At 40.5% G+C, this 72089-nt stretch overlaps 1 protein-coding gene and 1 long non-coding RNA gene across 10 annotated transcripts in view; both read left to right on the forward strand.

The window, feature by feature from the left end:
- The first annotated feature begins 2002 nt into the window (after nucleotides 1–2002).
- LOC106800191 (uncharacterized) lies at nucleotides 2003–42329 on the forward strand. Of its 7 annotated transcripts, none has more exons than XM_087425996.1 (7): nucleotides 2003–2570; nucleotides 3633–3694; nucleotides 16577–16757; nucleotides 22383–22421; nucleotides 35192–35318; nucleotides 35525–35585; nucleotides 35977–42329. In XM_087425996.1, exons 1-7 carry the CDS (start codon nucleotides 2568–2570, stop codon nucleotides 37136–37138), a joined length of 1635 nt encoding a protein of 544 aa, XP_087282122.1. In that variant the 5' UTR covers nucleotides 2003–2567; the 3' UTR covers nucleotides 37139–42329. The 7 variants fall into 7 exon arrangements, with proteins under 7 accessions (XP_087282122.1, XP_087282124.1, XP_087282127.1 ...); XM_087425998.1 differs by lacking the exon at nucleotides 3633–3694 and adding an exon at nucleotides 16013–16050; XM_087425999.1 differs by lacking the exon at nucleotides 22383–22421 and having other exon boundaries at nucleotides 2004–2570.
- A 24333-nt stretch (nucleotides 42330–66662) lies between these two features.
- Nucleotides 66663–72089, forward strand: part of LOC147912110 (uncharacterized) — a 360528-nt gene continuing 355101 nt past the window's right edge. Inside the window, exon 1 of one of the 3 annotated variants that reach the window (XR_015550264.1) lies at nucleotides 66663–71542. This is a non-coding gene — a long non-coding RNA (uncharacterized LOC147912110). The remainder of the gene's footprint in view (nucleotides 71543–72089) is intronic. The other 2 variants (XR_015550265.1, XR_015550263.1) reach the window with 2 other exon arrangements.

Raw genomic sequence — 72089 nt, forward strand, 5'->3', positions numbered from 1 at the left:
GATATAAACCCATTCATCTATGGTCAACTGATTTTCGAAAAAGGTACCGAGAATGAGGAAAGAATATTTTTTTCAAAAATTGATGCTGGGACAACTGGGTAGCAACATGCAGAAGAATGAAGTTGGACCTTTACATTACACCACACACAATAATTGAACAAAAGGAACCAAAGATCTAAACCAGATAAAACAATACTCTTAGAAAAAACAAAGAGGACAATATGACCTTTGATTTGGCAAAGAATTTGAGTTATAACACTAAAAGTAAAAAAAGTAAAAACATATAGATAATTTGAACTTCATCAAAATTAATCACTTCTGTGCTTCAAAGGACACTATCAAGAAAGTAAAACCACCTGTGGGAACTCCGGTGTACTTCTGGTGGGAATGCAAAATCATGACACCATTGTGGAAAACAGTACAGCACTTTTTCAAATATTATAGTAAGTGTTACCATATGATCCAGCAATTCAATTTCTGAGTATATACCCAAAATATTCAAAATATGGAGTCAAACAGATATATGTACATCTGTGTTCATAGGAGCGTTAATCACAGTAGCCAAAAAGTGGAAGCAACCCAAGCGTTCATCAATGGGTGAATGGATAAACAAAATGTGGTACACACACAGAACAGAATAATATTAAGCTTTAAAAAGACATGAAATTCTGACACATGCTACCACATGGGTGAACCTTGAGGACATTATGCTAAATCAAAGAAGCCAGTCAAAAAAAGGACAAAAACTGTGTGATTCCAATGATATGAGGTATCTAGAGTAGTCAAATTCATAGTGACAACAGGATAGTGGTTTTCAGGGCGTGGGGGGCAACGGCAATTGGGCACTGTTGTTTAATATATAGAGAGTTGCAGTTTTGCAAGATGACAGAGTTGTGGAGATTGGTTTACAATGTCAATGTACTTCACACTACTGTACTATTCACTTGAATATGGATAAGATGCAACTTTTATGGAATAAATATAGAAGGTAATCAAAAGATACTTCGTGTTGTAAAGTAAATAAGTAATGGGGATGTAGTGTACAGCATCGTGACTATAATTATTAATACTGAGTTGTATATTTAAAATTTGCTAAGAGAGTAGATCTTGAAAGTTCTCAGCACAAGAAAAAAAATTATAACTCTGTGTAGCGATGGATGTTAACTAGACTTATTGTGGTACACCTGAAATGAATATAATGTTGCTTTTCAATTATATCCCAATTTAAAAAATGAATGAAGACCACATATTGTACAACTTCATTCATATGTCAACAAATACGGAAATTTATAGACACAGAAAATAAATCAGCAGTTGTCTACAGCTGGTGCTTGGAGGAGCTAGGTGGGAAGACAGGGCAGTGATAGGTTAAGGGTATAGGCATTTCTTTTTGGTGATGGAAATATTCTGAAATTGACTGCGGTGATAATTGCACAGTATCTGAATATACTGAAGACCAGTCAGTTGCAGACATAGTGGGCTCTATTGTATTGTATGTGTACTGTTTCTCAAAAAAAAAAAACCTGTTCAAATAAGTGGATAAATGCGTTAAGACTTTTGCAATGCAAAAGAGTCTTGCATTCCAATCTCTTAAGCATGTGAATACTTTCCAGATACATCCCACATTCACATAACCTTTTCTTGTTTTATTGTTCTCAGTCCAAATAGGAATTGAATTACTTTAGGCATATTTTAGAGTTTTACATTTCAAAGTTCTCTCAGGATACATTCAAAAAATGATCTAAAATAAATTTCATTCCAGGGTGAAATGTACACCTGAGAATTGAATGAACTCATCTCATACCTTGTGGTTAGACTGAGAAGAGTCGTTGCGCCCAGCTGGGGCTGCGGGTTCCAACTTCCCACCTAGAGCTAAGGGCTTGGGAGGCCATAGGATTTTTTAAAGTACAGTTTGACTGGAGGTGGGGAAGCGCTGGGTGGAAGATCAGAGACTAAAGTGGAGACAGGCCGGCTCCGTGGCTTAGCGGTTAAGTGCGCGCGCTCTGATGCTGGCGGCCCGGGTTCGGATCCCGGGCGCGCCCCGAGGCACCACTTCTCCGTCCAACGCGAGGCCGAGTCCCACGTACAGCAACTAGAAGGATGTGAACCTGTGACATACAACTATCTACTGTGGCTTTGGGGGGAAAAAAAATGAATAAATAAAATCTTTAAAGTGGAGACAGACTCATTATTACATACGGTGAGGTGATATTATGTGTGCTTGCAAAGAAGGGTCACAGGTCCCCGAGTGGCCTCGTAGCATTGCATTTCAATGGAAAAGTCCCCGGAGAGGACAATTTCCAGCTTTGGAGTGGCTCAGACCTGTAATCTCCATCCCGCTGTCACTCAGGACCGAAGGCCTTTCGAACTGTCCAATAAGGGTCGGCTCCGGGGCAGGTGGGTGGGGCGACACTCCGCCCCCATCCCGACTTCCTGCTCGCGCCACAGTCCTTCCGGTCACCGGCCGCTGCTCTAAGAGGCCCCGCGTTGCTCTACCGCCGACTCTGTCGTGGCTGTGACCTGTGCGGGATCGTAGGAAGGACGCGGGGGACCCAGGAGACTTAGAAATGGTGAGAGTTCTAGCCGGGGGTTCGGAGACACGGTTTGGGGCAGGAGGGGCTGGTTGGAAGTGGCTGGAACAGCTGTGGCGGGACCCGGGCTCCCCACAGTCACTCCGGAGTCTGCGGACCCGAGTCCGCGGGGGCGCCGCCCGGACCTCAGTCCCCTCCGGCCGCAGCGTGGGGGCCGGGCCGGCAGCCGGGACCCCGGGCGTCCTGTGGTCACTGCGCGCGGCGACTTGGGCCCCGGAGCCTCTCTGGGCAGCTCTGCGCCCGCAGCCCCGCGTGTCCCCAGATGGTGCGGTGACCACGGGGAGGGTCATCGGGGACAATCGTGACTCGGTCTCCGGGGTTCCTGCGTGGGAGGAGCTGTGGTCTTTGGGCTCCCCAGTGCCTCCTTTCTTCTCAGAGGGGACTCATTTTCTTCTGAGTTTTCTGAATGTTTGGGAATCAGAATCTCAAATCCACGACCCTGCCCCCACCCCCAGCTCTCCCTAGGACTGGCAATAAATCCCTAAATTTCGAAATCCCTCCTCGCGTTCCCAGACAGCAACTTCCCGTCGCCAGTTCACAGCATCGTAATCAATTACGAACACATCCAGTAGTTTAATTGCTTATCGTTTTTCCATAGTCAATGGGTGGCCCTTTTAAAAGGATTTATTTCCTGTTTGTGGATGTTTGGCATGAGAAAAAAGTAGCAAATAACTACCAGAAATACTGTTACTCCACAAAGGGCACAATCTGCTTCCTGGGAGACAAAAGCCAATCGTCAAGAGGCAAGGTGGGGGAAAAGAAAGGGCAGTTTATTACAGCTTGCTAGTAAGGGGGAAGATGGCGGACTAATGTCTCAAAGAACCATCTTAAGGGGGCACAAAATTCTACAGCACTTATATAGGCTGGTGGGTTATAGGGGAGGAGGTTAGGAATGTTGACCCTCAGGTGTTACAGACTGGGAGTCGCCACACCAGATCTTTCAGTTTTCACTGATGATGGCTATCAGCATAGACTCTCTCTTGGGGGGTGTCTTCACATTCCTGAGGAACTCAAAAGAACAAAGTCATCATTTTATTGCAGCTGGGAGGTATGTGCACAAGCAGAGGTCGTAAAATCTACAGAGCAGTTAGATCTCCTGGAGGGTGAGTATCCAGCTGGGTTAGTTAGTCAGAGGTCATTCAAAGTTACATTAGGGTTTATTTTCTACAGTGGCTTCCCTCATGTCAACCTTGTCTTGAGCCGGTAGCAATACCTTGTATGAAATATTTCTGCTTCTCCTGCCAGGATGTGTCCTGGACACACATTCAATTGTAAATCCTTTGATTGGAGGTTCCTCTTGGCAGACTTTTCCAGGTGATCTGCTGGGTCAGCACTGCCCCTCCCTGAGTTTGTCGTCCTTAAAAGATATATTCACTTTATTTTAGTCTCAGTTTTTCAGTGAGTAAAAATGTATTTAATCAATACAGCTTGAAAGACAAAATGTTTCCAAAGAGGGAAGAAATAGGTGAATTTCAGAGAAAAAATAAAAACATTCCAGTAGGTGATTTAAAAATTATTTTTATTTTTTCACCCCCGACCATGTTACTAATATTCTGAGGTCTGTGCTTTTTATTTTGAGTGAGTTCAAATGGATTTCCAGGGCTTAGACTGGCAGACCTTAAGGGCTCAAGTATGATTAATAGTTTATAATGCGATTTCTTGTCATGTAAATAATTAATATCTTTTTTTCTGGAATGCAGTACATACCTGTGGGGTTTCTTGTTGAGCCAGCAAAATGCCATACAATTGTCTTCCCTCATTTCCACATAAAGACTGGTTTGAGTGTTTTAGCTGGATTATTCAAACATTGCATTTGTGTTGTCGGGGGAAGAGGGAGAATCTCCCTCTGCCCTTTTCCTTAAGGTTCTTATGGCTGGCCAAATAATTAACAAGACAGGTTAGCAGGAGAAAATAATATCAAGTTTAATAACATGTATACATGGGAGAAAGCAGGGACACTGCGTTTCTCAACACAATAGCAAAAATTCTCGTCTTAAATACGATGTCCAACCAAAGACAATGAGGATGTTGGGGGTGGGGGTGTCAGCTACAGGAGATCATCACTAAAGCACTGTAAACAAGAGTAAGGTTTATTATGCAGCCCCAAGGCCCCACCTTCCACATTGATAAGTCTCTAGAAATGAGCTCATCCCCCCTCTTCCCAATACAGAGAGGGAGATACCTTTACAAATGGAGACTTCCCTTGTAAATGATTGTCTGGCAACTCTGGCAGGGCCATCCAAAGAATGTGGCCAGAGAGACAGAACTTCCAATAAGATGGGCTTGTTGGTGCCTTTTCTATTGTAACCTCTATCCTACATTATCTTTATAGCAGTCATGATAATAACTCCTTCCTGAAACAGATCTTTTGTTTTAAATTTTTTAGGCAGTTTGGGAGGGGAAACTCAAATATTTTTCCTGAGTTCTCTGAGTCCTTACTGTCTTCAGCTCGAAATAATCCGCATACCAGAGTGGTGCTTCCTGGGGTAGCTTGCCCTGAGCACCATCAGTTCCCTCCTCTGAAACTTCCCTAGAAGTTTCACATATTAAAAGCTGAGCTGGTGACTGTGGAGAGAGAAATCGTGTTAGTATCTGAGTGATAAGAAGTCTGCAAAGAGAGAAAAGAACGTAGATTAGAATGAGGATGAACAAGCAGAAAAGAACAAATCAGAGCACATTTCCCCACACTCCATTAAACCAGTCCCCCAATCCTGGAAATAAGTCAGTCTAATAAAATGTGTGAGCTTCGTTTATCTGATGAAAAATGTCAATCTTTTCTTTTAATAGATTTAAGTTAGATATTATTTGACTTGTTTGATTCACATAAAAGCAACATTTTTCTCTAATGATTGTGCATGTTCCTCTTTGCTGGGCAGTGAGTATATCTAGAGCACGTCGATTTTGGAGCACCACAGATGTTAGTTAGGCTGTTAATCTCTGACTGGAGTATGTTTAAGGTTTGCATGGTGGTGTTGAACTCTTGTTCTATTACCATAGAGAGATTTAAGATTGTCTTTTCTTTTTTCTTTTTTTTTTTTTTTAAAGATTTTTTATTTATTTATTTTTCCCCCAAAGCCCCAGCAGATAGTTGTCTGTCATAGCTGCACATCCTTCTAGTTGCCGTATGTGGGACGCGGCCCCAGCATGGCCAGAGGAGCGGTGCCTCAGTGCGCACCCGGGATCCGAACCCGGGCCGCCGGCAGCACAGTGCGCGCACTTAACCGCCAAGCCACGGGGCCGGCCCTAAGATTGTCTTTTCTAACTCATAATCTCTAAAGCTGGGGAATAGGACTCTCAAGGCTGAAAAGAACTTGGAGTTGTGATATACAAGTGGATTTTCCACAATTTCTCGACTGGCACGTTTATGTGGCACAATCTTATGAACAAACGAACCCAAGTTTGTAATTTGGCTGGCATTTAAGGTGGAGTGTTTGGTGACAGAAGGAGCCAGGTATCTTTTTTTAAAGATTTTATTTATTCAGTTTTTTTCCCCCCAAAGCCCCAGTAGATAGTTGTATGTCATAGGTTCACATCCTTCTAGTTGCTGTACGTGGGACTCGGCCTTGCGTTGGACGGAGAAGTGGTGCCTCGGGGCGCTCCCGGGATCCGAACCCGGGCCGCCAGCATCAGAGCGCGCGCACTTAACCGCTAAGCCACGGAGCCGGCCCTGAGCCAGGTATCTAAGTCCGCATCGTCCTGACCAATTAGGTGGGAATCCTTTGTATAATTTGTTGCTGCATAAAATGAAAAGACCAGTGTAGTTTAAAGACAAGGTTAGAATTGAGTCTGTAGTTCCCAGGATCTGGACTATTTCATGATCTGTGCCACTTGCACTGTTATTACCTAAACATCTCTATTTCCCATGAGCTCTTGTCAGTCTGCGAGAACAGAACAGATTGTGGAATAGCTGGTACAGGAGGCCTGCAGTCTGATTTTGGCAGCTATAAAGCCTGGTCTTGTCACCTGACCAGGTGAGTCCAGATTTTTGATCCACCCATATATAGTCTGTGGCATTGGGCAGCCTAACCATGCGGATAGCTGCGATACCCCAAGTTGCACATGAGTGGCTCGTAGGCCATCCAGAGCAATTGGTGATTTGGCAAATGTTTGTGCCAGAGGGAGTAGTGATAGGGTCACTTACAGTTCCCTTGAGAGTTCTGAAGATGCCACCTGCGGAATCAAACCACAGAGTTTGACTGCAATATTGTCTCAGTATGTCACCCAGGAAAGGTCCAATGCCATGTTTATTTTTAATGTAGAGGGAAAAACTTTCACTTATTGTTTGTACTTGGGCAAGGGACAGTCCTTGACCTTTTAAGTAGTCTTTCTGGGGCCCAAGTGACTCACCAGGAGACGAAGCAGAGTGAAGTTTCCCTTGTTGCGGATACCATACTCTGTTATTCATCCATTTTCCATACTTAGTCCACCAGGTGTTCATATCAGCAGGAACAAAGACTAGTTCAGGTTCTTTTGCACTATCTAGCTGTTGACATAACCAACAGTCAGATTGATTAGTTAGCGTGGCTAGGGCTTGGTAAACTGGCATAAGGGGGTGTTTGGTCTGTGCCCGACTTGTTGAAAAGGAGAGGGTTAGTAAAAGCAAGACACAGATTGGAAAAGAGCCCATAGCGGAGACTTAGAGAGGGAAGAGGAACAGATAGAGACCAGCATTCTCCAGTCAGCTTTCTAATAAATGATTAAAAATATATATATATATTTACTAATAGTTTGTGTGTGTGAGTGTGTATATATATAGGGAGTTTTAAAGCAAGGGGAAGGAAATGGGTCAAAGTAGGTTTTCTTGATCCGTGATCTTGGGAAAAGCTGTCTACTTCGTGATGTCGGCTGCTTCTGGGGCCTGGGTTTTGGCCCTCGAAATCTTTAGTTTAAGGTCACCTGTGGGGATTATCTCTCAGTTGTCTTGAGAGCGATGTTCTGGGTCTATTTTGGCGTGGCTCGCATGGATCCAGGAAGATTTTTCCTTTATTTTGATGGCAGTGCAGGTCGTCAGTAAGACTTTATAAGGTCTTTCGCAGCGAGGTGACAGTGTGTGTTTTTTTCTAAAGACCTTGATGTACACCCGGTCTCCTGGTCGAAAGGGATGGCAAGGCTTGTCAGAAGGTGGTGGCCATGCCTCTTCTACCTGTTGACGATATGCTTCAAGTATACTAGTTAATTTTTGTATATAACAAGTCATAGTATCAAATTGTTCACTTAAGTTCCCATAATATTCATTTAATCCAGGAATTGAAGGTTTAGAGACTCCAGTAGGCATCGGACGTCTAAAAATTATTTCAAAAGGAGTCAGTCTATGCCTTCTATTTGGAGTATTTTGAATCTTTATAAGGGCCAAGGGCAGAGTTTCTGGCCATTTAAGTCCAGTTTTTTGACAGACTTTTCTTAGAGTTCTTTTTATGTCTAGATTTTTACGTTCCACTTGCCCTGATGACTGAGGGTGATATAGGGTATGAAATTTTAATGAATACCCCAGAATTTTTGCAAGCAAGTGGTTTATCTCTGCTGTAAAATGAGTTCCTTGGTCTGATTCAATCTATAAAGGAATGCCAAAGCAAGGAATAACTTCGGTTATTAATTTCTTTACCACTGTTGTGGCATCTGCATGTCTGGTCGGATAGCATTCAGTCCATCTACTAAACATGCAGACGATAACCCAACAGTGAGAGTAACCTAAAGCTGAAGGCAAGTCTATAAAATCTATTTGGAGTGCCGCAAAAGGCAGCGTGGGCCTGGGAGGACTTCCTGGATCACACCGATTTCTCCCAGAGACTTGGTAAGATTTGCAAGTTGTGCACTGGGAGGGGATTTGGTCAGAAATTTTATGGATGCCAGGGCAAAACCAATTGTCTTTTAGTTCCTTAACTATCTCCTGTTTGTATATATGTCCCATTTGGTGGGAGATAAGTGTAAGTCAAAAAGTCAAAAGAAAAGGAGCTACTGGAAGTCTATGTGGTCCAATGTATAATCCATCTGATAATTGTTTGGCACCCTTTTGTATCTAATTGTCTTTTTCAGATTGTGGGGCATTTGCCTAATAGTTAATAACATCAGTCAGGGATAAAGGCAGGTTTAAGAATTGGGTGGGAAACGGATAAGGGGGTATATAGTGAGCTGCATGTTTAGCAGCTCTGTCAGCCCTGTCATTCCCTAAAGATATGACATCAGTCTCCTTAGTATGGGCTGAACAATGACCAATGGCAATATTTGAAAGAAGGTGAATAGCTTGTAATAAGGCTGCAATTAAGTATCTATTAGCAATAGGAGTTCTTGCAGAAGTTAAGAATCCACGGGATTTCCAAATTGTGCCAACAGCATGGCAGACTCCAAAAGCAGATTTGGAGTCTGTGTAAATAGTGGCAGTTTTTCCTTTTGCTAATGTGCAGGCCCTAGTAAGAGCCATGAGTTCAGCAGCTTGGGCTGATCTTATGGTGGGCAAAGAATAAGCTTCAAGAGTTTCATGTGGGGAAACTATGGCATAACCAGTTATTATGCTTCCCCGGGAATTTCGTTTACAGGAGCCGTCACAAAACAGAAGTAAGTCTGGATTGTCTAAAGGGATGTCTGAAAGATCTTCTCGTGGCTTCGAGACCATTTCTATAGTTGTAAGGCAATCATGTGGAATGGAGTGGGGCTCTCCATCATCAGGAAGGGGCAGTAAAGTAGCTGGATTTAAAGTGTTGCAACGATGTAAGATGATGGAAGGGTTAGTTAAAAGAGCCTGCTCATAGGTGGTCTGTCGCCGTGTAGAGAGGTGTTCTGTCTTATGAACTTGTAAAATAGCTGACACAGAATGTGGGACATAGAGGTGAATGGGAGAGCCTAATGTAAGAGTACTGGCCTTATCAATCAGGGTGGCAGCTGCAGCCACCGCACGTAAGCATGGGGGCATGCCTGATGCCACAGGGTCTAGTTGGCATGAGAAATAATGTTATAGGACGTATTTGAGAGGCAAAAGATTGCCCTAGAATGCCTGCAGCAATTCTATTATTTTTATGACAGTATAGATGAAAAGGCTTGTCAAAATTAGGTAAGCCAAGAGCCGGAGGCATGGACAAAGCTATTTTTAAGGCCTCAAAGGAGTTTAATGCCTCTGAGGGCCAGGAAATAGGCTCTGGGACGATATCTGGGAGAAGAGAATACAGAGGTTTAGCGAGGGCTGCAAAATTAGGAATCCATTGGCGGCAGTAACCAGCAGCTCTTAGAAATTTACGTAGCTGTTCCTTTGTTTTGGGGAGAGGGATGGATAAAATTGACTCAAGGCGTTTGGGGGTTAGCTTTTGAATGCCTTGAGATATCTCATGCCCTAAGTAGGTAACAGTCATTTGCACCCACTGAAGTTTAGACCTGGAGGCTTTATGGCCTCGTTCAGCTAGGGCTTTCAGGAGAATGAGAGAATCTGTAAGAGCCCCCTGCTTAGTTGGATTACAGAGTAAAAGGTCATCAACATATTGAACAAGAATGGAGCCTTGAGTAAAGACTATAGAATCCAAGTCAGCTTTAAGGACCTGGGAAAATATTGAGGGGGACTCACAATATCCCTGAGGTATTCGAGTCCATGTTAATTGTCTCCCTTTAAATGTAAATGTGAAAAGAAATTGTGAGTCAGGGTGTAATGGGATTGAAAAGAAAGCTGAGCAGAGGTCAACTACTGTAAACCAGGCTGCATCAGCAGGTATTGAGGTCAGGATGACAGCTGGATTAGGGACCACAGGATGTCGAGGAATTACAAAAGAGTTTATGGCTCTGAGGTCTTGTACAAATCTATAGATTTGGTTCCCGTCTGAGTCAAATTTGCCTTCTTTTTTTACTGGCGAGATTGGAGTGTTACAGGGCGAGGAAGTAAAAACTAGTACACCCTGTTGTAAAAGGGAGTCTATTGTGGGTTCAATTCCTTGCTCAGCATCTCTGGAGAGCGGGTATTGGGCTACTGATGAAAACGGTTTATTTTTTTTCCAAGTAGCGTGTACGGGCTCAGCACTAAGCAACAATCTTACCTCATTTGCATGTGTAGCCCAAAGACTGGTTGGGACATTTTTTAAAGACTCATCTTCTTCAGAAGGATTTAAATCAGGACAAGTTTCTATCATGGAAAGTAGGAGACTTGGGGCTTGGTCAGAAGGCAAGGAGATAAAAACACCTTTTTCATTACAATTTATAGTGGCATTAAATTTATATAATAAATCTCGGCCAAAGAGGTTTGCTGGTGAACAGTCAGAAACTAAAAAAGCATGATGAGTGTTAAGGGGGCCTAAAGATATTGGAGTGTGTTTAGATATGGGCAGTGAAATAGGCTGTCCAGAGACTCCAACAGCTTGAATAGAATCAGAGGTAACAGGTAGAGATGCATCTTTTGAACGGATAGTAGAGAATGTCGCACCAGTGTCAATTAAGAAATCCAGTTCCCGATCCTCTATTTTAAGCTTAACTGTAGGCTCAGGGGTGTGACTGAGGATTGGCTGACCCCATCATTTGAGGGAGAAATGTCCCTCAGGTGGAGAAAAATGAGCCTTTTGGGGGTGCTGGGGCCAAGCGGGAACATTTTTTAAACTTTCCCTTCTCTTAAGAGCGGGACATGCCCTTTTCCAATGCCCTGGTTTCTTGTAATACCTACAATTGTCCGAAGGCAAATAGGGAGACCTCTGAGTGGGCTTTAGTTTATTTTCAGGGTTGAATTTTTGCTTTTCAAAAGATTCAATTTGCAAAGCAAGAAGAGTTGTCTTTAATTCTTTTTTTTTTTTTGCTTTCTTGCTGACAATTTTTAAAGAATTGTGTAGCGGCCTCCATTATTACACTTAATGGTTGCCCTGCCCAACCAACCACACTGTTTTGAATTTGTTTTTTTATATCAGGAAGAAAATTTCCAACTAAAGCAGAAATTAGGAGATTCCTATGCTCTGGGGCTTCCGGATTCAATGCAGTGTGTCTTTGGAAAGTCTGAATAAACTGTTCAACAGAAGCTTTAGGATGTTCCCCCTTGTTCTGAGTGTATAATTCAATTTTTGACCAATTAACTTTAGGAGGAAACGCCTCTAGAATAGCTCCTATTAAACCTTTTTTTTTTTTTTTTTTAAAGATTTTATTTATTTTATTTTTCCCCCCAAAGCCCCAGTGGATAGTTGTATGTCGTAGCTGCACATCCTTCTAGTTGCTGTATGCGGGACTCGGCCTCAGGATGAGCGGAGAAGTGGTGCCTCGATGCGCACCCGGGATCCGAACCCGGGCCACCAGCATCGCAGCGCGCGCACTTAACCACCAAGCCACAGGGCCGGCCCATCCTATTAAACCTTGAATATCAGCTTCTAGCTGTGCCACTTCCTGGTCATCTGCAGGAGGGCCTGGGAGAGGGTCTGGCCATCTATTTCCTCTATGAGGGGGGTTTTCTCCAGGGGCCCATCTGGCCTGTCTGATAACTACAGTGTAGTCATGGGCTGGAAGAATGCCCCTTAGCAGCCAGTCAAGGTCTCGGTGGGTGGGGCTATGAATAGCCACTAATCTTTTTAATTCTTCTCTAAATTTAGTAGGGTCTTCTGACAATGGAGGCAGGAGAGTTTTATAATTTAATAGATCAGCTGCTGTCCAGGGGACATGAATTCTCTGCAGCGGAGGTCCAGGATACATCCGCAATGGACACTGCATAGGAATGTCTGAAGCTGACAGAGCCTGATTACAGAGCCCTGGAAAGTAGGAGGAGTTGTAAGACACAGCAAAACGAACCTTCCTGCCCTTCCTGGGTGTTTCTACTAAATTTACTTCTTGGTTTTCAGCATTTACACAAGTAACCTGTATGCCCCTTGCTTGGAGGTCAGGCCTAAGTGCCCCCTGTAAGTCTTCAACAGTGAGAGAAGTTAAAACAGGCAGCGGAATGCCCTTCGGAGAAGTTGGAGTCCTGGGACTTAAGGGAACTGGGTGAGGAGGTGGCTGAGGAGCTAAGTCTTGAGGTGGAGGATTTGGGCCAGGGGCCCAGAGATCCAAAAGATCTTCTGGGGAGTCAGGGACAGGGAGTTGGGGATATAAGGGAGTGTAGGAGGGAGGAGAAAGGGAATTTTCAGTAAATTTGACTTTCAATCTTTGTTCTAACTCCGACTTTTGTTCTTTCACTTTATTAAGAGATTCCCTAAGGCTAGCCGTTATACTTTTCTGGGTTTTCTTTTCAATTTGATCTTCCCATAAATACCAATAAGGCAGCTGCTTGGGATGAGAGCTCTCTAAAATATTTTTCAAATATAGAAGTTTTTCCAATTCAAAGGATCCATTATCTGGCCATTGACGAGTAGGATCTTTATTTGTATATTTATTCTAATAGTGACTCAATCCAATAAGCCTTTTTAAGGAAAGACCCCGGAGGTAACTTTCCACGCTTAGAATAAATTTTTACCATGGACACGAGAGGCGTCCCTGGTGAGGGCGCAGATGATGTAGCCCCCATGATCCACAGAATTTACTCCCAAAGATATTCAGAGAAAGTAAAGACCTTCATTGCACAGGCGGTAAGGATGGTGTAGTGAAAACGGTGTCTCTGGTCTCCCACAATAGTGTGGGACGCCTCCAGTCACAGAGCCGCTAATCTGTGACACCGGGCAGGCGATACTGGAATGGGATTTTTCCAGCACTAACAAGCAAAGAAGGTTAAGACGACAAAAGCCCTTATGGACTGGGCCCTTTATGACAAACTCCCCTGAGAGCTTGGCACAGCCAAGCTCAAAGAGCTTGTCCTTGGCACAGCCAAGGACAAAGAGACAGTTCGGAACCCCAGTCTACTCGACTGGCCACCAAGGTGCACCCCGGTAAATGCACCTTCCGTATGGTGGAGACCAAGGAGAATATTCTCACTGGTCACAAAGCCAAGTTTTCTCAGGACACAGAACAAGACAGAAGGAAAAACCTCATCCGGTTTTTTTTTTTTTTTTTTTTAGGGCAAGTTATCTTAGGAAGTACCACTCTGGTATGTGGATTATTTTGAGTTGAAGACAATAAGGACTTAGAGAACTTAGGAAAAATATTTGAGTTTTTTTTCTTAAATTGTCTAAAAAATTTAAAACAAAAGATCTGTTTTAGGAAGGAGTTATTATTATGATTGTTATAAGATAATGTAGGATAGAGGTTATAATAGAAAAGGTACTAACAAGTCCATCTTATTGGAAGTTTTGTTTTTTTTTGGCCACATTTTTTGGATGGCCCTGTGAGGAGTTGTCAGACAATTATTTATAAGGGAAGTCTCTATTTGTAAAGGTATTTTTTTTTTTGTATTGGGAAGAGGGGGGATGAGTTTATTTTTAGAGACTTATTAATGTGGAAGGTGAGGCCTTGGGGCTGTATAATGAATTTTATTTTTGTTTATAGTGTTTTAGTGATGATTTTTTGTAGTTGACACCCCTACCCCCAACATCTTTATTGTCTTTGGTTGGACATGGTATTTAAGACGAGAATTTTTGTTATTGTGTTGAGAAATGTAGTGTCTTTTTTTTATGTATATATGTTATTAAACTTGGTATTATTTTTTTTTGTTAACTTGTCTGGTTAATTATTTGGCCAGTCATAAGAACCTTAAGGAAAAGGGCAGAGGGAGATTCTCCCTCTTCCCCCGACAGTGTCATTTAAGATGTCAATGGTGGTCCAAAAAACTCCAGTGGGGGTGTTACCGCACCAGGTCCCTTTTTGCCCGGCGCCCAGAAAGCCAATCACCTAGAGGACGAGATTGCAGAGAGAGAGGGTTTAATCACAAGGCAGCCAAGTGAAGAAAATGGGAGAACAAATCTAAAATCCGCCTCCCTGAACATAGAGACTCAGGGCTATTTATGGGGAAGGGGGCAAGGTGGTCTGAAATGATTGGAGGTGAGGAGAGATGAGGTAATTGATGATCTGCGCAAACGTAGTCAGGCTTCATGTCTGTTCCTAGAACACATCTTCACAGAATGGCGGCATTAGCATGCCCTGAGGGTGGAGTTCCAACCTCTTGCCGTCAAAAGGGCCCAGTTGATGGATTGGTAGTTTCAATCTAGTCTGAAGTGGACAAAAAGTTCAGTTCCTGAAAAAAAATAGCTCGAACACCCATTACCATGGTAACCCAGGCTCCAGGGAGATGTCACCTATAGGAACCTAGTGGGAGTCAGATAGCATATTGCACAAACAGCACAGTTAATAAGCTTATCATGCAGGTTTAAGTCCCCGCCCTTATCATGCAGGTTTAAGTCCCCGCCCTTATCATGCAGGTTTAAGTCCCCGCCCTTATCATGCAGGTTTAAGTCCCCGCCCTTATCATGCAGGTTTAAGTCCCCGCCCTTATCATGCAGGTTTAAGTCCCCGCCCTTATCATGCAGGTTTAAGTCCCCGCCCTTATCATGCAGGTTTAAGTCCCCGCCCTTATCATGCAGGTTTAAGTCCCCGCCCTTATCATGCAGGTTTAAGTCCCCGCCCTTATCATGCAGGTTTAAGTCCCCGCCCTTATCATGCAGGTTTAAGTCCCCGCCTTGCATTCTGATGTTTCTAGGTAAGGCCATCCCCACTTCTTCCTGGTGCAGGGAAGATACCTTTACAAATGGAGATTTTCTTTACAAATGTAAATGTCTCATAAAGGGTAACTAGAACTAAGAATGGGCTTAGCACGACCCACCCAGGTACCAGGAGATATCTATAGTAATGGCCTTTTCTGGGGGCAGGCCTCCCATCCCAAACTCTTTTGGTCAGTTAGTGGGGGTGGGGGTCAAAATGTCATGCAGGCGGAGACATACTTTGAGTTCGCAAATTCCAATCCCCCATAGTTACCAGCTGTTGAATCATCAATGGCCGTTTGCCGGTTTCAGGGGCAGAGGCCTGAGGGTAGTGAATCTAAGCTAAGGTCCCCTTGGTCTTCCTGGGGAGCCTCCTCCTGCAGGTGTCCTGCCTGCTCACACCCCCCAAGGAAGGAGCCTTTATACTGAGAGGAGCTGCAGAGCCCTGGAAAGCTGGGGGTGCAGGTGCCCATGGAGGTGGGAGGCAGGCACCGATTCCATTTCTGAGGTTGTAGCTGTGGTTTCCTTGGAACTACTGCTAGATTTGGAGTTTTGCATCCACAGTGTAGGTTCACTCAGAGTTATTTGTTTACATTGAGAAAGTCTATGAAAGTCAGTTCTGTGTCTCTTCTTGTCATGAGAAATCTGAGGATTTACTCACAACAGCTTTCCTATATATCATGCAGCAGTGTTAGCTATAGTTGCCATGTTGTCCATTACATCCCTAGTATTTATTTATCTTATAACTGAAAGTTTGTACCTTCTGACCAACTTCTTCCAGTTGCTCCTCTTCCCCCCCCCCCACCTCTGGTAACCAGAAGTCTCATTTGTTCTGAGTTTTTTTTTATTTTTTAGATTCCACATGTAAGTGAGATAATAAAGTATTTGTCTTTCTCTATCTGACATTTCACATAGCAAAATATTTTCAAGTTTCATCCATGTTTTCACAAATGGTAAGATTTCCTTGTTTTTTATGCCTGAATAATACTCCATTGTATGTACGTGAACGTGTGTGTGTGTGTGTGTGTGTATTGTGGGAGATCAAGATTTGGCCACCCTGAAATATATCTCTTTACCTTGATTGTTTTCTCTGAGGGACATTTGACCTCCCCCACTAACTGCCTAAAGAATTTGACATGGTGGCTCCTTCCTGGAACAGATCTTCTATCATGATGGCTGTAAAGATAATGTAGGATAGAGGTTACAATAGGAAAGGCACCAAGCCCCTTTTATCAAAAACTCTGTCTCTCCCTGACCACATTATCTATAGATGACCCTGAAAAGAATTGTCCTCCTGCCCTCTGAAGTCCCAGGCCACTACCCGCCCCCAACACGCTCCTCGCCTTTAGCCGTAATACTTAAGCAAGCAGCTTAGACAGAGGGACGAGTTGCTAATTTCTGAGTTTCTCCCATGTATACATGTTATTAAACTTGGTATTATTTTCTCCTGCTAACCTGTCTTGTTAATTATTTGGCCAGCCAGAAGAACCTTAAAGAAAAGGGCAGAGGAAGATTCTCCCTCTTCCCCCGACAGTTTTGGCGTAGTCGCCAGGATCCACACTGGCTGGCAAGTTGCCTTCTCTGGCTGGAAGACCTGCCTTCTCCCTGGACTACTGCAGATGATGAGATACGGGAACGCCTGACAAAAGCCGGCAAAAAGGTAAGACTTCTTACCATGTCAGCCTCCCGGAATCTCTGTCTGCGGAGTCTGGCGGAAGGAAATGGTGAGAATTTTTCTCTTTCTAAATTTATTTATTTTATTTTTTTTTAAGATTTTATTTATTTATTTTTTCCCCCCCGAAGCCACAGTAGATAGTTGTATGTCATAGCTGCACATCCTTCTAGTTGCTGTATGTGGGACACAGCCTCAGCATGGCCGGAGAAGCTGTGCGTCGGTGTGCGCCTGGGATCCGAACCCGGGCCGCCAGCAGCCACGGGGCTGGCCCTCTCTTTCTAAATTTAGATTGGCAGGAGAAAATATTTGGGAAACTAGTTTCTTGTGCTTTTAGTGACTCTTGGTTTAAATTTGGTAGAGTACTCTTGGTTTTGATCTTGATCCCTTTTCCTCCCAGAGTAGTCTCTGTCTTGTTCTGTGTGCTGAGAACTTGGCTTTGTGACCAGTGAGAATATTCTCCTTGGTCTCCACCATACGGAAGGTGCATTTACCGGAGTGCACCTTGGTGGCCAGTCGAGTAGACTGGGGTTCCGAACTGTCTTTGTCCGGCTGTGCCAAGCTCTCAGGGGAGTTTGTCATAAAGGGCCCAGTCCATAAGGGCTTTTGTCGTCTTAACCTTCTTTGCTTGTTAGTGCTGGAAAAATCCCATTCCAGTACACCATCCTTACCGCCTGTGCAATGAAGGTCTTTACTTTCTCTGAATATCTTTGGGAGTGAATTCTGTGGATTATGGGGGCTACATCATCTGCGCCCTCACCAGGGACACCTCTTGCGTCCATGGTAAAGATTTATTCTAAGCGTGGAAAGTTACCTCCGGGTCTTTCCTTAAAAAGGCTTATTGGATCGAGTCACTATTGGAATAAATATACAAATGAAGATCCTACTTGTCAGTGGCCAGACGACGGATCCTTTGAATTGAAAAAACTTCTAAATTGGGGAAAAAAAAATGTTTTGAGAGCTCTCACATAATTATTTGTTTGGTACCTAAGAAAAGGCCAGAAAAAAGAAGAGAAAAATTTGACTAGCCTTAAGACCTTGACTCAGGTTACAATTAAATTGAAAACGTAAAAGTGTAAGTGTTGATAAGATTATAAAGGTTAGAATGTTTGAGCTAATTTTATATAAAGAGGATACCTCAACTTTGCCTGAGTATGTTTTAAAATGTTTGACTGGGAATGCTTCCCTTGTCCAAAATTAAAAGACCAAGACCTATTGATAAAAATCTTAATGATAACTATGTTTAAAGGTATAAGAGGTGATGAAATTTACATGAAATTTTGTAGGAAAAAACTGATGTTATTTCTATTACAAAACTAGTTAACAAAAATAGTAATTTAAATGATGGCTAATTTTATCTGAAGTCTTATGAAGTCTTGTAGGCAATCTAAATTAATTATTAGAAATAAGTAACTAAATAGTTGTGAAAAAGATAAATGTTAGATGAACTGTAAACAATAATTATGTGTTATGGTGGTTACAGCTTCCAAACTCTTTTTGGTGACTTAAAACTTTAGAGTTTTACTAAATTTTATGATAAAAATTCAATTGAATATCTAGATCGTTTCCAAATAACAAGATATTAGACATTGATTGCTAAATGTACATTTGTCTACTTTTGGCTTTTCGTTACAGGAAAACTAAAAGATGTTTTGGGTCTACTAGTAAACATGTCTTGTGTTTTATTAAAATATTGTACTAACATGTACTATAAAGTAACATGTTTCCAGAAATTATGAAGTGTTCATAAATTTTCCAAGCCACAAGATACCAATGTAAAAGAAAGTTTATAATTGTTTACTTAGTTTTTACTTACAAATTAAGGTTTCTAAGGGTTAAAATTCCTAATTAGTATATATGATTAAAGCTACTAAAAAAATTAAGAAAAACATCTGTGTACAAGGAAAGTTATAGGTTTGTGGAAGAGGAATTCTGGAAAAGGAGTTTTTGCATGGTCAAGTTGGCTAAGATTGAAATAAATTTAATTAAGTAAATGAGTTTTAATATCAAAAGTAAGCTGGTACAAAATTATAATTTGGTCTTATTTCTCTTAAAAAGATAATTTGCTTAAACTTGATAAAGAGGTTACAAAAGATTTTTCTTTACCTTGAGTAAGTCTACCTAAAAGACAGAAAATCTATGCTTTGTTAAAATAATTTCCTGTGTTCAAAAGACTGAGGTCTCTCTATTAAGGCTTTTTGGACTGTTAATGCTCTGTTTGCTTTGACTTTTTATATTTTTGACAAGCTCCCCAAAATTCATATCTTAAATAAAGTCTTTTTTTTACTTTTTTTCTTTGAAAATTTTCAAAGGGCCCTGGAACTTCTCAAAGAAATTTGCTCTCTACCTATAAGAAAAAGGATACCAAACTTATTAGGCTTATTCAGTATGTTAAATTACATGGAAAGCATTGTCAGACAAGTGATGATAAGCCTGCTTAGGTGGTATTTTGTGGGTGAATGTTATTGACATAGGTGTTTTAAAATTATATAACATTACTGAAATTCTGATCTGTCCTGGTTATCAGTCATAATTCTGGTTATTATTATTTTAAAGTGTTGTATGTCACAAAATTAACCAAATTTCTTTGTCAATTGCCATTTTGAGGTCTTGTTGTTTACAGACTTATTTCTTTGCTCTAATGCTTTTACAAAATATGTTTCAACTTCAGAAAAATTCATAAAAAGGACTCTGACATTTACACTGGAGTACAGGTTTCTGACAAACTTTCTGATCATAAAACTAAACTTGATAAGAAATTACAGAAATCTGATAGAGAAACCGATGACTTCATGAAGCTGCTAACAAAGATTGGGATCAAAAATAGATTACACAGGACTAAATGAACTGATAAAGATGATTATAATTTTTATGATTTTTCATTTTAAGTATTGCTGAATTTTTAATGTTTTGTTTTTTCAGATTTAAGGAAAACTTTTTCTCTTTTCTTCTGAGCTAGCTATGACTTATAGCAATTTGGTAAATGATATTTTTGTAAATAAAATTAAAATATTTATCTTTTTCTCTCTATCTGATCCCTCAAATTTAAAACTTCTTAGTAAGTGAATATTGTTGTTTTCATGGCAATATAGTTATTTGCATAAGTTCAATAAAAATCTGTTCTCCTTATAACAGGACACAATTGGAAACACTAGTTATATTACCAACGTTGTGACTGGAACATCATATTTGCGATATAACCATACAGCTTTTGAAGAATGAAGATTGGACTTTATAAAATAAAGCCATGTGGAAATATTGGCCTGGTACCTTATGTTCCAAGCAACACTTACCAAGATAAGTAAAAAATGTCACTTATCTGGCAGGTACAAAGAACCTCAAAGTATTTGGGGGGAACCTCGAAAGAGAGGAATTCACCCAAATCTGTAGGTATTACAGGCAAAGTCTGATGACAAAATCCTTGGCTTGGCTTTCCTGGCCTTGAGAGGCCTTTAAATTAAGTTAAATCTGAGATTCCTTATAAAAAGTTCCAGCAAAGCAGATTTAAAAGAGCCTATGTGATCAATTGCTATTCTTGCTGTACTTATGTAAATAATTGGGCCAACTCTATTGGAACTAGACTTATTTTGCAAACTAGTTAGTTTTAATTTGGCTATCTTAATAAAAATGAGGGTGATTTTAGAGAGAAAAATTATATTTCAGTAAAAACTATAGTATACATTTACGGATATTAGATCCTAGTTTTGTTAATTGTCTTTTGAGGTTTTTGTTTTATATCTGTTGACTGGACTGGATCCTGATTTCTTCTAGTCTCCTGAAATATCTGGCTACAGATGTCTAAACTAACGTTTTTGATTTTTTCCATCATTTTCATTTAAAATCACTAAAAACTAAACCTGCCCTTTTTCCTAAAGTCTTACAAACTGAAGCTGATAGACTTAATATAAACTTAACAGATTACCTGACGACACCATCAGAGACATTTGAAACTGCAAAAGATACTTTGACGCTGACATCTAAAAATCTTCTTAACTGGCTGTCCTCTAACTCAGAAATTGGTTTACAACTTGCTCCAACCATTAACCTTGTTTTTCTTTTGTTTACATAAAAATGCTTCTATTAAATACTTGATTGCTTGCTTCCACAATATAGGTGTAACCTTGAGAGCCCACCTGCATCACCACCTTCCAAAAGGAACTTAATTGAACTGATCTATTATCAGGACTAAGAAATGTGTTCAGTGAGATAACAATCTACCAACTCAGCTTCTGGACTGTGAAACTTCTAAGTTTCAAAAAGACTGTGAAGCTTTTAGTTTCAAAGGCGGGACTGTGGGAGATCAAGATTTGGCCACCCTGAAATATATCTCTTTACCTTGATTGTTTTCTCTGAGGGACATTTGACCTCCCCCACTAACTGCCTAAAAGATTTGACATGGTGGCTCCTTCCTAGAACAGATCTTCTATCATGAGGGCTGTAAAGATAATGTAAGATAGAGGTTACAATAGGAAAGGCACCAAGCCCCTTTTATCAAAAACTCTGTCTCTCCCTGACCACATTATCTATAGATGACCCTGAAAAAAATTGTTTTCCTGTCCTCTAAAGTCCCAGGCCACTACCCGCCCCCAACATGCTCCTCGCCTTTAGCTATAATACTTAAGCAAGCAGCTTAGACAGAGGGACAAGTTGCTCATTTCTGAGTTTCTCCCATGTATACGTGTTATTAAACTTGGTATTATTTTCTCCTGCTAACCTGTCTTGTTAATTATTTGGCCAGCCATAAGAACCTTAAAAAAAAGGGCTGAGGGAGATTCTCCCTCTTCCCCCGACAGTATATATATATACCACAACTATCCATTCATCCATTGGTGGATGTGCATCTTCTCTATGGTAGGTAGGGGCCTTAGTGAGTGAGGATATCATCATGATCATTGTTTTCCCACCATCTAATACGTCTTAACATTGTTGGAGGACCTGCTCTCGTGTGAGTGTAAACAATGGACAACAAGACCAAAAGTCCTGCGTTCTTGGGATTAACAGCAGTGGTTCCCCATAAAGGTAAAGGCATAGACAGAGTTCATCTTCATTTTAGCTGTGGTTAAACCTTTTACTGTATGCTATTTGATCATGATCCAGATGCATGGGTGTCTGGAACTCGAGACTTCCCTTGCTTTGGGCCATAGCTATTTGTGGTATTTATGTTTCTGTTTCACATCAGTTGAAAGGGTTTGAGATTGCCTTTTGATGTAGCATATCATTATGCTGCTATTCAGACTGACTGACACAATTAGTTCCCCATGAAACCTTCAAGTTTCTCCCATTTTGAGGAAGGTTCTGGTCATCTGCACAGTTGTAGCCCATCATGGGTTTCCTATGAGTAGAGGGATGTCTGTGCAAGTTCAATTAGATTTCCTGGTTAAAACACTAAAAAGATTATGAATGTTTAGAGGGTAATGATTTAAGCAGTAATTGAGGTGAGCTGTAGACAGACACACAGTATCATTTTGAATAATATCCTATGTGATGGCAAAGGAGGTAAGTTTGACTTCCTGAACTGGGAAATTTTCTGTGCCTTCTCATAAGAGGAGTAGCTGGGAGGTTTTTGTTTGAATGATGCACAACGCCCCCAAAGCCCATTTTTGTTATTTTCAGGTATCATTTCCCTTTCCAAGAGGTCTTACGGAAGATGAGGTAAAACTTGACAGCTTTTGTTTTATTAAACCAGAATGGAAATCCAAACATGTTCCCTTTATTTCAGTGATAATTTGTTTTCTTTGCAGTGTAGAGATGATGTGATTTTATAATTATTAGTATTTCATTTGATCTCCTGCCCCCATTCTTCCTCCCATGATACAAATAAAGTAAGTTAAGCATGGTGTGTTAACCAAATTCACAGAGATCAAAACAGAAGAATCTCTTAGTTTTGGAGGCATAATAGGCAATGTCAAAAATTTCAAATTCACAAGAACACTGCAAGGTTTGTATAATTATGCACTTTCACAAATGTGATATCAAATTTTCCAAACAGGACTCATAAGGCAACATGGCATTCCACTTACATGACATTCTAGAAAAAGCAAAGGTATAGGAACCTAAAAGAGATCACTTCTTAAGTGTGGGAGTGTTCAGTACAAATGGGCACCAGAAGAGTGTTCCTTTGGGGTGATGAGTGTTCTCCATCCTGATGGTGGTATAACTATACATTTGTGAAAACTCACAACTGCTCTTAAAGTAGTTTGTGTTTATATGAAAAACAGTTAATAGAAAACAACAAACATGTCTCCACATGCTAGGAGAATGTTCAGCTCTCCTCAACTTTGGTTGCTACGTGTGCCACACTACCTTCCACCACCTTGAGTTCCTTCGAGGAAAAAATGGGAGTGAGGAAGAAGGACATAGGCACTATAGACTTTTCCTGGTACCCAGTCTGAAGTTAGAAAACTCCCTCTAGGGCTACACCTACCCTCATGTCATTCACATAAGTGGTGAGAAAGTGATAGGGCTCCCGGCATCCCTCTTGGAGTTGACACCCATTTTCTTGGGTCACATCCTGGGAATGCAGTGGTCTGAAACATAAAGGTGCATCTAACACATCTCCTCAGTGGGATCTGCCTGGGTACATCCTCATCTAATCCTTGGGCACCAACATCATGTCTTCCCAGAGCAGGTCTTGAGGCCATTTCCAGCTCTCAAGTTTCCCATCTCAAGTCTACTCTTGTCTCTTTGCTGGGAAACAAGTTTAAATGCAAGACCCGCCTTAAAAAAATAAAAGAACCAGTTATTTTTCCAGTGAAATGAGTTTATTTGGGAATAGCAGAGGAAGTACAATTCAGGACTTGCAAATCATGGTGAACCATAGGTAGTGAGCACAGAACAGATGGGCTTGCTTTTATAGAGGAAAGGAGGAAGCTGGGAGGGGCTGTTTGGAATAGAAGTCCATTGAAGGAGAAGGAGACTTCAGGGTGGTGACAGTGGCTGAGTGTCTGGGTTGTTGCTGGGCAAGGAGAAATTCTTCCTCCTGCTGGCGTCTGTAAAATAAACTTCCTCCTGTTGGGGAATGGGAGGTGCACTTCTTACTGTCTGGGGTCTGCAGGTTATGTTGAGGAGTAGTGCATGAGAGCTCTCCTTTCAGGGCTTCGCAACTCCATTTTTTTTCCTTTGCTGAGGAAGATTAACCCTGAGCTAACATCTGTGCCAGTCTTCCTCTACTTCATATGAGAGTCACTGTCACTGCATGGTTGATGAGTGGTGTAGGTCCTCACCCAGGATCCGAACCTGTGAAGCCGCTCCCCCAAAGTGAAGTGAGCTGACCTTAACCTTGATGCCATGAGGCCGGCCACCCAACTCTGTTTTTAATGAGATTTCCTGTATTTGTTTTTTTTTTTAATTTTTTCTTTATTATAGTAATATTGGTTTATAACATTGTATAAATTTCAGGTGTACATCATTATACTTCTATTTCTGCATAGATTACATCATGTTCACCACCCAAATACTAATTACAACCCATCACCACACACATGTGCCAAATTATCCCTTTCGCCCTCCTCCCTCCCCCCTTCCCCTCTGGTAACCACCAATCCAATCTCTGTCTCTATGTGTTTGTTTGTTGTTGTTATTATCTACTACTTAATGAAGGAAATCATACGGTATTTGACCTTCTGCCTCTGACTTATTTCACTTTGCATAATACGCTCAATGTCCATCCATGTTGTCACAAATGGCTGGATTTCATTGTTTCTTATGGCCAAGTAGTATTCCATTGTATATATATACCACATCATCTTTATCCATTCGTCCCTTGATGGGCACTTAGGTTGCTTCCAAGTCTTGGCTATTGTGAATAACGCTGCAGTGAACACAGGGGTGCACGTATGTTTACGTATTGGTGTTTTCAAGTTCTTTGGATAAATACCCAGCAATGGAATAGCTGGATCATATGGTAGTTCTATCCTTGATTTTTTGAGGAATCTCCATACTGTTTTCCATAGTGGCTGCACCAGTTTGCACTCCCACCAGCAGTGTATGAGAGTTCCCTTCTCTCCACATCTTCTCCAACACGTTTCCTGTCTTGTTTTTTTTTTTTTTTTAAAGATTTTATTTATTTTTCCCCCAAAGCCCCAGTACATAGTTGTCTGTCATAACTGCACATCCTTCTAGTTGCTGTATGTGGGACGCAGCCTCAGCATGGCTGGAGGAGTGGTGCCTCGCTGCGCACCCGGGACCCGGGATCCGAACCCAGGCCGCCGGCAGCAGAGCGCACGCACTTAACCGCTAAGCCACGGGGCCGGCCCTGTCTTGTTAATTATAGCCATTCTGACGGGTGTGAGGTGATATCTCATTGTATTTTCCCCCCCACCCCCAAAGCCCCAGTAGATAGTTGTATGTCATAGTTGCACATCCTTCTAGTTGCTGTATGTGGGACACGGCCTCAGCATGGCCAGAGAAGCGGTGCGTCGGTGCACGCCCGTGATCCGAACCCGGGCCACCAGCAGCGGAGCGTGCGCACTTAACTGCTAAGCCATGGGGCCGGCCCTCTCATTGCAGGTTTGATTTGCATTTCCCCGATAGTTAATGATTTTGAACATCTTTTCATGTGCCTGTTGACCATCTGTTATATCTTCTTTGGAGAAATGTCTGTTCAGGTCTTTTGCCCATTTTTTAATTGGGTTGTTCTTTTGTTGTTGAGATGCATGAGTTCTTTATATATTTTGGAGATTAACCCCTTATCAGATGCATGGTTTGCAAATATCTTCTCCCAATTGTTAGGTTGCCTTTTTGTTTTGTTGATGGTTTCCTTTGCTGTGCACAAGCTTTTTAGCTTGATGTAGTCCCATTTGTTTCTTTTTTCTATTGGTTCTCTTGCCTGGTCAGACATGGTGCTTGAAAATATGTTGGTAAGACCGATGTCGAAGAGCGTACTGCCTATGTTTTCTTCTAGAAGTTTCATAGTTTCAGGGCTTACATTCAAGTCTTTAATCCATTTGGAGTTAATTTTTGTGTATGGTGTAAGATAAGGGTCTACTTTCATTTTTTTGCATGTGGCTGTCCAGTTTTCCCAACACCATTTGTTGAAGAGACTTCTTTTCTCCATTGTATGTTCTTGGCTCCTTTGTCAAAGATTAGCTGTCCATAGATGTTTGGGTTTATTTCTGGGCTTTTGATTCCATTCTATTGATCTGTGTGTCTGTTTTTGTGCCAGTACCATGCTGTTTTGGTTACTATAGCTTTGTAGTATTTTTTTTTTTTAAAGATTTTATTTATTTATTTATTTTCCCCCCAAAGCCCCAGCAGATAGTTGTATGTCATAGCTCCACATCCTTCTAGCTGCTGTATGTGGGATGCAGCCTCAGCATGGCCGGAGAAGCGTTGTGTCAGTGCGCGCCAGGGATCCGAACCCGGGCCCCCAGCAGCAGAGCGCGCGCACTCAACCGCTAAGCCGCGGGGCCGGCCCGATATGATTTATCAGAGTTGTCTTTTTTTTTTTTTTTTTGAGGAGATCAGCCCTGTGCTAACATCTGCCAATCTTCCTCTTTTTTTGCCAAGGAAGACTGGCCGTGGGCTAACATCCATGCCCATCTTCCTCCACTTTATATGGGACGCCGCCACAGCAATGCGTCGGTGCGCGCCTGGGATCAGAACCGGCAAAACATGGGCCGCAGCAGCTGAGCGCGTCCACTTAACCGCTTGCGCCATTGGGCCAGCCTTGCAGTATATTTTGAAATCAGGGAGTGTGATAACCTTCAGGTTTGTTCTTTTTTCTCAGGATTCCTTTACTTATTCGGGGTCTTTTGTTGTTCCAAATAAATTTTAGGATTCTTTGTTCTATTTCTGTGAAAAATGTTGTTGGAACTTTGATAGGGATTGCATTGAATCTATAGATGGCTTTAGGAAGTATGGACATCTTAACTATGTTAATTCTTCCAATCCAAGAGCACGGAATATCTTTCCATTTCTTTGTGTCTTCTTCAATTTCTTTCAGCAATGTTTTATAGTTTTCCGTGTACAGCTCTTTCACCTCTTTGGTTAAGTTTATTCCTAGGTATTTTATTCTTTTTGTTGCAATTGTAAATGGGATGGTATTTTTAATTTCTCTTTCTGCTACTTCGTTGTTAGTGTACAGAAATGCAACTGATTTTTGTATATTGATTTTGTATCCTGCAACTTTACCATATTCGTTTATTACTTCTAAAAGTCTTTTGGTGGATTCTTTAGGGTTTTCTATATGTAAAATCATGTATCTGCAAATAGTGACAGTTTCACTTCTTCCTTTCCAATTTGGATCCCTTTTATTTCTTTCTCTTGCCTGATTGCTCTGGCTAGGACTTCCAGTACTATGTTAAATAGGAGTGGTGACAGTGGGCATCCTTGTCTGGTTCCTGTTCTTAGAGGGATAGCTTTCAGTTTTTCACCATTGAGGATGATATTAGCTGTGGGTTTCTCATATATGGTCTTTATTATGTTGAGGTACTTTCCTTCTTCACCCATTTTATTCAGAGTTTTATCATAAATGGATTTTGTATCTTGTCAAATGCTTTCTCTGCATCTAGTGAGATGATCATGTGATTTTTATTCTTCATTTTATTAATGTGGTGTATTACGTTGATTGATTTGCGAATGTTAAACCATCCCTGCATCCCTGGAATAAATCCCACTTGATCATGGTGTATAATCTTTTTAACGTATTGTTGTATGCAATTTGCATGGGCCGGCCCTGTGGCTTGGTGGTTAAGTGCGCGCGCTGCGATGCTGGTGGCCCAGGTTCGGATCCCGGGTGCGCATCGAGGCACCACTTCTCCGTTCATCCTGAGGCCGAGTCCCACATACAGCAACTAGAAGGATGTGCAGCTACGACACACAACTATCCACTGGGGCTTTGGGGGGAAAAATAAAATTAAAAAAAAAAAAAAAAATCTTTAATAAATGGATGTTGGATCTTGTCAAATGCCTTCTCTCCATCTATTGAGATGATCATGTGGTTTTTTATTCCTCATTTTGTTAATGTGGTGAATCACATTGATTTATTTGTGGATGTTGACACATCCCTGTGTCCCTGGTATAAATCCCACTTGATCATGGTGTATGATCTTTTTAATGTATTGCTCTATTCAGTTTGCCAATATTTTGTTGAGGATTTTTGCATCTATGTTCATCAGGGAGATTGGTCTGTAGTTTTCCTTCTTAGTATTGTCTTTGTCTGGCTTTGGTATCAGGGTGATGTTTGCCTCGTAGACTGTGTTGGGAAGTGTTCCATCTTCCTCTATTTTTTGGAATAGTTTGAGAAGAATAGGTGTTAAATCTTTGAATGTTTGGAAAAATTCTCCTGGACTTTTATTTATTTTTTTATTATTTTATTTTATTTTATTTTATTTTATTTATTTATTTATTTATTTATTTATTTATTTATTTATTTTTTCCCCCCCAAAGCCCCAGTAGATAGTTGTATGTCATAGCTGCACATCCTTCTAGTTGCTTTACGTGGGACGCGGCCTCAGCATGGCCGGAGAAGCAGTGCATCGGTGCGCACCCAGGATCCGAACCCAGGCCGCCAGCAGCCGAGTGCGTGCACTTAACCGCTAAGCCACGGGGCCAGCCCTAGACTTTTATTTTTTGGAGGTTTTTGATTACTGTTTCAATCTCATTACTTGTGCTTGGTCTATTCAGATTCTCTATTTCTTCTTGATTCAGTTTTGGGAGGTTGTATGAGTCTAAGAATTTATCCATTTCTTCTAGATTGTCTAGTGTGTTGGCATATAGCTTTTCATAGTATTATTTTATAATCTTTTGTATTTGTGGAATATCCATTGTAATTTCTCCTTATTCATTTCTAAATTTATTTATTTGAGCCTTCTCTCTTCTTTTCTTGGTGAGTCTGTCTAAGGGTTTGTCAGTTTTGTTTATCTTCTCCAAGAACCAGCTCTTTGTTTCATTGATCATTTCTAGTGGTTTTTTTTTTTGTTTCAATTTCATTTATTTCTACTCTAATTTTTATTATTTCCCTCCTTCTGCTGACTTTGGGTGTTGTTTCTTCTTTTTCTAATTCTGTTAGGTGTAGCGTAAGGTTGGTTATTTGGGATTTTTCTTGTTTGTTAAGGTGGGCCTTATGAGTTTCCCTCTCGACAGCTTTAGCTGCAACCTCTATAAGTAGGTATGGGGTATATTCATTTTCATTTGTCTCCAGATATTTTTTGATTTCTCCCGTAATGTCATCAGTGGTCCATTGGTTGTTCACTAGCATGTTCTTTACTCTCTACATCTTTGTCACTTTCCCTGGTTTTTCTTGTAGTTGATTTCCAGTTTTCATTGCATCATGGTCAGAAAAGATGTTTGTTATGATTTCAATCTTTTTAAATTTATAGAGGCTTGCCTTGTTTCCCAACATATGATCTATCCTTGAGAAAGTTCCATGCATGCTTGAGAAGAATATATATTCTGCTGTATTTGGATGGAGTGCTGTCTGTATATCTATTTAGTCCATCTCGTCTAGGTTTTTGTTTTATGTCCACTGTTTCCTGATTGACGTTCTGTCTGGATGATCTATCCATTGATGTAAGGGGGTGTTAAGATCCCCTATTATTATTGTGTTGCTGTTAATATCTCCTTTTAGGTTTGTTTTTTTTTTTTTTTTTAATTTTTATTTATTTATTTATTTTTCCCCCAAAGCCCCAGTAGATAGTTGTGTCATAGCTGCACATCCTTCTAGTTGCTGTATGTGGGACGTGGCCTCAGCATAGCCGGAGAAGCGGTGCGTTGGTGCGCGCCCGGGATCCGAACCCGGGCCGCCAGCAGCGGAGTGCGCGCACTTAACCGCTAAGCCATGGGGCCGGCCCTCCTTTTAGGTTTGTTAATAGTTCCTTTATGTGCTTCGGTGTTCCTGTGTTGGATGCATATGTATTTATAAGTGATATGTCTTCTTGATGGAGTGCCTCTTTTATCATTATATATTGCCCCTCTTTGTTTCTCATTACCTGTTTTATCTTGAGGTCTGCTTTGTCTGATATAAGTATAGCAGTACCTGTTTTCTTTTGTTTGTGATTAAGTTGGAGTATTGTCTTCCATCCTTTCACTCTGAGCCTATCTTTGTCTTTAGAGCTGAGATGTGTTTCCTGGAGGCAGCATATTGTTGGATCTTGTTTTTTAATCCATCCCACCACTCTGTGTCTTTTGACTGGAGAATTTAATCCATTTATATTTAGAATGATTATTGATATATAAGGCCTTAATGTTGCTATTTTAATGGTCATTTTCCAGTTATTTTACATTTGCTTTGCTTCTCGTCCTAGGTGTTGCAGACTACCAATTTAGTTTGGCAGTTCTATGTGATAGTTTTCTTAGCTTTCTCTTTATTTATTGTGTGTGTCTCTGTTCTATTTGTTAGTGGTTGCCATGAGGTTTGTATAAAAAATCTTGTAGATGAGATAGTCCATTTCCTGGTGGCTTTTTATTTCTTTAGACTAAGTCCATTGCATCCCTCTCCTCTTCCCCTTCTAAGTTATTATTGTCACAATTTATTCCATCTTGTGTTCTGAGTTTGTGTTTAAAGTGATGAGGTTAAATTTATCTTTGTTTTCCTTCCCTTAGTCTTTAATGTTATAATTGTTTGCTAACCTATTCTGATAGAGAGTTGAAATTTTTCTGATTTCGTCTACCTATTTTTCTCCTTGCTCAAAGGTTTGTATCCCTTTATGTGTTTTTTTCAGTTATGAGGGACTTCTTGAGCATTTTTTGTAGTGGGGGTCTTGTGGCAATGAACTCCCTTAGTTTTTGCTGATCTGGGATTGTTATTGTTTCTCCATTATATCTGAGGGATATTTTCGTTGGATAGAGTATTTTTGTCTAAAAGTTTTTGTCTTTCAGAATTTTAATATATCATTCTACTCTCTCCTACCCTGTAGAGTTTCTGCCGAGAAATTGGCTGAGAGCCTGATTGCGATTCCTTTGTACATTATTATTTTTTTTTGTCTTGCTGCCCTTAATATGTCCTCTGCGTCATTGACGTTTCCCAGCCTTGCTACTATACTATATGCCTTGGAGAGGGTTGTTTTATGTTGATCTATTTGGGAGATCAGTTGACTTCATTCACTTGTATTTCTAGCTCCTTCCCCAGGTTTGAGAAGTTCTCTGCTACTATTTCTTTGAACAGGCTCTCTGCTTCTTTTTCCCTCTCTTCCCCCTCTGGAATACCTATAATCCTTATGTTGCATTTCCTAATTGAGTCAGATATTTCTCAGAGAATGTCTTCATTTCTTTTTAGTCTTACTTCTCTCTCCTCCTCCATCTGGAGTATTTCTGCATTCCTATCCTCAGTAATGCTGATTCTTTCCTCCATATTGTGAACTCTGTTCTTTAAAGACTTCAGATTTTTCTTTATCTCCTCCACTATGTTTTTCATCTCCAACATTTCTGATTAGTTTTTCTTTATAGCTTCAGTCTCTTTTGTGAAGAAGTTCTTGATTTCATCGAATTGTCTATCTGTTTTCTTGTAATTCAGTGAGCTTTTTTATGGTAGCTGTTTTGAATTCTCTGTCATTTAGGTTATAAATTTCTGTGTACTTCAGCACTGATTTCTGGGTGCTTGTCATTTGCCTTCTGGTCTAGAGATTTAATATATTTTTGCATACTGCTTGAGGGCGTGTGCTTATTTTTCCTCATGCTGAATATATCTGCTCACAGCTTCCACTTGCTGTCACTAGGTGGAATAGAGAGCTGTGTATTCTGAGCCTGCTGTGATGTGTGGCTGCTGTAGCCAACCAGTTGTGCTGGTGCGCTGGGTGGCAGAGGAGGTGCTCTTTCTTTCCACTGCCTGATCCCAAGGGCTTCTTGTGCTTCCCACACTATCTGCTCTCTTGGACTGCTGGCATGATAAAGGTACCGCCACAACAGTTCAGTTCCCTCCATATGTGACTTTCCCACAGGCTATGAGAGACCTTGAAGAGCGATGGTTTTCCCATGGAAGGCCGCCCCCCACCCCCCCAGCCATGCCACACAGACCTGGTCCCAGTGTTGCTATCATTCAGGAAGGAGAAGAATTCTCCTTACCTCCTTCTACTTCTGGGGGTTTCAGCGCCTCCACCTTCAGACATATGGCTGTGTGGGTCTCTCAGATGTCTTTTGTGTTGCGTGAGTGTCTCTATTGGTACGTGAATGTCCTTTTTGTTGTATCTTAGGCGGGAGAGTCTACAAGGAAAGCTCACTCCACCATGATGCTGACATCACTCTGAACCATGATTCCTGTTTTTTGTTTTAAATTTGTTAAAGTGTGCTTTGTGTCCCAGAATGTGGTTTGTCTTGGTGAATGTTCCATCAACTTGAGAAAAATGTAGATTCTACTCTTATTGTATTCTATAGGTTTTGGTGAAATCCAGTTGTATATTCCATAGATTACAAGGAAATCCAGGATGTATATTCTCTTGTTGAAGTATTCCATAGATGACAATGAAATCCTGTTGTGTCACTGTGCTGTTCAGTTCACCTCTGTCCTTGCTCATTTCCTGCCTACTGGAATTTATATTTTGTGATAAGGCCATGTTAAATCCTACAGCTATGTTAAAGAGTTCATCTGTTTCTCCTTGCATTCTATTAGTTCATGTCTCATGTATTTTGCTCCTTTGTTGTTATGCAGCTACAAACTAAGTATTGCTGTTATTTCTTGGAGAATATTCCCTTACATCAGTATCTAATGCCGCCCTCTGTCTCTGAATTTTCCTTTGTTTGAATCTGCATTTTTTATAATTTATATACCAGTGGCATCTTTCTTTTGATGCGAGTTGGCGTGGTCTATTTTTCTCCATCCCTTTACCCTTTATCTATCTCTGTTTTATATTTAAAGTGGGTTTCTTGTAGATAACATAGAATTTTGTGTTTTGAAATTTGATATTACTGTGTCTTTCACTTGCATCAAGACCATTGATGATTAAAGAGCTTATTAATACAGTTGGATTAATATTTACCAAAACTTTTTCTGCTTTCCATTTTTACCCTCATTGTTTTCTTTTTGTCTTCCACCTTTTTTCTGCCTTGTCTGGCTGAAATTGAGCATTTACTCTGATTCTGTTTTTTCTTCTGTCATAGCATATCAGTTACAAATTAAAAAAAAATAAATTTTTTAGTGGTTGCCCTTGGGTTTTCTGCACGCTTACAACAAACCCACCTCCGCTACCAAATAGTAATATACCACTTCACTGTTGTGCAAGTACCTCTTAACACACTATTACCAATTGCTCTCTCCCTGTCCCTTGTCACAGTGCTATCATTTATTTCACTTGTCCATAAGATTCTCATTACCAAATATATTGTTGCTAATATTATTTTAAACAAAGTGTCATTTGTTATGTTAATTATAAACATTTAAAAGTTACTTTTCTAGTCCTCTACCTTCTTCATTTACATACTTTCTGATAATTTTTGAACGTTTCATTCAAAGTAGGTGTACTCATGACAAATTTCCTCAATTTTTGTCTTGGAAAGTCCTTATTTCTCCTTTATTTTTGAAGAAGTAGGCTTGACAGAATTCTAGGAGAGTGCATTTTTGGTTTCATAACTTTAAATATTTCACTCTACTCTGTTCTTGCTTGCGTGGTTTTGAAAAGAAAGCCAATTTAATTCACGTCTTTGGTTCTTTGTTCCTAAGATGTGTTTCTTGTCTGGCATTTCTTGATATATTCTCTGTCTTTGACTTTTCTCTAATTGAAATATGATATCCTTGGGTGTGCACTTTTGTAGTTTGTCATAGTTAGTGTTCTCTGAACTTCCTGGATGTACAGTTTACCAGCTATCATTAATTTTAGGATATTTTGGTGACCATTACTTCCCTTTTCTATTTCTCTTTCTTTTCCTTCTGGTATTCCTATTATGTATTTTAAACTTTCTGTTACAGAGTATTGTCTTAGACTTCATGGATATTGTGTTCAGTCTTTCTTGTTCTTTTTGTCTTTGCATTAGCCTCTGGTGAAATAGATTATTTGCTTAGTACAGGTCTTGTTAAGAACAAAATATCTGGTGCATATTTCAAAATGCCATCTGCTTTTTCTCTTTCCCAATTTTGTAATATTTTATAATTTTATTTATTTATTTTATTCACCCAAAGCCCCAGTGGGTAGTTGTATGTCATAGCTGCACATGCTTCTAGTTGCTGTATGTGGGACACAGCCTCAGCACGGCCGGAGAAGCGGTGCGTCGGTGTGCACCCGGGATCCGAACTCGGGCTGCCAGCAGCGGACCACGTGCAATTAACTGCTAAGCCACGAGGCTGGCCCTCTCTTTCCCAATTTTAGAGACTACAGTTTGCCCTATGACCTCAAGGCTATCATGGATCTAATAACAATTGTTTAAGTTCATTCATTGTCTTCTTTTGAGATCAAGAATGACAGTTTCTAAGTTTCTTAAGTGTGGGATCAGAAGTTGGAAGGGCATCTAGAGTGCATGGTTGGGAAACACCTCCTCTTAAACTTGGAGAATGGAAATTTTATGTTCTGTAGCAAGAAAGCACTGTTAAATCCTTCATTTATTTTGTAATCATGGGCAAATTTACCATCAAACCTTTGTGGAATTCAGTGCACTCCCTTGCAATCTGTAGCTCTTAACCTGCGCCTCAAGGGCAGCAAGGCTCAAGGTACACTGTTAGTGTTGGAAACAGCTCTGGAAAAAGCTGTTCCTAGTACATTATTATCTCACTATGCATTCTAAAAATTTCTGGGAAGTATTCTTGAGGCACAGGAGTATAGGTATTTCATGGTCTAATTTGTCATGCCTTTTTCCCTGTGTCTGAACTCTTAGTTCTAGATAACTTTCTGGCCCCATCACGTCATACAGAGAGAGAAAAGAGGAACTGAATCTATGATAAATATTACACAAGTTAAAAGCAGTGCTTCACCACAAGAATATTTATATTCAGTCAGCTGCCTCTGATTACTCATAGTGGCCTGGATTACTTTAGGACAATGTGATCAGCTGGGTTTGTTAAAAGTTTGCTTTCTACAGGCCTCTTGAACTCTGTTTGGTGATAGGACTAGACAAAAAAAGCTTCCAGTTCTTTATTGTGTTTTTATTTATTGAAACCTCAGGCGGATTTCACTCTGCCTCATGGACAGCTGTAACTGGAGGGTAATAAGGAATAAGATGAAAGCATTTTTCTCAGAGGAAATCATGTTTCATAAAATGATAATTGTTTCATTTGTATAGTATTTTTATCATTTTGCAAAATGCCCTGGACCCTGCCATTATAGAGAAATACAATGTAATGCGATCACAGTAAAATTGTGTAAACAATTTCCATGTGTTACTAATGCAGTGAAATTGATGAGGAAGTCGGTACAGAAAAGCAGTGAGGTTTTGATGATGATAGTGTAAAACAAATATTTGGAAATGACAGAAGCACACATAACATTTCAGCAAATGGAGAACAGATCCCCAGTGCTGTCACTCTCATGCATCCAATTCTCCACATATTTGTGATGTTTTAGGACTCAGTGACCATTGAGGATGTGGGTGTGAACTTCACCCCAGAGGAGTGGGCTTTACTAGATCCTTCACAGAAGAAACTCTACAGAGATGTGATGTGGGAAACCTTCAGGAACCTGGCCTCAATAGGTAAGAATGAGGACATTCCTTCCCTTCATCAAGTAGAGAACAGGTGTTTTTTGCTCATTAACATGGTTGCCAGATGTAGAATGTAGAAATGGGTGATATTGGTAAATAAACTAGAAATGATCATAGCTCATTGTCTTAGTTAGAATCCATAGTTTTTTCTGTAATTTCTAATACTTGGAAATCAACTTTCTGGGTCTGCATTTCAGGAACGACATGGGGAGATGATGATATTGAAGTTAAGTACACAAACCAGGGGAGAAAATTAAGGTGAGTCGCACTCTGAGACAACGCATTGTCTCACGTTAGAATACCGACATGTTAAGAAATTTTAAAAGGAAGCAAACAAAACAAATAACCTTTCCTTCAAATTTAGCTATTCCAGAAAATTTTCACCAGATGGACTTTTTGAAATGTAATGTAGATATTCAGTTTTTACAAAATGATTCACTTGGAAAGTAAGAATAAACCCTATATATTAATATCACTGTTTGGATAACAGCAAGCATGAAGTCCTCCTTCAGAGCATTCAGTATATTTAATTTCCAAAAATGCAGACAAGACCGAAAAGCAAAACTTTTCCTGTAAATCATAATAAATGTAATAAATGTAAAATCATTAATAAAGAAATCATTAATAATGTATTTCTCATTTTTTGCAGAAATCATATGGTACAGAGACTCTATAAAAGTGAAGAGGGTAGTCTGTGTCAAGAAAACATCAACCTAAATCCAAATCTCAGTCTTAACAAGAAAACTAAAGGTGCTAAACCATGTGAATGCAGTGCATGTGGAATGGTCTTCATTCATCATTCATCCCTTAAAAGGCGCATTAGATGTCACACTGAACACAAACTATCTGACGATCAAAAATATGGAGAGGAGCCATATAAATGTACAGTCTGTGGAAAAGTCTTCCCTTTTCATAGGTCTCTTCAAATACATGAAAGAACTCATACTGGAGAGAAAATCTATGAATGTAAAACATGCAGTAAAGCATTCACTTCATCCAGGTCTCTTCGAATACATGGAAGAACTCACACTGGAGAGAAAGCTTATGAATGTAAAAAATGCAGAAAAAAGTTCACTTCTTCCAGTTCTCTTCGAGGCCATGAAAGAATTCATACTGGCGAGAAACCCTTTAAGTGTAAAATATGTGGTAAAGCCTTTAGGGTTTCAAGAAGTCTTCAACTACATGAAAGAAGTCACACTGGAGAGAAACCCTATGAATGTAAAAAATGCAGTAAAGCATTCGTTTATCCTAGTTCTCTTCTAAAGCATGAAAGAAATCACACTGGAGAGAAACCCTATGAATGTAAAAAATGCAGTAAAGCATTTACTTCTTCCTGTTCTCTTCAAATACATGAAAGAATTCATACTGGAGAGAAACCCTATGAATGTAAAACATGCAGTAAAGCATTCGCTTCCTCCAGTTATCTTCAAAAACATGAAAGAAGTCATAGTGGAGTGAAACCCTATGAGTGTAAAAAGTGCAGTAAAGCATTCATTTTTCCATGTTTCCTTCGAGTACATGAAAAAATTCATACTGGAGAGAAACCGCATGAATGTAAAAAATGCCATAAAGCATTCACTTCTCATGGTTATCTTCAACAACATGAAAGAATTCATACTGGAGTGAAACCATATGAATGTAAAAAATGCTGTAAAGCATTTGTTTTTCAATGTTCTCTTCGAGTACATGAAAGAATTCATGCTGGAGATGCACCTTATAAATGTAAGAAATGTGGGAAAGCCTTCATTTTTCCCAGTGTTCTTCGAATACATGAAAGAACTCATTCTAGAGAGAAAGTTTATGCATGTTAAAAAAAAAAACTCATCAATGCATTCATTTCTCTCAGTTTACTTCAGAAATGTCAAAGAATTCATACGGGAAAGAAACCTTTGTAAATTATGTGGTAAAGCCTTCAGGTTCTAAGTAGTGTTCAAGTACATAAAAGATCCCATGCTGGAGAGAAACTATGAATGTAAAAAATGCAGTAAAGCATTCACTTGTGGTTATCTTTGAACACGTGCAATAATTCATACTGGACAGAAACCCTATGCATGAAAGGAATGTGTGAAAGCCTTTATGATTCCCTCAAGCCTTTACTCACAGCTGATCTTGCACACCATAGATGGACATTACTGGTATAAGAATGTGAGAAAGTATTCCTTTCCTCCAATTCATTTTTAATATGTGAAACGAGTCACACAGGAGATAAAAATCTTTGAATGTAAGGAATGTGGGAAAGCCTTTATAAATCTCTCAAGCCTTCAGTCACTGATGGTTTTTTGCACTGGAGATGGACCTTATAAATGTAAAGAATGTGGGATAGCCTTCACTTCTCCGTTTTCTTCAAACACATGAAAGAACTCATACTGGAGACAAACCTTATGAACGGAAGGAATGTGAGAAAGCATTCACTTATCACATATCATTTCAAAGCAATGAGAGAAGTCACACTGTAGAGAAACCCTATGAATGTCAGTAAAATGAGAAAGCCTTTATTTCTCATGAAAACCTTTGAGGATGTGCAAGAATGCACACTAGATGAAAAACCTCATAAATATAACGAACGTGGAAAAGCCTTTTATCATCCAGTTCTTTCTGAAAGTATGAAGGACTCATTTAATAGAAATCTCTTGAATGTAAATAGCATGGAAAAGACTTCAATTTGCCCACCTTCTACTGTGTGAAACTGTCACCAGAAAGAAATATAAATGTAAGTAATACCAGAAAGCTTATTGGAAATTAGTGTATAATATTCTAGAAAACTTTCACATGAAAGAGTTGTTATGAAAGTTGTAAATATTTTATGTTTACCAAGGCTTTTTCTTGAAGTGCAACATTGGATTGTAGATTTCTAATCATTACTGTCAGAGATGAATATTGAGGTGAGATAATTTTGCAATTCATCCTTTATCAATAGTATATAAGCTTAATAGGTAGTGTGTTTTTTCCTTAAATCAGTTAATAATTTTTTCTTTTTAATGTTTTAATTGTTCTGTGCTAAGGGGCCGTTAAAAATGACACTGTATGTTTTTTAGGATTTTCTTAGTGGCCCTGTTTTATAGTTCCTGCATATGCCGAATCTGTTGTATGTTTTGTATCTTTCTTAGAGTATTCTCTTTTTCACGGGTGGTACATATAGGAGCCTATTTCCATTTTTGTACTGTTAAACAATTGGACTAAATTTTTGTTCATGGCAAGGTTACCAAAGAGTATCCTTTCCTGTGAATTCTTATTGTCATATTTGGGCTTTTGCTCTTTTTCCCTCCTTCTGACTGGTATTTGTTGAATCAACTTTGAATTAACTAGAGGCCTGTGTTAGGGCAACAAAATCTTGAGCTGAACATATCACCCCTGTATTGCATTATGTCAATTAGGGTAATATTAAGAACTAGGTCTTTAAGAATCTATCCTCTTTTTCGTTCCATATTGGAATTCACCTATAGCCTCACTTACATAAGATTTGGAAGGCAAAAGCAAACAAATCATTAGGCAGATTTGGGGGCCACTATACAGGGAGACAGTTATGTAAGAGCTTTGAGGACACCGTCTTCCAGCCCATTTTCTGGATTCTTTGCCTGTCTGGTCAAGTGTATGTTGAAAACCACTACCATTTGATTTCCATTTGCTTAGAAGTGTATTTTCCACTGATGTTTTCACAAGTTTCACATCAAAGATACATTAAGAGTTAGGATTCTTCTGTAAGGCCTCTTGTGTCCACCAGGAAAGTAATTCAGATATTTGTGGTTAGGAGTATTGTCTGATTCTCTTCTTTTCTAGATGATATCTGTATATGATGTAATTTGTATGGTGAACACCTTATGCTGTTAATAGTGCTAGTGAGCATGTTTTGCTGCTTCACCATTTACATCTACAATGGGGCATAAAAAGCAGGACATGGCAGTTTGTTTCTCTGCTGCATTGTGCAGTGGCCACCTTGACCCAGTTCTTCCGTGTGAGAACAATCACTTTTCTCATGTCAGGAAGACTGTGTGTTTCCTGTTACTTGTGGCTGAATGTGTTCCCTTGATTTGTGTTTAGTAATGTTTGATTGTATGTCATTAAAACTACGTGGATTTCCTTGAGAAATGAACACCTCTGTAGTTGTTTCATTGACATATTTTATCAACTGTTTTAAGCTGTTGCATGCTAATAAACGTTGTGATTTTCATTTGCTCAAAATACATATATATATTTTTTTCTTTTGTGAGGGAGATCAGCCCTGAGCTAACATCCATGCTAATCCCCCTCTTGTTGCTGAGGAAGACCAGCTCTGAGCTAACATCTATTGCCAATCCTCCTCCTTTTTTTTCCCCCAAAGCCCCAGTAGATAGTTGTATGTCATAGTTGCACATCCTTCTAGTTGCTGTATGTGGGACTCAGCCTCAGCATGGCCGGAAAAGCAGTGCATCGGTGCGCGCCCAGGATCCGAACTCCGCCAGTAGCGGAGCGTGGGCACTTAACCACTAAGCCACAGGGCTGGCCCCTAAGTCATATTTTTTTGAGGCTTTTTCGTCTTAGTTATGTCCCTTGTGTTTTTCATATGGCTTTTAAATTAATCTTCAAAACATTCATTTAAATCAGATGGTCATTATTCAGTCAGCAAACCTCAGGAGTGAACTTTAATAAAGACATTCACCTCATCTTTGTTATTGGATTCTCAGTCAACTTTAGATATCTGCTCATCCTGCCTAGTCCGCACTGGTAAAGTTAGGAAGGTTCACATGCCACTATTTTGTGTGTCAGTGGAAAGGAAGGTGAAATCTTTAAAACCTGCAGACTCTACCCCACAGTCCTTAAATGGCCAACCATTGTTCTTTGCGCAAGCCACCTCAACCTGCTTATACTTGGGGTCGTCTCCTTAGAAAGTACCTGTGAGTAATAAACATATTTCTAGTCAGTAGATGCATGTGGCAACATCAGTCTTGCCATCCAATTACCTTTGAAGTAAGGTGTCAATCCTGCCCCCCAAATGGCAATGATAGAGCAGAATGCAACCCATGAAAAATATTTGGGGTGATGCATGTACTTAGTGTAGGGAATTTTTATAAGATGAGGAAAGGAACTCCAAATGCAGATTCCTGTGTGATAATGTTTTTAGGTGTGTTGATCACCAAAGAGAACCTCTGAAACCACACACATGGATCTAGTTGTAGAATCAATAAGTGAAAATGCAGAGTCTCACAAAAGAAAATGCAGAGCAACAAACATGAATGGATGTTTTCTGTTCTGATATGTAAAGAGCTCTGTATGATCACTCTCATCTTGACAAGGAAAATACTAAACACTCTGAAAAGGAACACCTCTTCTTAGATCCATGGGAAATTTGAGGTTACATGGCAAACAATGCCCTGAAAATGAGAGACAGGTGAATATAGAGAATTACCATGTACCAGGAAGAGACATGAATGTAGCCAGGAACTTGCTAGGAATACATAAACTGTTGTAGATGGATTGTTGGAGAGACAGTATGGATTATCTTATGTGTTAAAAACTCTAGCAGGGGCCAGTCTGATGGCCCCCCAAATTCATGAATGTTTCCTTCAACAACCCAATGTCATACTTATAGTGAAGATCAGAAAAAGTTGCCTTCTGCTTCATGTAGAAAATGGGGGAAGACATTTTCATATACACAAAAAGCATTTTATTGTCTGTAAGGTAGACCACCCCTCAAAGGAAACTAATGTGCCAAAGTCCTTCCTGAGTGGGCAAAGTGCAGATAGACACCTGCAGTCACTTCAGGTTCCTCTCTCACAAAAGTGGAGGGAATGTAAGTGCTAAGAACTTGTTCTGAAGTTTGTAGTCCAGGGATTCTTTACCACCAAAACATTGCAGGTTTTATCAAGACAGAAGAGGACATTTTCCCTTTCAAATACCTAAGACTGTATCAGCAGGGCCCCAGGATAAAAACAGTGGATTAAAACAGACACCTGCAACACAGAGACGCTACTTAAGAATGAGAGTCTAGGGAAACCCAAACCCACCAGGCAAATAAGTACAAGGTCGCTACAGACCATGAAGCCCCTGACACCTCCAGCTGCAGCAAACATTAAACATAGTCTGACCCCCATTCAAGAGATGATAACACCTCACACTAAAGGCCTATTTATCTCAAATCTTTTATTGTGAAAATTCACAAATATGTGGAAGTTAACTAACACACTTGGACACACCACTGAGTCAAAAACAAAATCAAAAAGGAATTCACTATATTTGCTGCCAAAGCAAGGAAAAGGAAATTTAAAAAATATCTGAAGGGCCAGCGCGGTTGCATAGTGGTTAAGTTCACATGCTCTGCTTTGGCGGCCCAAGGGTTGTGGGTTTGGATTTTAGGCATGGACCTACACACTGCTCATCAAGCCATGCTGTGGAGGTGCCCTACATACAAAATAAAGGAAGATTGGCACGGATGTTAGCTCAGGGACAATCTTTGTCAAGCAAAAAGAGGAAGATTGGTGACAGATATTAGCTCGGCCAGTCTTCCTCGCAAAAAAAACAAAATCAGGAGAAAAACAAAAATAAAAAGGCAACTTAGGAAAACTTATGAGATGCAGCATAAGGGAAGTTCATAGTGAAAAACACCTATGTTATATAAAACAGATCAAATTAACAACCTAAATTTACACCTGAAGGAACTAGAAAAGGAACAACAATGTACATGCAAAGTTAGCTAAAGTTAGGGAATAATAAATATTAAAGCAGAAATAGAGATTAGAAAAACAATAGTTTCAATGTTTAAAACAGTAAAATCAAGAGGCCCTTTGGTAGACCAACAATGATGAGAGAACACTCATACGTAAAATCAGAAATGAAAGGAGCACATATTACAACAGATGTCTCAAAAAGATCGAAAGGGACTATTATGACCATTTATATGCAAATTGTATAACTTAGAAGAAATGGATAAATTCCTAGAAACATGCAACCTACCAACAAAGAATTAAACATTAGAAAACCTGAAAATACCAATACTAAACAAAAACAAATTCAAAGAATACCAATCCTTTTTTTTTCTTGTGGAAGATTGGCCCTGAGCTAACATCTGTTGCCAATCTTCCTTCTTTTTTCCTTTTTCCTCCCCAAAGCCCCAGTAAATAGTTGTATGTCATATTTGTACATCCTTCTATTTGCCCTATGTGGGACACCGCCTCGGCATGGCTGGATGAGCAATGCATAGGTCCACGCCCAGGATCTGAATCAGCAAACCCCTGCCGAAGCAAAGCACGTGACCTTAACAGCTATGCCACCGGGCTGGCCTTCCAATCCTTCTTAAACTCTTCCAAAGACTTGAAGTAGAAGAAATACTTCCAAAATCCTTTTGTGAGGCCAGCATCTGCCTGATATCAAAGCCAGACATAGACACTAGAAGAAAAGAAAACTAAAAGCCAATGTCTGTCACAACTTGGCTTGATCGGAGTGCAGATATTAGTTCAAACATTCTACCAGATGTTTCTCTGTAAGGTTTTTTTTCAAGAGATTGCCATTTCAATGAGTTGAGTTTAATTCAGCCCCCCCAATGTGGATGTGCCTCATCCAATCATTTCTAGTTATTTTTTTATTTTTATTTTTTGGTGAGGAAGATTGGCCCTGAGCTAACGTCTGTGCCAATCTTGCTCTACTTTGTATATCGGATGCTGCCATAGCATGGCTTGATGAGCGGTATGTAGGTCCACGGCCAGGATCCCAACCCATGAACCCTGGGCCGCCAAAGAGGAGCATGGGAACTCAACCACTATGCCACCAGGCAGCCCTCACTTCTAGTTCTTAATGGAACACGGATTGACATTCCCTGAACAGGACGAAATTCTGCCAGTAAACTGCATTTGTACTTGAACTACAGTTTTTCCCCTGGGTTCCTGCTTGTTCACATAGACTACAGATTTTTTACTTAACCAAGTATTTATATTCACGTGATGCACTTCCTTAAAACAAGAAAAGAAAAAAATATATATATATATGTATAAACACACATGCGCTTACATATACACCATGTGGGTTCATTTTTCCTGGAGAACCCTGACTAACACCATGTTTTATTTTCAATATTTTATAAATTGAATGTGTGGTGCATTTTAAATGGGAAGCCATTTTGTTTGTGTGATTCTCTAAACAATTTTTATGAAGTGTTCAAACAATTTTGCAAACAATAAAAATAAATTTTCTGTTTTGTTCACATTTAAATTACAAGTGATAATAGAGCTTCTTCCACCTTATTTCAAACTGCTGAGTATTGAGTGGAGGGGCTTCGTACTAAAATGTATTAGGGTGGCATAACAGTGAGAGGAGTTCTGCTGACCACCTCCCCAATAAAACTGGTGAAAATTATTTTAATAAATATTTAAAGCCACTGGAAATGGTCCTAAACGCAAACAGGAAATGATGAACATTTATTCAAAAGAATCTATGAAGTTTTATAAGAAACATGAGAGTCTGTGGTATTGAGACCAAGAGCACTGCCTCCCCAGGTCCTCCCAGCTCACATTGTTGACTCCACTCCAGACTCCTGCAGTCTAGAACACATGGCCCCTTGTCACCCAATTCCCATTAACAGGGCTATCTTCTGAGAGGAACAGGAGATCAGCATTTCAAACCTTGTGCCCAGCTGCCTGTTGCTGAGGGTAAATAAGTGCTGGGAGAGTGCCTGAAAAGTGGGGACTCTATTGTTTCAGTCCCTACACATGGAACTGAGGTGGTGCTTTTGGGGTGGTGTGCTGACAGTACTTGGACACTGTTTCCCCATGTTCCATCTCATCAGGTGGGTGTAACAAAAGTAGGTTTGAGTGGCCAGGAGACACAATTAAAAGGCCCTCTGGCTGCTATCTTTTTACTGCACTGAGCCCTCAGGTCCTAAACTAGAATTGTTACTCAGAGAGGCTTCCCATTTCCCCCCAAAGAGCTCCAGGTTCCTGACAGATTTTGCCTGAACAAGGGGGTGAAGTGAACCATAGAACACAAAGCTCTTAATCACTTTCCAAAGAATTAACTTAGTTGGCACCAGATCACTGGAAAATTTCACTTAATGCAATAGAAAGCTATAAAGGAGGAATAGAGAAACTGAAAAGAACATGAGAATTCTAGAAAACAATATTAATGTCAGATGTAATTATAAGTATGTCAGTAGTACTAAATGTGAATGGATTACATCCAAACAGGAGAAAGATTGTAACCTCAGATTAAAAAATAAATCATGATTGAAATATTTGTTTTGTACAGGAAGCACACTTTAGATTCAAAGATACAAATAGATTGAAGGTAAAAGCACAGGAAAGATACATCTGTACAAAGCACCCACAAGATAGCTGGAGAGATAATACAAATACCCAGCCAAATAGACTTGAAAACATCACTAGAGATATTGGGGAGCATTATATCATGCTGAATGGGTGAAAGTTTATGGGTTGCATCTCACACACAGCATAGAAAATGATTTATGGCCATCAATACCAATGCTAGCAAGAGAGAAGTCTCTAATCAATAATCTAAACATCACCGAAAGAGGCTTCAAATGATGAGGTATCAAACCCATAGCAAGTAGAAAAGGAGCTAATAAAGCAGATATTGATGAAATGAGAAAGAGAAGAACCACAGAGAATATCAGTGAAACCAGAAGTGGGTTCTATGGAAGGTTTAACAACATTGACAAATCTTCACTTTGATCTAGAGAAAAGGAAGGAAGATTCAAATTAATAGATCAAGAAAAGGGGCATATTACTACTGACGTTACAGAAATCAAAAGGATTATAAAAGATTTCAATGAACAATAAATCAGGTAACAGATGAAATGGATAAATTACTTGAAAGACACAAACTACTAAAATTACCTCAAGAATAAATGGAAAATCTGAATTGAAGTATAATAAGTGGAGTAGTTAAATCAGTAAACAACCCTCCAAGTAAACCTCAGCACAGATGTCTTCAACTCAGAATTTTTCAAAGCACTCGAAGGTTTATTACAGATTCTCCACATACTTTTCTAAATAATAGAATGGAGACCACATTTAGTACTCATTTTGTGAAGCCAGTACTACTCTGATACCAAAACCAAGTTTATTGTCAAAAAACTCCACAATTATTTCTTTTATGAATGTGAGTGCAAAGGCCTCAACAAATATAGTAAGCCCAATCCAGAGACATATGAACAGGATTATAAAGTGACCAGGTGGGTTTATTCCAGGGATGAAAGGTTGTCTTAAGATCTCAGAATCCATTCATGTAATAAAGGATATCTATAGAGTAAAAATAAAAAATGGCAAGATCATTTCAATAGACTCAAGGAAAATAGCTGACAAAATCAGTACCCTTTGATGATTAAAACACTCAGCATACTGGGTATAGAAGGGAATATCCTCACTTCATAATGAGCATCTATGGAAAACCCAAGCTAATATTATATTTAATGGTGAAAGACTGGAATGCTTTCTCCTGAAGATAAAGAACCAAAGAAAGATGTCTGCTCTTGCCACTTCTATTCTAGAATGTACTGGAGATTTTCGCCAGAACCAATAGGCAAGAAGAGGAAATAATATGAATGCAAATTGCTTTGGAAGGTTTAAACTCTGCTTGCAGATGAGGTATCTTGTGTAGAGATTCAGAACAAGTCACCTCAAAATATGGCACATTGGCATAGTGATTATTTTGGATTAAAGGTACTTGAGAAACAGCTGTTGCAAGAAAGACACTCTGGCCCTCCTTTGTCCCCATGAAAACAAAAGATGAATTTCCAATGTGAATTGTACCCTCCTTAAACCGGAAGGGTTTAAGGCAACCTTATCACTTAGAGACAGGGAATTTAGGGCTGAGAAGGCTGTATAAACAAACCTTACTCTTTCTTCACCATTTACTACCCCTAGCTCAAACCCCTCTGAATTGTCACTTCTTCCCAAATTTGTTTCTTTGCCTAAAACACATGAAATATTCTTGCTCTGGTCACTTCTTTGAGTCTCATATATTTTATGGGGCTCATCTACATAAGTAATTAAATTTATTCTGTTAATCTGTTTTATGTCACTTTAATTATTAGACTACCTAAAGAACCTAGAAGGGAAGAAGGGGACATTTTTCTGCATCTACACTTGCATATAGAAAACTAGGAAGTCCACCAAAAATGCTATTGGAACTGATGACTGAATTGTGCAATGTTGTAGGATATGAGATCCAAATATAAAAATCAGTTGTGTTCTATATACTTGCAATAACCAATCTGATAATGAAATTAAGAAAATAAATACATTTACAATAGCATCTAAAGGAATAAGATACTTAGGAATAAATTTAACACAAAAGGTACAGAACAAATACTATAAAAACTACTAACATTATGAAAAGAAATTACGAAAGGTACAAATAAATTGGAAAATATCACAATTTCATGGATCAGATGAGTTACTGCTGAAATGCCACTGCTCCCCAAAATGATCTAGCATCCACTCAATACTTATTGTAATCCCAGCTGATTTCCTTAGAGCAGTTGTCAAGGTGCTTCATAAATTTGTATGGTATTGCAGTCAATCAGAATAGCCAAACCATTCCTGAAAAAGAAAAACAAATTGCTTGGACTAAGATTTCCTGATTTCAAAACTTTGTACTAAGCAATGGTCATCAAGATAGTGTGGCACTGACACAAGGTTAGAGAAACAGCTCTGTGAAATAGACTGAGATTTGCGAATTAAACCCACACATCTATGGTCAACTGATTTTTTTGAAAAGTGTGAGTATGGGGAAAGAATATTCTTTCCATAAATTGATGCTGGGCCAAGTGAATAGCCATATGAAAAGAGTGTACAGTTATATCACAACATGAACATTCAATTAATAAGAATCAAAAACATAAACCTAAGAGTAAAACTATAACACTCTTTGATACAATATAGGAAAAAATTCCTGACCTTGATTTTGGCAAAGAATTGTTAGATATGACAATAAGAGGAAAAACAAAGAAAGAAAAAAAAAAGCAGTTTAATGACTTGTGCTTCAAACGACACCATCAAGTAACTGAAAACACCCTTTGGAACAGTTGTACCATATAAAATCATGTTCATGGTACCAGAAACAACATGGTAGCTCCTCCAAAAATTAGGAGCTGAGTTACCATCTGATCTAGCAATTCTACTTCTGGCTAAAGACCCAAAAGAATTAAAAGCAGAGACTCAAAAACATACATGTCCACTCATGTTCATATTAGCATTATCCACAATAGCCAAAAGGTGGAAGTAATGCCAGCGTCCTTCATCAGTTGAATGGATCAAATTGTGCCAGTGGCTTTTAATATCTCCACCATCCTGACAGTGTCCATGATTTTCCCTAAAGGCTAATGCCTGGGCATCCCGGGGGCAATTTTGAAGAGAAAAACAACTATTTTGAATTACTGCCTAGGAGTTTTAGAGTATGACAACTGTGCTCACAGCCAACATAGGGGGATTTAGATAAGGACTTGAGCTTAGATTTTCTACCATAAGTCCCCACTTTGCTTTTCCCAGGGCAACTTTTAAAATAACCATTCTGGGCCGGCCCTGTGGCTTGGTGGTTAAGTGCGCGCGCTGCGATGCTGGCAGCCTGGGTTCGGATCCCGGGTGCGCATCGAGGCACCACTTCTCTGTCCATCCTGGGGCCGAGTCCCACGTACAGCAACTAGAAGGGTGTGCAGCTATGACATACAACTATCTGCTGGGGCTTTGGGGGCAAAAAATAAAATAAATAAAATCTTAAAAATAAGTAAATAAATAAAATAAAATAACCATTCTGAGTTGAGAGGATTATTAAGGAATTCAGTGAGAAATTATATGGAAATAAATTAGGTAACTTAGATAAAATGGATAAATTCTTCGAAAGACACAAAGTAGTGAAACTAACTCAAGAATAAATGGAAAATCTGAATAGAAGTATAATAAGTGAAGTAGTTAAATCAGTAAATGAAAAACCCTCTAAGTCTAGGCCCAGACGGCTTCAACTTGGAATTTTCCAAAACACTCAAAGAAGGTTTATTACAGAGTCTTCACTCGCTTTTCTAAATAATAGAATGGAGAAAACACTTCACACTGATTTTGTGAAGGCAGTACTACTGTGATACCAAAACCAAGTGTATTGCCAAAAAAAGTAACCCCCTATTTCTTTTGTGAATATGAATGCAAAAAATCACAATGGATATTAGCAAGCCCGATCCAGCAACATATAAAAAGAATTATACACGGTGACCAAGTGAGTTTATTGCAAGGATGAAAGATTAAGGTTTCAAAATCCATTAATGTAATAAAGCATATCAATAGAGTAAAAATCAAAAATGGCCAGATCATTTCAATAGATTCAATGAAAATAATTGACAAAAATCAGTACCCTTTCATGATTAATACACTCAGCATACCAGGTATAGAAAGGAATTTCCTTACTTCCTAATGAGCATGTTGGAAAACCCACAGCTAATATTACAATTAATAGTGAAAGGCTGGAATGCTTTCCCCTGAGGATAAGGAACCAAAAAACGATGTCTGCTCTTGCCACTTCTCTTCTAGAATGTAATGGAGATTTTATCCAGAACCATTAGGCAGGAAAAGAAAAGAAAAAATGCTTGCAGATTCATTGGGAATATTTAAAACTCTCTCTATGTCCAAATGAGGTATCTTGTGTAGGGGTTTAGAATATGTCACCTCAGAATGTGGCACATTGGCATATTGATTATTATGAGTTAAAGGTGCTTGAGAAACAGCCATTGCAAGAAAGACACTCTGGCCCTCCTTTGTCCCCCTGAAGGCAGGAGATGAATTTCCCACGTGAACAGTATTCTCCTGGGACCAGGAGGGCACAAGGCAACCTTATAATCAGAGAAGGGAATTTAGGGCTGAGAAGGCTATATAAACAAATCTTGGTTTTTCTTCACCATTTACTACCCCCAGCCCAAATCCCTCTGCCTTGTCAGTTCTTCCATAATTAAAATAGCCACTGAGGGGCTGGCCCTGTGGCTTAGCGGTTAAGTGCGCGCGCTCCGCTGCTGGCGGCCCGGGTTCGGATCCCGGGCGCGCCCCGACGCACCGCTTCTCCTGTCATGCTGAGGCCGCGTCCCACATACAGCAACTAGAAGGATGTGCAACTACGACATACAACTATGTACTGGGGATTTAGGGGAAAAGAAATAAATAAATAAAATTATTAAAAAAAAAAAATAGCCACTGAGAGTTGAGCCCGTGAAAAGTTAGTGACCTCCACCCCAACCACGTTATAAGTAGTGGGTGCTTGTTACCCTGCTCTCTATCTTCTGCTGGCTCCTGACACGTGACAGAAGAGTGCCCTTCCCCCAGCTCATTGTGCCCTCACCCCCATTTCTACAATCTGTAAGTAACAAATCTTGTGTATTTTCTTCATGTGTGTGGGTGTATTGTGTAGGGTCTTCAATCAAATTCCACGTGGTTTTCATTTCCTGGAAGTGGAGCTCAGATGCTGAGGGAAGAACCTACTGACCCCATTTGGGTGGCTTGTGCCTCCACGTTCAGCAGGTCATAATCTGCCTACACTGAGTTTAATATACCAGCTCCTGCTTCTCAACACAGCATACTATTAAAGTGTACAATTCAATGGTTCAGTATATTCACAGGTAAAGTGAAAGTATATATTTGATGAAAAAGTCGTACCTTTTGAGCCAACTTTTGTAAATTTGTCTGAATTTGTCCACAAGTACCAATATAGCTGGAGCAGGTGGTGCCCTTTACAGCACATACTCTTCCTTCCTTGACCAATAAGAAATCTAAAGCTAAACGGTTATGCAAAACCATCTGCACTACAGAATCCTGTTCCTGTTGCATTAATTCCAGCTTTGACATAATAGCCCGGTGTGTTCAGCCAGGTGGCTGACACGCTGGTGTTTGCCTTAATAATACGTTCTTGTGAGCCCAGTGCGGCTGCACCTAGCCCTGTCCGGGTGAGGGATAGTAGCAGACCTACTCCCAACATAATGGGGATGAATGCCGCATCCTTTTTATGTGAGGTGGTAGAAAGATGAACTAGGGGTCCTGTTTAGTATTTTTTAAGAGTAGTCCCAGGAGACTGTCAAAAGTTCAGAAATAACAGAAGTAAAACCAATGAATCACTGAAGTATAGTAATTAATAAATGTTTATTGTGCACACATCAAAGACAAGCTTACAGACTGGGAGCACTCAAACCAAAACGTGGAAGGAGGCTCGGGTACATTGCTGTAAAGCAGCTTATAGAGAGAGAAAGCAGGGCCTGTTTATTCTTCCCAGGGATTGGTTGTAATATCAGAATTTTCTTGAATGGTAAGGAGTTGGTCAGTGGTTATCTGATATCAACCTTGGAGTTTAAGTTTTGCTTATGATTTGCAGAGTCACGAGCGTGAAACGACCCAGGTCATGTTAGGTTTTGAAAATGAGCTAAATTAAGCTTTGCTTGTTTGACTAAACTGGTTTTGTCTGCTCGGGTAATTTTCAAGGTTAGTTTCTGTTTTTAATTTTAACAAAATGAAAGTAAATTGGTATGAACAGACAGGACTCCTGAGTGGCCAGTGAGGAGGCAAATGTGTGGAGGTTGAGGGAGAAGTGCACATATGGAGAACCACGTATGTGTCTCGGCCCCAGGGAACTGAACCCCCAGTGGACACCAACTGCTTGATCAAGGATGAAGTAAATGGGAGTTCACCCCAGATGGCTGGGCCTCGAGACCCGAGACCGTGGTGATTGTGCTCCTAGGGAGGAGGTGTACGTCATATTCATCCATGTGGTGTTGGTCCTGGGCAGATATGGGGGATTATAAAGGGCCTGTTGGGGCTCTTGTCAGGTGCCACATACTGTTTTGCAAAGTGACCTGCTGGCTGCAATTGAGAACTGTATAGAGCAGCTGGGCAAGCCACAGGGATGCAGAGGGTGCCTTTTTTTGGGCAAATGGGAGAGGGTCAATATGTCATCTGGGTGGGCCACTACCTTTGGAAAAAGCCTTTGTTGTGCCTGGTAACATGCCAAGCAGTTACAGTCGCCCCCAAAATGATCTCAGATTTCTGCCATTGTATGAAAATATATAGCGTATTGGGGGGCTTGAATGGGAGGACTGTGGAACCTTGAGTTGTGACCATAGGACAGGGTCCTTTTGGGTGGTGTAGAGAGGTGACCCTCCAGCTCTGGTCCTGGAGGGGTTAGGGGGGATGCTCTGGTGGTGGTAGCATCTGAAGCCGGGGAGGGGTTCAGACATTAAGTTCACTAACCCCCAGTAGGACTCGTAATGTGGACCAATGTATAGGGTATGGTAAAGACAAGCCACTAAGTGAAGTGTTTAAAGGGTCCCCTGTACGATTGTGAGACTCAACATATATCTTGGCCTTTCGAAGCTCAAATGTGCAGAGGAGGGCAGCTTGGCAGGCAGAGTACTGCCTCACCCTTGAGCAGCAAGCATTGTAATAAGCAGGAGGGCCTTGGGGTAAACATACAGTTAATTCTGCAAAATGCCACTCATTGGGGTCATCAGCAGGGAATTAGATAAACAAGCATTCAGTTCAGAAACTAAGTTCTGGGGAGTGTTCGCCATCATCAGCCGCCATGTCTTCCTTGGTGTCATCTCTGCTGTGGTGGAAAGTTGCTTATGCAGCATTCAGGGTGGAGTTGTGTCCCACCATGTCATGTGCTGGGGACTGTCATCTCCAGCATTGTTGCAGATAAAGGGAGCCAACCCAGAGGATGGTACCTCTCCGCATAGCCACCCATGATGGAAACTGAGGGGCCAAGCGACCTAACAGGGTGCTATAGATTTGGGATGCCCTGAGTAAGGTTTGCTTGCACCATCAGGTGCTTAGGCATGTGAGTTTTCCAGGTTAATCAACAATCCATCACCTCACAGTGTTATCTTTTGTGTTTCTGTGTGTGTGTGTGTGTGTGTGTGTGTTAAGAATGCTACTCTCAATAAATTGCACATATACAGTATGTGTATAACAAATGATTATGTTGTAATTTTTAAATAAATTTTATTGGTCAATTCAATAAAGCCAGAGGGGAAATTGTTGCCAAATGCATCCCAAATTTACACAATGATTTATTGTTTTTCATTGTTTTTCTTATATCCATGAAAATAGGAATTCAGTTACCTTAGGGATATTATCCCATCACTGTAGAGTGTCTTCTGGGATGGATCCAGAAGAGCTCACTCTTCCGTGGTGAACTTCACAGTCCCATCCTCAAACGCCACTTTGTGTATATAGGAGGATGGGTAAGATGGACAAGCACTGGGGATTTATATTCAATTCATAAGAGGTTCACATTTGACTCTGTGGTCTCCCAACATTTATTCTATGACTTGGTCATCAGAAGTATTACTCTGGCCACACTCACGTCTTCATAAATTTAAAAGCATCATGAAAACATGGACTCTATCGGTACGTTTTCATTGTGATCACTTCAAGTTTTCATTGCTCTCTAATGTCAGGGTACAGAACACCTCAGAGAAATGTTATACAAATGAAGGAAATGCTTCTATTTTAAGCACATCAATTCCTTATGAGAAGATTCTTTCATCTCCTACTTTATTACCACCATACACCCCATGAAGGACAACATCACATCTGCATGAACTTTTAGTGAAACTTCCAGTGAAGAAGTGGAAGCTCTTTATGCTGTACCCCTCACCAAACATGACGGGCCAGGAGGCCTGTGGAATCTGACTTGTAACAAGATCCAACTGGCTGTGTTGTCGTGAAGTTCTCCAGGCCATGTCAGATCCAGCTGGCTGAATGAAAGTATTCCTGTGGAGGAGTAGGAGTTATAATTTGTTGGTATAATATTTATCACAAACTCAGTTTTACCGTCTTTTCTCTGTCTCATTTCATGAAGCTAGGAAATGATTGAGTTAGAGCTCAGGCATGAGGAAGAAGGCATGACAACTTACACCTACACAAAATCCCTGTACTCATGAGCCTAAGGGTTACTTCCTACCAATGTTTAGGTCACATGGGCATGGGTTCTGGGATCCTAAGATCATAGAACATGCCAGATCTCTTTCTGGCATAACCGTAAAACTGTAACCTGGGCCACGATGACCTTGAGGAATAGGTTAATGCTTGGAATTTGCAAGGGCCATCATTAAAATCCAAATGATTTCATGGTGAATTTGCATATGATTACAAAATACATAAAGAGTTCAATAGTGCTTTCCTCCAAAAACACCATAACCCTTTCTTTAGTTCTAGCAGCAAATGATACCTGATCAACCACTCTAGAGACTGTCCCCCAACTTCTCTCATTTCTCCCATCTATCTTACTCTCTTCTCTCATAGAGCTCCCAGTTGGCACACAGCAGCATGACAGCCCATTGCAGGATAGGAATCCCTCAGTGGCATAATTCTCGTAAATGCTGGTTCCTGAAAGAGATCAATAACTTATTGATGCCCGTGTGCAGGGAACTAAGAAAAGACTTCCACCAGCAATTCTTATGTTAGAATGGACCTAGTCAGTATAGCAATGGCAAAAAGGAACAGCTCTCTCATGGGTCAGGAAGTAGGATGAGCTGCCTGGGTCAGCCCTAATTACTCTCTACATCGGATCTCTAGCACTTGCTCATAACAAATCCTACTACCTGGTGTGCAGAAGAGTGAACATTAACAGGCTACAGATTCCTTATCCTTAGAGATGCTTGCTCACCAAGTCTGTCCTTCATTGGTATCTGGGCAATGGGATTTTGGAAGTGACCCCACCAACCTTACAGATAAGAGCACCTCTGTGCCTAACATATGTATGCAAACAATATGGTAAACAAGTAAACTCTTATTTTTCTTGTCTGAGTCTGTAATTTTGTTACATGTTTGGCAGATATTGTCTTTATTATCAGCCTCCAAAACCACTCCGGGCACTGAGTCGCTACTGAGCTTCCCTGGTGGACAGTAATTCACTTGTACTCACAACTTCTTGCTTGGAGAACTGAACCCAGGCTATGTGATTACGCTGAGACAACATTTGGAACTTTGCTCCTGGTTTCCTCCAGACCAAATGTTACTCAGCAGTAACCAAGATTAATAAAGGATATTTAACGATCCTCGTGAAAAAAAAATTTGTATTGGGATATATCAAAGCAGAACGTAAGCAGTGAAAAGATGGCAAGTATTCTTAGAATTCAGTGTCACCCAGACGTCACCTCTCCCAAATGATATCTTTATAACATTCCATAAATCCTCAAAACAGACTGTTAGGAGTCAACAGAAACTACTCCTCCATATCTAATAAAAGGGACACGTAGAAATATGAACAAAGTCTTCTGAAGAACAATGTCATGGTCTACCTAACATCCATCAAGAATTTTTAAGCTATAGTATTTCACATGACACAGTATTAGCAGAGAGAAAAACAGACAAAGGGAAAGGAAAAGGATCTTCCGTGGGTTGAGATTTAATATGGAAAGTTGGTCAAGGGCAGAGGGGGCATTGTAGAGCAGTGGCAAATGTCATGACACTAATACCCGTGGCAGGGACAAACTGTCATCTAAGTGGGAAATGCACTGTATTCCCCTCCATTCCATGGACAATAGCCAGTTCATTGTAGATTTAAATGTCAAAGATAAAACTAGGACACTTTTATAAGTCAGAGGTAAATGATTTTTTGACACAATAATGGGGAGAATATTCTCATATAAGAAAAAGTAAACCATAAAGTCAGAGACTGACAAATTCAACTATATTAAAATTAAGGTTCTTAAAAGATAAACATCAAGGGAAAGAAAAATATCAGCAATAGGTGGAGTATGAAAGAGAGAGTTTGTAGAGTAAAAATGAACAGACACATAATTTGAAAATGGGGGAAAAAGTAAAACATATTTAACAGAAGATGAATGACCATACAGTTGGCCTTGCCTATCCGCAGGTTTCGATTTGTGGTTGGTGGATTCCGCAGATGCGAAACCTGTGGATACAAAGGGCTGACTGTATATGAGGAAATATCCATCTCCTCGGCAATAAGGTAAATGAAAAATAAAACATTCAGTAGATCCCATTTCGCACTGATTAGAACAAAAAGCAGTCAACAATCCTATAATCCCACGTTGAAGACTATTGTGAACAAATCAATAAATTAGGCACGAATGGAGGGAGAGTCATGGCATACACTCAATTGCTATTTCCTGTAAATTTGAACTTGATGACTATCCACATGGCAGCTATTTTCAATAATGTCCACAGAATTTACTGTTTATTTGCACTTGGAGACTCATACAACGTTGGCGTGTACTAATATCAAATGATCTGGAGAATTTATTAACAGAACAATAAGGCAAACAGTATTGCAGAATATGCAGCATGTTACCTATTCTGTAAGTGTTATGTCACCTTGCACAGGCAGGTGGACCCCCAACCAAGATCTGGTTCAGATGTCTACACTGATGACAAGACACACGCCTAGAGGGTATGAGAGGGTCTATTACTTCCATAATGAAACTGTCAGGAGAGGGCAGGGCAGGCCTCTCAGGCAGGTGGGAAATGCCTTGAGAGCAAGGAAAGGAGCCTGGCCTGGATTTTTTATGGAGGTGACGGGGTGAGCTAGTCTGAGTTCAGGCACAGGGGTAGGGTCTTCTGTGGATTGAATCATTTGCGAAAACTAAAGGAACAAGCGCCCAGGCTTTCTCATCACCATGTACAGATGTGGGCACAGGGAATGAAGGGGGATGAAAGTTTAAAGCTGTCAGCAGTCAAATATCAAAAAAAACAAAGGAGTTAGAAACTTCTGGTCTCTGGTCTGGCATGTAAGGAGCTTAGAAGCCAGCTTTCAGTCCTCAGAGGACAAAAGCCAAGAAACTTAAAAATCAATTCTTCCATTAGAGAAATGAGGTCACAGGGTAAACTGCTGTCCCCCAAATTAGACCAAAAAGTAGCTATTTTAGAATATGCCCAGAATATTCTGTTCTTAACAAGGTGCGTCCTCAAAACAATCTATTTCACAAGAGCATAACTGACTAGGACTTTCCCAGAGCCTAACTGACCTGGGGGAGGGAAAGAGCCAACTTGAATCTCTTCTGGTCTTTTCTGCTCTCAAAGGTGGGGCACTTGTGAGGATGAGAGGGTACCTTTCCCTCTCCAGACATCAAGTATGTGGTGTCTGTTCCAACACCACTTCTCCAACTCTACGTCACGAGATAGATTTGAATTGACCTATTAAGCATCCAACACCTACTACCCAGAGTTTGCATCAGACCCCACAGGCTAAGAGCTCAGTCCCACACACTGACCCTGCTTCAGATGCCATCCACAAATGGAGTGTCTGGGCTACTGACATTCTACTCAGCCATCTACAAATTCACAGATTCCCTTGACACCCTGTCACTCTTGGTAATTTACTGAAACGATTCTGAAAACTTAGCAAAGTACTTTACTTACTATTATTGGATTATATAAAGGATACAACTCAGGAGCAGACAAAAGGTAGAGATGCATAGGGCAAAGTAGGGCGGTGGTATGGGTGAGGGGAGTGAAGGTGGAGGGGGCTGCAGAGATTCCATATCCTCTGTGGACACTCCACCCTCCCAGCACCTGGATGTGTTCACCAGCCCAGAAACTCTGAATTCTGTCTTTTAAGAGCTCTAATGGAGGTTTCATTACATGAGCAAAATTTATTAAATAACTGGACATTAGTGATTATCTAGTCACCACCCATCTCCTCTCCACAGAGGCTGGGAGTTGGGGCTGTCAGTCCCAAGTGTCTAGTCAAGGCTTGGTGTTTCTGGTGTCCAGCCCCCATCCTGAAGCTATCTAGGAGCTGGCCAAGAATTGCCTCACTGAAACAAAAGACACAATCACCCTTGTCACTCAAATAATTCCAAGGGCTTCAAGAGGTCTTTGCTAGGAACTAATGACAAAACCAAATACTTTTCTTATTATATCACACGAGCTCGAGCCCAAGGCTCACTGCAAGATTGAGACCCGCTCACTGGACTAGAGAACGTTTCCCCTCAGCCCACACCTACCTATACATCAATTGGGGTCTTGTTTAATATTAGTGGACTACACTGAAGGGACTAGATGCTTTTGGGTAACATCAGCGGGAAGGCAAGGATGTCCCCTCTCATCACTCCTAGCCAACCCTGTACTGGAATTCTTAGTTAATGCAATTAGACACACAAAAGAAATGAGAGATTGGGAAGCAAGAGATAAAAATGTCTTCGTGGCATTTCACAAGATTGTTTATGGAGAAAATCTTAAAGAATTCTCAATAACAAAGAAAACCCCTTGAACTAATAAGAGAATACAGGAATGTTGGAAGATAAAAAGTTAATATCCAGAAGGCAATTGTTTCCTATAGATCCACACAAATAAAGTGAACTCATCTTTGACAAAGGAGCAAAGACAATTAAATGGGGGAAATACAGTCTTTTCAACAAATAATGCCAGAAAAACTCGACATCCACATGCCAAAAAAGGCTCTAGAGACAGACTTTATACTTTTCATAAAAATTAACTCAGAATGGGGGCCGACCCGGTGGCATAGCGGTTAAGTGTGCACGCTCTGCTTTGGCGGCCTGGGGTTCGCAGATTCGGATCCCGGGCGTGCACCGATGCACTGCTTGTCAAGCCATGCTGCATGCTGTGGTGGCATCCCATATAAAGTGGAGGAAGATGGGCATGGATGTTAGCCCAGGGCCAGCAAAAAGAGGAAGATTGGCCACAGATGTTAGCTCAGGGCTGATCTTCCTCACAAAAATAACTAAATAACCTCACTCGATTCCTTTTAATTTTCCAAAAATGCAAAGCAAATTCTTGGTAGTAAAAAATGGTTAATGGTTATTATTACGAGAATTTAGTTTCAGAGAAAATGTGGCTAGAAGAGTGTTTTTCTCCATACAGGCTTAGAATCGTTGCAGGTCTGTAACTGATATCCCTTTACTTGTATGTACATTCAGTAATGACCATCCAATAGCAATGGTGCATAGTTTCTAAATTTTAAATATATAAAAGTATATAATCATTTTTCTATCACTATATGATTATCATAACTACTTTTTTTTTGTAAAAGTCCCTTTCTTTTGTTTTTGTTTCATTTTACCTTTTGACCCCTTCACCCATTTCTGCCATTCCCCACTCCCCACCTCTTGCAACCACCAGTCTGTTCTCTGTATCCACGGGCTTGGTGTTTTGTTTGTTTGTTTTTTGTTTTTATTTTAGACCCCACATATAAGAGAGGTCACACAATATTTGTCTTTCTCTCTCTCTTTTTTTTTTTGGTGAGGAAGATCAGCCCTGAGCTAACATCTGCCAATCTATCTCTTTTTTTGCTGAGGAAGACTGCGCCTGGGCTAACATCCATGCCTATCTTCCTCTACTTTATATGGGACGGCGCGACAGCATGGCTTGACAAGCGGTGCGTCGGTGCGCACCCGGGATCTGAACCGGCCAACCCTGGCCACCGCAGCAGAGTGCACGCACTTAACCACTTGCGCCACCGGGCCGGCTCCTGTCTTTCTCTGTCTGACTTATTTCGGTTAGCTTAATGCCATCAAACTCAATCCATGTTGTCACAAATGGCAAGATTTCATTCTTTCTTTATGTCTGAATAATTTCCATTGTACATGTATACCACAATTTCTTTATCCATTTGTTTATTGGTGGACACTTAGGTTGTTTCTGTCTTGGCTACTGTAAATAATGGTGCAGTGAACATGCAGGTGCATACATCTTTTTGAGTTAGCATTTTTTTTTCTTTGGATAAATAACCAGAAGTGGAATTGCTGAATCATATGGTAGGTCTATATTCATTTTTTGATGACCCTCCATACTGTTTTCCATAGTGGCTGCACCAATTTACATTCTCACCATCAGTACACAAGAGTTCCCTTTTCTTCACATGCTCACCAAATTTGTTTTTTCACACTTGTAGATCTTTAATTTTTTATTGATGTTTTTCAATTTTCAGAGTATTTACTACCTACTTTATTAAATTCTTTCATATTTTATTCTTTTTGATGCTATTATAGATTTGGTAATTTCACTATCAGATTGTTCATTGCACTGTATAAAATACAATCTATTTTTATATACTTATCTTCTCATACAAATTTACTGTGCTCAGTTATCAGTTCTAATAGATTTTTTTTTAGTGGATTCCTTAGAGTTTTCTATTTACAAGATAAGTCATATGCAAGTAAAGATAGTTTTACATCTTTCTACCCAGTCTGGATGCATTTTATTTGCTTTTCTGGCAAAACTGTTCTGACTGAAATCTCCAGTACATTGTCAAATAGAAGTGGCAAGAGCAGACACTCTTGTTTCGTTCCTCATTTTGGGGAGAAAATATCCTTTCACCTTTAAATATGATATTAGCTGTTGGTGTCCCACACTTGCTCAATATGAGGTTCAGGAAATTTCCTTCAAATCCTGGTTTCCCGAGTCTTTCTGCCATGAAAGGATGTTGGATTTTGTCAAGTACTTCCTCTGAGTCTATTGAGATGATCAATCCATTTTTGCTTTTCACTCTATTAATATGATGTTTTATGTTAATGGATTTTGAGAGGTTAACCCAACCCTGCATTCCTGGAATAAATCCCATTTGGTAATGGTCTATAATTCTTTTAATTTGTTACTAAGTTAGGTACTACTATCTGTTGAGGTTTTTTTTGATCCATATTCACAAAGGAAACAGGTCTATAGTTTTCTTGTGATTCTTTTGTCTGATTTTGGTATCAAGATAACACTGGCCTCACAAACGAGTTTGAAGTGTTGTGTTGATTCTGTTTTGGGGGAGACTTTGTGAAGAATCACTATTAAATCTTAATTGGATATTTTAGAGAATTCTGCTGTGGAACCCTCTGGGCCTGGGCTTTTCTTTATGGGTAGGTTTTTTGCTTACTAATTCAACCACTTGTTATAATTCAAATCAGGTTTTCTGTTTCTTCCTGAGTCACTTTTGGTAGTTTGTGTATTTCTAGGAATTTGTCCATTTCATCTAAGTTATCTAATTTGTTTGCATGCAATTGTTCATTAACTCCTTTATAATCTTTTTTATTTCTGTAATCTCAGTAGTGATATCTCCTCTCCCATTCAGCTTCTAGGATTTGAGCCTTCTCTCTTTTTCTCTAGGCCGATCTAGCTAACTTGTCTACTAGCTCTCTATTGTCAATCTTGTTGATCTTTTCATAAAACTCACATTCGGTGTCATTGATTTTCTTTATGGGATTTGTATTCTCTATTTTCTTAATTTCTGCCCTAAGTTTTATTATGTCCTTTTCCCTGTACATTTGGTTTGGTTTCTCATCCTTTTGAATGTGTTAAGTAAAAGGTTAGGTTGTTGATTTGAGATCCTTCTTTGTTATTTTAGGTGTTTAAGGGTATAATTTTTATCTACATAGTTTTTTTGATATAGCCCATAAAATTCATTACATTGGGTCCTTTTTTTCATTCATTAAAAATGTTTTCCAATTTCCTTATTGATTTCTTTGACCCATTGGTTTTATAGGAGTGTCTTGTTTAATTTCCTCATATTTGTGAGTTTCTCCAAATTTTCCCAAGATATTGGTTTCTAATTTCATTCCATTATTGTCAGAGATCTTAGTTTGTATTTTAAATTTTACATTTCCTAGGATTTAAAATTTATGAGTTTTTTTTTTTTTTTATGGTGAGGGTTCATATACACTAGAGAAAGGTCCATGTGTGGTTGAGAAGATGTATTCCATTGTGTAAGAAAGGGTAAGAAGTTGCATACCAGATGCCACAAACCTTGTTCATGTGCCCCAGTAATGATATCACATTAGGAAAACAGGTATAATTAACATTTCAACCTTTTTAAGTTCACGATATTCTAAATTCACTCTCCATAGTTTTGTAACAAACAAACGTGCAAATTAAAGAACATGGAAAAAATGCCGCTGTATATCTCAGGTTTTTGATTATAGAACTTATCTCTTCAGTTCCTCCGTGGATAAGGTGTTCCTTCTGGGTTACTGTCTTTGTTGGGGGACAGATCAAGAAGCACCCACTTGGCCTTTCCCACCAGAATATGCCTCACTAACAGTGTTAGGAAATCAGCATATGTATTTTGCACATTAATAAATACATCTATTTTCATTATATATCTTGGGCTTAATGAGCTAACCTATTGTCATAACTTTGTTAAGCATTTATTTTTTTTTTAATTTTTTAATTTTTTAATTTTATTTATTTATATTTTTATCCCCAAAGCCCCAGTAGATAGTTGTATGTCATAGCTGCACATCCTTCTAGTTGCTATATGTGGGACGCAGCCTCAGCATGGCCGGAGAAGCGGTGCGTCGGTGCGCGCCCAGGATCCGAACCCGGGCCGCCAGCAGCGGAGTGCGCGCACTTAACCGCTAAGCCATGGGGCCGGCCCCTGTTAAGCATTTATTTATTTATTTTTTTAAGATTTTATTTATTCAGCTTTTTCCCCCCAAAGCCCCAGTAGATAGTTGTATGTCATAGGTTCACATCCTTCTAGTTGCTGTACGCGGGACTCGGCCTCGCGTTGGACGGAGAAGTGGTGCCTCCGGGCGCTCCCGGGATCCGAACCCGGGCCGCCAGCATCAGAGCGCGCGCACTTAACCGCTAAGCCACAGAGCTGGCCCCTGTTAAGCATTTATAACTTACAATTTTGATAAGGTTTGTGCACGGCCTTTGAACATCTTCATTGGAACACTTATCTTTTGTTTTTGATTATTAAGTGTTATTTAAACTGTTAGTGATATGATCTTTCTCTCTATGTTGTTATTGAAAACATTTTCCCACATGGTGTTTCTATGTCTTTTATTACTATCAATGATATATTTACACTTTTTAGTTTATCAAATCTATTCAACTTTCATTTACATTTTTTCTTTGGATGTCATGACTTCTACGAAGTATAGAGAAATAGTTCCTGATGTTTACTTTCAGTATTTTCATTTTATATTTTTTACTGTTTAACTGTTTACTCCATATAGAATTTATTTGGATGTAGTAGACAGTAGAGTTATAAACTGCCACAACTCATCATCTATTTTGTTACATCCTTGTGTCTGTTTATAGACCATGAGGTCTTCATCTGACTAGTCCACAGTTTCTCAACATTGCCACTAGGACATTTTTGAAAAGCTAATACTCTTTGTCAAGGGGACTATTTTGTGCATCATAGGATCCCTAGATGTCTGTAGCAGTGCTCCCCACCTCCCACAGTCATGACAGCCAGAAATGCCTCCAGATGTTGCAAAATGTCCCCTGAGAGGTAAAATCACTCCTATGACAGACAACTGGTCAGTTCTTATGGTGACAACAAACCATTAAATTATCACTTCTCATTAATGTTTGTAATTAGTGCATCTGGTGAAACTTGTTCTTCATCATTTTTTATTTGTGCTTTTTTCCTGAGTACCCTTTGAACTTATTTTCAGAGATATACTTTAGAATCACTGTATTTTGAGACAGAACGAAAAGATACTGATGCAAATTTGAGTGGAAATGTCTTTAAAAATGTGGTTGTGTGTAGAGGGAGCTGCATCTTTGATTTCAGGAGTCTTCCATGCACCAAAGTTGATTATTTTTCCATGGAGGAGATACCTCTGTCACCTCATCAGGAAACACTCAGACTTGTCTGCACATAGATCTCACACATGGAGGTAGCCCCAAAACTCCAAATTTCATATATAAGTTTCAGGACATATGATTTAAATTTAATAATATGTTTTGTCATGTGTAATTTGGGTATTTACACAATGTTCAGCAAATTGACTCTTTCATCAATTGTAGTAATTTTTCAGTTATTTTATCTTTAGCTTGTCAAATAAACAATGCTCTCATCTCCAATAACAGTATTTGCTTCTTCCACCTTATTCATCAGATTGATCATTGTGTTTTCTGACATGAAGTTGGAGATGAAAGCAATGATAAACACTTGAGAAACATCTTTGGATGTTGTTTGGATTGGCTCCGCCTTTCAATGAGATGCCTCTCACACACCAATTCCCCTTCATGCTGTGCTCCCAAACGTTTTCTCTGAGTACTAGGCCGGCCTGGCAGTCATTGTGTCTGAGAGTGATGACAGGATTTTAGCACCAAAAGGTGACTAAAATTACTGTGGCACTCTCTTCAGATTTCAACCAAGGGCAAAGACAATCATTTCCATAGTGAGGATTTTAATAAGGCCTTTGGGGAAGAATAGAGTAACTTCTGATTCTTGCAGAGGTTCTGTCCTGGTTAATGAACCATTTGTCCTAATTTCATAATAAGGGGTGAAGTGTGCTCAGTGGCAAAGCTTGGTTTGTGTCAGGCAGCCTGGTGATGAATGTGAGCACCCTCCTGACTGCCTGTGTAAAGTCAGACAAGTCACTTAGCTCCCCTGAGTCTCAGTTTCCTCTCTTATCAAATAGGATCATACTAGTGCTTCCCTGTTAGAAGTCTGTGAAGAGGAAAAGTCATGAGCCAATCCACCTATGGTGCTGAGTGCAGTGCCTTACACTTAGTAAGCCTCCCTAAAGTGCCTTTATTGTTAGTGTCAGCATTCCTGTTACTGTTCTCACTGTTATTGTCGTCATCATCTTTATAACAGCTTAAAAACAGAACTTCTCTCAATGGAATCAACATTTTACTCTGCAGATGACTCAATGGTTCCTTGACATGGAAGGTTACAACTGGCCTGTAGGACTACTGAGAATTAATGCTTTTAATAAAGTTCTGTGATGACTATGTTGATTTCTTCTATGGGTGCTTACTTTCCCATACTTTGAAATCTTCACTAAATAAATGCTGTGATAACTAGTGTTTGGTAATTGATGCCTTCCTCACTAAATTGAACAATCTGGTTGATTCTTTCTCCCACTACTACCTCAAACACCATGTCATATTTCAGTCAAACCATGAAGAAAAAATATTTTTAAAGTACAAACATATATCTTGATGTTCTGCCATTTACAGGTACTTCCTGCTTCCCAGCACAAGAAGGATCAGTTGCTCTCTTATTTTCATTCAGAGCTAAGAGGATGTTGGATCGCAACCTCAAGAGTTCTTTGGGTGACATCTGAAACTGGATCCTGTACATGGAGGGCAAGGAGAGACTGAAGAATGGGGCAGATCACTCCAGATTGGGAGGTGGCAGTTTTAATAAGCAAGGGAACTTATAAATGAGGCTTATCTTAGATGGTGCCAGACAAGTAGATCTCCACACCCACCCACAAGAATCTTAAATGTTTATATAGAAGCTTTGATGGGGTCCAGTAATGTCTACAGTCCAGATGGTCTCAACAGCACATTATTCTCTCAAAGCTGCATCCTTGAAATGGCTGTTAGTTCAGGAACGCTGGGTGGAATGTATATTCCAAGGACAGTGGTGTGGTTAAGAAGCCTCTGATTGCCGAAGTCCAGCTGGAGGGTCAACTAATAGTCACGTCCTCACAATGACCTCCTCCAACAGAGCAGCTTCCAGAACCTTGGGTAACTCATTCCATTAAGGCCATTTTTCAAGGTCATGGGAAAAATATCTGTCCATATGTACAATAACTCTCTGTGCTTCTTAATTGGAGACATATGTTTGGCTCAAAAGACCATGTTGTAGGATATTCTTGAGTGCTTATGGGCTTCCCTCAGTGCAGGTGGATGCACTAATACTGTAAGTTTATTTTCACCCTTGTGTTTGCCATGATGAAGATTAACAGGAATCATGTGCTCTTACCAAACAGAACCTTAAGGTATCATGTCGATTGTGCTGATCACGTGATTAAAGGACCTTTGAGAGCACCATGATGTGACCTTGAAACAGACCTTAAAACATGTCCCTAACGTTACCTGTGAGAAGCAGAGCAAATTATCAGTTCATCAGTTCAGGAAGCACATCCCCATTTTCTACCCAGATGGGGCCACTACTGGAATTGTACAATTCTCACAGATGAAAATGAAAGTAGGATGGGGAAGGGCAGTGATGAAATGTAGTTTCCTCAGCTTGTCCCTGCAGCTCAATAGTGTGAGAGAGGAGAGCCAGACTTATGCATCTTCCCCAGGAAATACACATTCTTAGGATGGTGTGTCCTTTCTTTGAGGTGGAGATGAGGAGTTGGGAGATAAAACAATAAAACACGCATTCCTGAGTTTCCTGAGTGATTTCCAGGAAACCTCCTTGTAGATTATTACTTTCCAGATAGTTGTTAAAGGGAAATACAGATAATGAAATGGAAATATCTTCTCCATCTCTCAGTACTTGATGCTGAAAATTCCACAGACATTTTCTTCCTACATTGGATGGGTGACTGGTCAATGATGCTACTGCCCAGCAGTGTCCCTCCTGTATGATGAGCACTGGTTGCAAACTGGGCTCTTCTATTCTCTTTCCTTGAGATAGCTTATAGTTCTTTTGCTCTGTCTCTCAGTTTCCATCTGTCAGATGGCCTCTAGGGATGCTTCTGTGTTTCTACTCTTGGTGGAGTTATTGCTGCAGTTTGGGTGGACTTTGGTGGGGCTGTTTGTCTGAGATGATATTAGTGAGCATTTCCTCAGGGAATTGGCAGAGGTAGTTGTCAGAACTGACATCTGTGCAGACTATATGCAGAGGATGCCTGTCATGGAGTGATTCCAGCACTGTCAGAATGAATGTTACTCTCTAGGATCATAGACTCACCCACCAATCAGTGAGATGATTATTTAGATGAAACCCAGTTTTCTGATAAGTCTCAATATAGATGGAGTAAATAGTGTAACCACAAGTAAGGAGTGGATCATGACCACAGAGAGTGATTTAACCAAGGGTGAGAAAGCGTCCCTGCTTATATTCTCCATACGATACAAATATTGTCATGTCAGAAACATTTTCTAAAGTTAACCATTTTGAATACCCAGAAGTCATTTTCCTCCTGAAATGAAGGCTTGTTCTTGGTTTTAATGCTCTTTTTCTGAACCTGACTGAAGTTCTGGAAGGATGCCCACCTAATGCATCCCTGGTGTCTGTGCCTGTGTACCTATTAGGCAAAACTATGTCAGACTCCAGTTGTCAACAAAGATAAAAGGGTGAGAGACTATTGCACACGGCGAGGTGACTTTTAATTGTGTTTGTAAAAGGACCACAGTTCCAGGAGGGCGCTCCCAGGACTACTTTTCAATGCAAATCTCCCTGTGGAGGACAAGGTCTGGCGGGCCTTAGGGTCAGACACATAACTTGAGGGGGCTGTCACTCAGGCAGGAGGGGGCGAGGTCTTGTGAGCTGTCCAATCAGAGGCGTCGCTGGGGCAGGTGGGTGGGACAAAGGAGCCGCACCACCGGGAAGTAGCTGCTCGCTCCATCCGCACTCGGGATCCCCTGTCCTCCGCCATTAAAGCCCCACGGTGCTCTGCCGTCGACTGTGTGGCGCCGTGACCTCTACCAAGTCGTAGGAAGGACGCCACGGAATCCCGGGAACTTAGAAATGGTGAGAGTTTGGCCCTGGCGTTGGGGTTTGAGAGAGGAGGGTCTGGTTGGAACCGGCCGTGGGGAGACCGGCCTCCCCGCGGTCACTCCCGCGTCTGCGGACCCGAGTCCCCTCCGGCCGCAGCGTGGGGGCCGGGCCGGCAGCCGGGACCCCGGGCGTCCTGTGGTCACTGCGCGCGGCGACTGCGGCCCCGGAGCCTCTCTGGGCAGCTCTGCGCCCGCAGCCCCGCGTGTCCCCAGATGGTGCGGTGACCACTGGGAGGGTCATCGGGGACAGTCGTGACTCGGCCTCCGGGGCTCCTGCGTGGGAGGAGCTGTGGGCTCCTCAGTGCCTCCTTTCTCCTCGGGGAACTCATTTTATTCCACATTTTCTATATATTTGAGGGAGCAGATTCTCAAATCCACGACCCTGTCCCCCAGTCTAGGTCTTCCTAGGGCTGGCACCAAATGCCTAAATTTCCACTCCCTCCCGGCATTCCCAAAGACCAATTTCCTGTGTCTGATTCACAGTGTTGGGGGAAGAGGGAGAATTTCCCTCTGCCCCTTCCCTTAAGGTTCTTATGGCTGGCCAAATAACAAGATGGGTTAGCAGGAGAAAATAATACCAAGTTTAATAACATGTATACATGGGAGAAAGCAGGGACACTGCGTTTCTCAACACAATAGCAGAAATTCTCATCTTAAATACCATCTTCACCTAAAGACAGAGGAGGATGTTGGGGGTGGGGGGAGTCAGTTACAGGAGATTACCAGTAAAGCACTTTAAATGAGAGTAAGGTTATTATGCAGATTTAAGGCCTCACCTTCCACATTGATAAGTTTCTAGAAATGAGGTCGTCCCCCTTCTTCCCAATATGGAGAGGGAGATACGTTTACTAATGGAAAGTTCGCTTATAAATGTAAATGTTTGTCTGGCAGCTCCTAGCAGGGCCATCCAGAGAATGTGGCCAGAGAGACAGAACTTCTGATAAGGTGGGCTTGTTGGTGCCTTTTCTGTTGTAGCATCTATTTTACATTACATTACAGCTGTCAGATAGAAGATCTGTTCCAGGAAGGAGTTACTATGTCAAATTCTTTAGGCAGTTAGTGGGGGAGGTCAAATGTCCTTCAGAGAAAACAATCAAGGTAAAGAGATGTATTTCAGGGTGGCCAAATCTTGATCTCCCACAACAGCATTATCAACTGTTTGTCCTCCTTTGTGGATTTGAAACAGATCCAATATTTTAATTGTTTATCATTTTCTCACAGCCAATGGATGGCTGTTTTTAAAAGATTTATTTTGTGTGTGGATATTTTACATGAGTGAAAAGCATGGAATTACGTGGTGAGAAATCCTTGTGCCCCTCCGCCCAGGATCTTTCCTGAGCGCAGACAGCCTAGGGGAAGTCCTTTGGGTGGAGTTTCCTCTTGAGAACTGTTTTGGAGGAGCTCACCTGTCAGCACTGGCCCCACCTAAGTTAGCCCTTTAAAAAATTTATTCACTTTATTTTCGTCTCAGTTTTTCAGTGAATAAACATTGGTTTAATCAATACCATTCCAAACACAATGTAAAATATTTCCAAAGAGGAAAGAGGTTGTGGGGGATCAGAATTGGCCAACCTAAAATGTATCTATTTCGCATGAGGATTATTTTGGGCTGGTTACTTGGGAAGAAGCTCTGAAAACCAAGTAGAAGTTGCCCTTTGTAAGGGACATTTACATTTGTAGGGAAATCTCCATTTGTAAAGATGTCTCCCTCTCTGGACCAGGAAGAAGGGGGGATGACCTTATCTCTAGAAACTCTTGTCAATGCAGAAGGCAAGGACTTGAATCTGCATAATAACCTTACTCTTGTTGACTGCTTATCTCTCATAACTCACTGTCCCCTGCCCCAACACCCTCCTTTGTCTTCAGCTGAGGATAGTGTTTAAGGTAATAGCCTCTGCAGTTTTGGTGAGTTGCTTCCTTTTCCGGGGTCTCTCCCATGTATACATGTTATATAGCTTTGTTGGATTTTCTCCTGTTACTCTGTCTCATGTCAATTTAATTCATAGCCCAGCCAGAAGGACCTAGAGAGTAGAAATTTATCTTTCTCCCTTACAAGGTGAATTACAGAAAAATGAATTATTCTAATATTCCTTTGCATGTATTCCATTCTTCTTTCCCTTTTTAGGCACACTTTTAGATCTCAAACTGAGTTTTTGAAACTTGATATTTACAATAAATGTTTCATGATAAACAAAAAAATGTTTATTAGCCATATTTTATTTATTTATTTATTTTTAAAGATTTTATTTATTTTATTTTATTTTTTCCCCCCAAAGCCCCAGTGGATAGTTGTATGTCGTAGCTGCACATCCTTCTAGTTGCTGTATGCGGGACTCGGCCTCAGGATGAACGGAGAAGTGGTGCCTCGATGCGCACCCGGGATCCGAACGAACCCGGGGCACCAGCATCGCAGCGCGCGCACTTAACCACCAAGCCACAGGGCCGGCCCAGCCATATTTTATTTTTAATAGTGTTGAATAACAAAAATTCAGCTGAATAATTTTTTTTTTGGTTAGGAAGACTGGCCCTGAGCTAACGTCTGTGCCAGTCTTCCTCCATGTTGTATGTAGGATGCTGCCACAGCATAGCTTGGTGAGCAGTGTGTAGGTCCACACCATGGATACAAACCTGCAAACCCCGGGCCTCCAAAGCAGAGCATGTGACATTAACCTCTATGCCACTGGGCCTGCTCCTCAACCAAGTAAATTTTAAAGATCTAATTGGCTTTATTGAGCAATCATCAGTTGGGCAGCATCCCATCTTGTAAGTAGAGAGGAGGTCCAAAGTGCTACAGAAAGGCAGGAGAAGGAAATCATAAACAGAAAAAGAAAGATTATTTCAGGCAAAGTTACCTTCCTTTAGGGACAAAAGGGTCTTATCAGGTGGATTACTTCATCTTCGATTGGAGATTGGAGAGGGCCCATGTGGCAGATTACCTCATTGGTGCTGACCAGAAAATCCTAGACTCACCAGTTAGACTACCTTCCTGGGGAAGGTTGAAGCTGCAGTTAGGTTACATAGTAAACACTGGTTTAGTCAAGTGTGCCTAGCCAAAGTGACTCTACTGGGGCCTGTTGTTTTCTTTTCCACCATGTCCCCATTTGTGATTGGACTCTTAGCTTAACTGAGTGATGTGATAAATATTGAAGGCATTAGCGCCACTCTCAGCTCCTGCTCTGAAATTCTGTTCTTGTTGTTCCTTTCAGTAGTATCCAGAGATCATGTTTTTGCTTAACCCCTGTGACATTCACAGGTCAAGGCTTCATGTTTGCAATCTTACGTCAGTCATCTCTTCATTCCTTTTCTATAATTTTATTTATTTATTTTTCCCCCAAAGCCCCAGCAGGTAGCTGTATGTCATAGTTGCACATCCTTCTAGTTGTTGTATGTGGGACGCCGCCTCAGCATGGCCGGAGAAGTGGTGCGTCGGTGCGCGCCCGGGATCCAAACCCGGGCCGCCAGCAGCGGAGTGCGCGCACTTAACCACTAAGCCACGGGGCCGGCCCTCTTCATTCCTTTTCTGATGTTCCAGTCTTAGGGAGACCATTTGCTTGCTGCTTAGCATCTCTGAACGTGCATTTGAAACTTCTGAGGGAATACAATGCACCAGAGAGTTTATTATAATTACAGTGAGCAGGGTAGTTCTGAATATCTGGAGTGCACTTTGAAGCCATGTCCCCAAGACCCAAACCAATCAAAATCAAATGAGTCAAAGAAAGATCCCATTGAAGGAGTCGCCTTTTATTTATTTATTTTTTTTGTGAGGAGGATCAGCCCTGAGCTAACATCCATGCCAATCCTCTTTTTGCTGGGGAAGACTGGCCCTGGGCTAATGTCTGTGACCATCTTCCTCCACTTTATATGGGACGCTGCCACAGCATGGCCTGACAAGCGGTGCATCGGTGCACTCCCGGGATCTGAACCCGGGCTGCCAGCAGCGGAGCGCCCGCACTTAACCACTAGGCTACGGGGCCGGCCCACAAGGAGTCACCTTTTAAAAGAATCCAAGTGGCTTGGTCAGTGATCTTATGTAATTGAGTTTCATCTTCTGCTGAAGTGTAAATTCAGGTGCAGCAGGTGGTGTTGGCCACAGCACAGACCCCTCCTTGCTCAGCTAAAAGATAATCAAGGGCCATCCTCTTACCAAGAACAACTATGGCCAGAAAGTAAGGATTTCTATTGGGCAGCTCTTGTCTTAGCAATGGATTTTGCAACATCTTCAAGATTTACTCCTAACCAGAGAAGTATGACCTTGTGAAAGGAAGTGAATCCTGAGTCCTGAATGCCTTCTGGTAGGTCCTTTCTAACTCAATGATGTAAATTCAGGAGAGTGAACCAGTGAAATGTCGTAGTTCACTTGTGAAGAAGTAGGGGCTCAGTTAGATAACCTAAGAGGCATTGCCCAGTTATGTGCCAGCCATCTAGACATTCATAGGTCTGAGGAGAATGATAACCACTACAGCCGAAGATAGCTCCTGTGAGGGCACAAACCACTCTCACTAAGGTGGCACTGTTAATGGATTCATTCACAGGAACTGTTGCATTTTCCCATTCAGGCCAGGAGTTCATTAGACATTCTCCTAGCATAAATTAAAAGGTTGGTCTAAATTCCAGAGGTTACTCTTTTTACCCGTGGCCTGGGTGATATGGATGATGGCTTTATCTTTCGAGGCCAATGCCAGACTAGGGAGAAAGAAAAGAAGTAAGGGTTTTAGGTTTAGCCAAAGTAGGAATTCTTGATCTGGTATCTTAGAAGGAAGCAGTCTACATTGATGTCAGCTACTTCTCTTCCTTGTCAATTTAATTTGGAGGTCTCCAGCATCTGTACAGGACCAGAAGCCAGGTGGAGTCTTCTTCGGCTGTGAGGTGTGTATCCAAGGTTCAAGTCCCTGAGGTTTTGCTGTCGTCTGGGTAGTGAGGAGGACCTGGTATAATTTCTTCCAAGGAGATTTAAGAGCAGTCTTTATTCTTACCAGTTGATTTTTATTATCTTAAAGTTATTAGAAATGTGTACTTGTCAAAAATCCTTTCCTTGAATCTCCTTGAAGATGAAGCATATTTGCAGGAACACTTTTGTAAAAGCATCAGAGTAAAACAACTGGCTGTAAATGACAGACTTAAAAATGCCCATGGTTAAAGATCTGATGAGAGTTCATTAAAATGGAATTTACAAGGAAAGTTGGTTATTTTTCTAACATAACTTTAAGATCACTAAAATTATGACTGCTAATATTATACCTGAACATGTCAGATTTCTGGGAATTTCAGACAGTTTCTGGAATACTTGGAGCATATGCCTGTATGGATACAACACAAAGAATGTTTACTATTACTTCTTATTTGAAAATGCTTCCCATGTAATTTAACGTATCAAGTAAGCCATATTACTTGAACATCTCCTTTTTATAAAGAG

The sequence above is a fragment of the Ceratotherium simum genome, chromosome 39 (assembly GCF_057802395.1).
Source record: "Ceratotherium simum simum isolate JZ-2026a chromosome 39, ASM5780239v1, whole genome shotgun sequence".
Taxonomy (NCBI): Eukaryota; Metazoa; Chordata; class Mammalia; order Perissodactyla; family Rhinocerotidae; genus Ceratotherium; species Ceratotherium simum.

Coding starts and splice junctions, on each gene's coding strand:
- LOC106800191 (XM_087425996.1), top strand. Junction 35,319..35,524: donor CAGGAACCTGGCCTCAATAG/GTAAGAATGAGG, acceptor TCTGCATTTCAG/GAACGACATGGGGAGATGAT. Junction 35,586..35,976: donor AACCAGGGGAGAAAATTAAG/GTGAGTCGCACT, acceptor CATTTTTTGCAG/AAATCATATGGTACAGAGAC.